At 37.1% G+C, this 72,089-nt stretch overlaps 1 protein-coding gene and 1 pseudogene across 1 annotated transcript; one reads left to right on the top strand and one right to left on the bottom strand.

The window, feature by feature from the left end:
• Positions 1-21,757: 21,757 nt before the first annotated feature.
• LOC126719492 (uncharacterized) lies at positions 21,758-25,394 on the top strand (annotated as a pseudogene).
• Positions 25,395-43,893: 18,499 nt separating this feature from the next.
• LOC126719491 (uncharacterized) lies at positions 43,894-44,244 on the bottom strand. Its single transcript, XM_050422039.1, has one exon. It carries the CDS (start codon positions 44,242-44,244, stop codon positions 43,894-43,896), a length of 351 nt encoding a protein of 116 aa, XP_050277996.1.
• Positions 44,245-72,089: the final 27,845 nt, after the last annotated feature.

The raw sequence follows: 72,089 nt of genomic DNA, 5'->3' as shown, positions 1-72,089 counted from the left end.
TTAATTTGATTGGTTGTAGAGGCTAGATCCGTATATTGTGGAGTTAGTAAAAAGTTAGTTACTCTCAAACTTTGTATAAATACTTGATGTACTTTTATTTTCTTTCAATGCAATATAGAATTCTCTCATCAAATTCGCATAATAGTTACTTTGTTGTCTCAAATGACATAGTGCCTCAATGAAAGAGCTAGCAAGATGCTCTAAAATATTGGCACCTAAAAAGCTCAAAATTCCATTTTTGACAATTTTGAGTCCAACCTTAGGAACAAACTCTGGCAGCCATGGTATGATTCCACCGTGCAGGTTAATCCTATCCTCTAAGAATTTTCCCGTGCATCGCACGGGTTAGCGACTAGTAAGTATTAATTACAGTTATGTTAAGTCCTGTATTTAGTATAAATCTATCTACATTTTCTAATTTATAAAAAAATAAAAAAAGAAGTTGATACATTTGATAATTGCATGGTACAAACAAAAGACTTTACAAGAAGTTTTTATAAAATAAAAATCTTAATCTTTATATGATAATTAGTGAAAATTATATGTATAATATCATATTAGAATGTTGAGAATTTTTTTTTTAAAAACAAACTGATAATTTATTTAAGAAGTAATATGCACTAAATCAAAGTACAAAGATTTCAAATCTGGAGGAGGAGAGTCCTCAATCTAAATAACATCATCAGAGATATGCCTAGCAAACCTAGCTAAAGAGTGAGCTGCAGAATTACACTCCCTATGAATAAAAGAGATAGAAAAACATAAAAGACCAGCCAAGGAGGAATGAATGTCCAAGGAAATATGGCTCAAATGAGAAGAGAAAGTTCCAAAATCAGTGATGTTATGCATAACAGTGGCGCTATCTCCTACAATAACTATCTCTCTAAAACCCAAGCCAAGGGCAAACTCAACCGCATGACAACACGCCAAAACCTCAGCTTCTTCAGAACCAGAAGCCGGGGCACCTCTAGCAGAAGAAGTAGCCATCACTTCGCCCTTATCATTCCTGATAATAACACCAAAACCTGTTGCAGAAGGGTTTGTGAACATCGCAACGTTAAAATTCAACTTTTTACTAGGATCAGGAGGAGGCCGCCACTAAGATGAAGCACGTGGACATGGAGAAACTCCCAACCGAAGCTAAGAGTTTTTGAAATCTACTAGAACCTCTTGGGCTCGCTTGTTCAAAAAGGTTGGGTCTTGGATCCTCCCACCATGCACAACAACATTCCATTGATGCCAAATAAACCAAGCCTACACAAAGAAAAATTCCAGCTCCTCCAAACTTAGCTGAGTCATCAAATACTCCAACAATCCCAGCATATCAACTTGGCCAGTCCCACATTTTTGGATAGCGAAGAGACTACTAGCCCGTACATCTTGAGCTACCCCACAATTCCACAAAGCATGCAGAACGGAATCATGGTTCTGCTCGCAAAGCTCACACAAGGAAACATCAAGAATTTTCTGACGCTGCAAATTATCTTTAGGGGGCAAAATATTATGGCAAGCTCTCCAACCAAAGATCTTGATTTTATTCGGACTTGAGAATTTTCTTTTGAAATAATTTCTTATATATATTGCCGTGTATATTAAACAATTGTTTTAAAAGACAAACTATTAATGAAAAGTTGATATGAACTATATATTTAACCATTTATTAAGAAACTACTAATAAAAAAAATTAATAATATAAAGATTTTTTTTTTGAGAGAACGTTTTAACTTATAGTGTTCGTTTCTGGTGGTGTTCACTTCTGATGATAACTGTTTTATTATCAGACCAAGACACTAATTGGTTTTTTGTGTAGGCGAAAATTGAACTCTAAATCTCTTATTCAACAATCATAAACTTTACCAATTAAATTAACTAGAACCCACATATAATAAAGAATTATATTAGATGAATAATTCAAAAAGGTAATCAAGTTATGCTTTTTAATGATTCTCAACCAAAAAAAAAAAAAAAGTTAGGCTATTTAATCAATTTAGAAGATATAGGAGAATGAGTTAAGAAAAAAAATATCATATGTAACCATGTACACAAAAATGTATAGATAACATAGTTAATATATAAATGTGTGTATAAAATTTTGCTACACGTATAATCGCCACCATGACAACCAAAATAAAAATAAAAAATCATTCTCATGGATTACATACACAAAAAGAAACCCATGTGAATTAAACAATGTGTTTTTATATTAGTGATTTCTTTTAATTCTTGATTAAAACCAGCATCAATAGTACCAGATAAAATAAAATGACAATGTACTTAGACATGCAAATCTAAATAATTAGACACCAAAACAAAGTGGTTTCTGTATGAAGATGTTTAGAGATAGAGTTCAAGGTTAATTCGCCTGAATGGTACGTACATCCAATACCAAAACGAAGAAGCAAATTATCAATAGTAATTAAACATCCGGTTTTGTTTTGAGCAAAGCCATTGATAAGTGCATCAAGAATTCTACCACAAAGCATCCTAATATGCCACTTTTATAGAAAAAATAGAAAAGGGTTGCAGTACTTCTAGGATGTTACCTAAAGTTCAAGAACATAGCCAAAAGAGTTTATTGAATGTGAATCATGCCCACGAGGGACGTAAAACAGGCCTCACTAGTTGCTAGCTGCTTAGCCTTTCTCAAATTATATACTGCATATTAAAAGAAACAGCAAGCCCTAAATATGATTCTATTTTAACTTCTGTAGATAAAGCAGTTCGGCTGGCATAAAAGAGGCAAGAGATTCAAATGGATAATGCTAGGTTTTTTTTTTTTTTTTTGGGTGTGGATTATAACCGATAATGCTAGTTTATCAATTATCAACAACAAATACATCTTTATTCAATACCAAAGTATCACATAAACATATTAATAGATTACTATCCACTAATATTAAAAATGAGAGATAAATCATGGAGAAAAAAAAAATCCCATAATAAAGCAGGAGAGAGCAAGTTTTTTTTTTTTTTATTGGGTAGAAAAGAGAGAAAGAGTTGATAAGAACAAATAAGTTGTTTCTATCTCATATATTTTTGCAATTTAGTGCAACCCACTTGATGCACCCACAACTTTTAAGCCCAACTTTTATTATATAGTATATGATATTATATGAGGGGATATGGCCAATTGATGCCCCTTTATGTGTTAGAAGCTCTATTAATTATGTGAACTTTATCCATGCCAAATCAGCATGGGTAAGTTTTTAATAAATTACAACTTATTCATGTTTCTAGAAGCAATTATTTGCTTCATTTAAAAAAAAAAAGTTGTTATAGAAATAAAAGAGGTTATTGATGTTCATTTTTTTTTAGCTGTATCTCATCACGCTCTTGGCAATTTTGGTGGTTGGCAAACTCACAAATTGCTCAGAAAAATATACAAACCATAATAGGGATAAATGAACAATTTTGACAATAAAAAGAAAAAAAAGAAAAAAAAAAGCCTCCGAGTAGATCCAGACTTTGAAGGAACAATATTATTTGTACAAAATTGACAAATGAAACAGAAAAGATAAGAAAACTAGTTGAGCTCAAATTGGAGTATGTCGTAAGAAGGGCGCGTATGCACTCTTCTATTGGTGTATGCATTTGAGACTCAAGGTAGATTTCCCGAAAACAAGAACCCTAGCCGCATGAAAAGTGCTTATGCTAGGATGTCGACGCGTACGTGTCTTATCCTGTGTGATGTGCATGAAATATATACAATAAAGTACTCTCATATTTGCATTTTTAGCCTCAATTTTACTATTTCGTGACTGATTATAAGTTGTGTTTGTTTTATAGGTTATAAATTATTTACATGCTAATGTCAATTGGTGGAAGAAAAAATGTGAAGCAAAGAGAATCAAAGAAAATTAAAGAAAGAAGAATAAAAGGAAGGGAAAGAGATTCAGGCCTACTGATTCAAAAGCCAACATGAAAAGAAGAAGGCCCTGGAGACACGTGAAGGAGCAAAGAAAAGAAAAAGAGAAATAATTGATAGGAAGCTTATTCACGTGGAAGAGATACATGGGCTTAGGTTTTAAATGAACATTTGTTAATTGTTGGTGGGCCTCTCTATTACTTATTGAAACACAAACACTCTTGGGCTAGTCTTTGGTTTTGGCTGGGCAGAACTTGAAGCATAGTGTGTGGCTTACAATCCTAGTTTCACTTGTGTTAGGGAATTTCATAGAGCCAAGCGGCTTCCCTCTTTGAAGTGTGTGTGCCTTTGTGTGATATAAATATGAGCAAACAGAAAAGTAAGGTGGACAGCTAGGGCTAGAGCACATAACATAGAATAGGAGCAAGATGTGGCTTCCTCTGTGGCTTTTCTCTAGCATTGTGACTTCTCTCTTTCACTCTAGTTTTATTTTATTTGTCTAGTTTACTGTTTAGTATTTTACTTTTGTGTTTTATTTCAATTACTATGAGTAACTAAATTTTTAATTAAGGTTGAGGATTAAATTTTGTTAAGGATTATCAGTAATATTTATGTGATTTGATTTTTTTTTTCCATAGCAATTGTTCTTTAATGATTTAAATTGTTCTTACTTCATTACAATTAACTAAGATAGGAATCTTAATATGATTCCAATCATGTTTTTTTTCATGATTTTGGATTTATCTTAATTAATTGAATGCTTGATCTATTATTACTTAATTTTAAAATTTGATATCTCTTGTGATTTGTTTGACTATGGATACAATTGATAATTTGATTTTATACCTAGGAAGCGAAGAAAAGCATGCTTTAGATATTTAAATGAAGATTTTAATGATAATATTTTCCATGATAGCAAAATTGATTTCTAGATTATCATGTACTGGTTTGGAAAAATTAATGATCATAAATATATGCTAATATGAATTAGCAAGAAGATTTCCAAAACCGTAATACCTTTCTCTTGATTGTTTACATCTTTTTATTGCTTGATATCACATATTTTCTTTGTTTAATTATTTGGTTAGCTTTATTTAATTTCAAAACAACCAAGTTTTACTAAACTAGATTAGGATTAATTTGGTTAAGATTTAATTAATTTTCCTACGTTCATTCAAATCCTTGTGGGTCCAACCTCGTTCTTGTTAAACTATATTTCGGTACGGTTCGTATACTTGTGAATACTTTAAAATTTCACAACACTGTGCGTACACATCTTGAGGCAAATTAGGGTTCTTACATGTTCTTAACAAAAACAGTAGAAATGAACAAAATTAAAGAAAAAGTATAAATATATACATGAAAAACAACATATTAAGGCTTAAAAACAACAAAAACATAATATAAACAAGGATTGAGGAGGAAAATGTGGGTCATAGAAAAGATACACATCCCCTCCTCATAGCATTTATAATGATGTAGTTTTAATCGGCTTCTCAGGTGAAATCTGATAGGCCAAGAATATATTGACCTCTTGTGATGAATTAATTGATTAATTAGCCAAGTTTATTAATTAATCAAATTAACATGCAAGATGCGTGGTAGCACAAACAAATCACCAATTAAACTAAGTATGCAGCGGAAAATAAATTGACATGGTGATTTGTTTACGAATAGGGAAAACCTACACAGCAAAAACCCTATGGGTGATTTTAAGGTCACCATTCCCGAGAATCTACTATTATCAAAACAAGCGGTTACAAATAAAGGAATCCCAGTACCTTATACCAACTTACAGTTGAACCCTTACCCAAATACCCAATTGGACTTGTTCTATAGTGACAATCTCTCCTTTCAATGCACGGCTCCCAGTACGTGACTAACCACTTGCGCGGATCCCAGTACGCAACTTAATCACCAACCTGAGAAGAATGTTGGCTGCAAAGTTCTTTAGTTCATCACACGATGAAGATCAAGAAACTCCTTGGTCATAAAACCCTACGGTGTACAAACACAGCAGTTCCTTCAAGAGAAAGATGAACTAGGACATATGTCTCCGGTTCACAATATGCTTGTGAAAAACTTTTGCATTGAGTTGCATCAGTTATGAAGGCCCTTAAAATAATCCTTATATATGTTTAGGGTTGTGAGAAAAAAAAGCCTAAACACATACTCACGGATTGGATGAAAAAACAGCTCTGAAAAACTGAGTTTCATAAACCTCGAAAGATAAGGTATCTATCGAGCCAGCTGTCGAGCTTTAGGCTTCACGGCTTTTTAAACCTCGATAGATGCCAGTTGTTGAGTTTTAAAACCCTGTACTTTCTCACTTAATTCTTGGATAGACTTGCATGACTTTAACACTTGAACTTGAAACCTTGTTTTTTGAAGTATTAAACACATCCTAGATCTACCCAATTACAAGTAAAGTGCGTTTTGTCAAAGGATTAGCCAATTACATAAAATGTTGACATATGTTTCTAACATTGAATCACATATGTCCTAACAAAATTGACTAACACAATTATGTGTGTGGGAGGATGAGTTGAGTAACTTGATTAGGGTTTGCTAAGAGGCCCTAAGTTGTATGATTGCAAGCTTGAACCAAACTAGAATTCGAATTTGGCTGAGAAAGAGATTACCTTCAAATCAACAAGAATCTAAAGATCAATCTAATGCTCATTGCTCAACCCCTTTGCCCTTATTGCCTTAAAACTCTAGGTTTAGGTATTATTTGGGAATTTTGGCAAAGTTTTGGTAGGTCTTAATTTTTTGACCCCTTGGATGTTGGAAATGGTGGTATTTATAGGGGAAATGAGTAGTTAGGGTTTGATGACAAGTTTAGGTAGCCAATTGATCAGGCAGGTTACCCTAGAATCTCATTAAAATGGAAATGAAGTGATTTTAGGCTTTCTATCCAAAGAGTGCATATGTCATAGATTGGGTGCATACGCATTAAATACCCAAGATATGCACTCTTTGTAAGCGTGGGCCAAATTAGGTCAAAATTGCCTTTTGGGCTTTGGGCTTCCTACATATTTTTGTAATTGGTCTTGAACTTGGACTGTATTGGGCCATGTTTAGGCCTATCATCCTCATTGGATTCCACACACGGAGCTGATCAATTTGGTAGCAATTTGATTTCTCATCATTAGGACTAGGGGGCTTGGATATATGTTGGAACGAAATGGAGTGTCTACTCTTGGTGACTAAGAAAGTTTAAGAAAATTTGAGAAAATTTTATAATTTTTTTTTTCTAAATCTTTAAAATGGAAAAAGTTTTTTGTTTTTTTTGTTTTTTTTTTTGTTTTTAAAATTTTTCCAATTTAAATTAAAATTGAGATTTTTTTTTTGTTTTTATTAATTTATTTGCTGATGTGGTAATTTTTAAATTCCAAATAATTTTTAAAAATATTATTTTATAATCACGTTAGCATTTACTGTGCAAATAATGTACTCCGTCTGCCACGTAGACAATTTTTGTTACTGAGATTACTGTAAGGACTAAAATGCTAACGATTTTCGATTTTCATGGACTAAGTTAGGTGTGTCTAAGGCTGCCTTTGGTAACATGTAAAATATTTTCAGGTGAAAATATTTTTGGGAAAAGAAAGTATTTTCAAGTTTTTGGCTGCTTTATGAAATTTTTTTTAGAAAATGTTTTCAGGTGTTTGGTTGCATTCTAAAAATGCTATTTTCTACTAGTTTTTCACATTTTCTTAGCTTCCAAACAAATTTTATAATAGAAAATTTCAGTATATACAGTTAACAAAACAAAAATCCATTTGCTCCATTCATTCACAAGCTGAACTTGGTCAAATTGAGAGAGAGGGAGGAAGAAAGAGTGAGAGATTGAGGGAAAGAGAGATAGATCAAGAAAGAATTGGAGTTTAGGTCAACAAGATTGGTCTTCAACGGCGACGATGATCTTCAGCGGCAACAATGAGATCAGTCTTGCGTGGATCGGGTATTGTAGAGAGTGGGTTTGAGAGAAGTGTTTCGCCAATGACGTGGGAGCGACGGATCGGAGATGTTGGAGGTGAGATGGGTTTCATCGGCATAAGGGAGAGTTTTGCCTTGGTGGATCAGGTACATGCAAAGCTCGAAATGGGCGGAGGTGAGGTTGAGTGAGAGAAGAGAAGAAAAGGGAGAAAACCCACCGGCGCGGAGGGGAAAATGGCAGCACTGCTCGTTGGAGTGTGGGTGGACCTAGGACCAGCGTTGACGTGTGGGGTGGAGCCCTGTCTCCCTCTCGTTGGTGCATGGGGTGGAGCTGAAGAGCTTGGCAAGTTGGACCGTGTGGAGTGAAGAATTCCGGAAATGCTTTGAAGGTAAAATAACTCCTGCAATTGTTTTACGAGCCTGAGGGTTTTATTTTACTGTCAACGCAAATGTTTTCCGTTTGACCAAATTTTCCATGCGCAACCAAACACATAGGAGGGTGTAAAATATTTTCCCAAATCCATTTTCAGCTGAAACAAACACAGCCTAAAAAGTGGGGACCAAACTAGAAATTCACCCAAAATGTAAGGACCCAAAGTGCATATATTTTGGCCAAAACATTAAAAAAAAAAAAAAAAAAAAAAAAAAAAAAAAAAAAAAAAAAAAAAACTAAGGAAAAAATTGACAGAGTGTTTAAAGGAACTTATAGTGAATATTTATTATAATGATGGAATTTATTGTTGACACATGGCAAAGAAATGGACATGTACAAATAATTGTCTACCTCATAACATTATCTTTACATTTTTGTTGAGAGAGTTTCAGCCTATAACTTCTGCTCCTGATAATAGCTCTTTATCATCAGACCAAGACACCAATTTGTTTTTGATGTAGGCGGGAATTGAACCTCAGATCTCTTATACAACCATTAGAGATTTTACCAGTTGAGTTAACTAGAACCCACTAATCTTTCCATATTATACCAAGTAAATGAAGGAAGTTATAAAATATTATATATGACATTGTTTTATGTATTGTTATAAGGACACGTGTTACTATTGTGTGCATCTTTCAGTTTGAGGATCCAAAAACTTAATTCAAGAAATGGAAAGATTAGAAGTTGTAAAGAGGCTCAATTAATCTCTAATAATCTGGTTCTTTTTATTATAAAAAAATGATAATTTAACATTATTGATATTTGTTTTTAAAGAAAGAACATAATTGATGTAAAGACTATTACCTATAAAATATAATACAAAAAAAATATAAAGATATATAGTTAGATAAAATTTGACATAATGATGACAACAAATGTGAATTAAAGTGACTTGAAGCCATTAACAAAATTTTTTTTTTTTAAACTACAAAATTTTAATATAGAAGACAGATGATGGCCATTATGACACTATATATATATATATATATATTTTTTTTTGTGTAATTAGTGGTTTAATAACCATTCTCTCATTTTAAAAGTTTTTTTTTTTTTAATTTTTCATTTAATTACTAATAACCATTCTCTCATTTTATGGTTCATAGTTATGGTTATTAGTATCTCAATCTATATCCTAACATCTTACATACCTAAAACATTATGGATCTCACTAAGATCTCTATTAAAGTGAAATCCGTGTGGAATCCTTATCCTGATCTTAGGATCTTATAGGATCCCAAATCCCATAATGATACTAAAGATCTGATGTTATAAAGGAAAATTCAAAAAAGTATTTTCTTATTTTGGGCCTCTAAATGGGGCTCAAAGACCCTAAACTGATATAAAAAATTAAAAAAAAAATGTAATAAATGAATCAGCCTAGTGGCTTTAGCCCAAATTGATTAAAAATAATAATAATAATAAAACCCTAAGGCTAACGTCAATCATCACTTTAACCTAATAAATAAAATCACAGAAGACAGAAGAGAAGAGAAGAGAAGAGAGTGGCCTACTAGAGAGTAGAAGGTGAGGGTGAGAAGCTAAAAATCTGACAGTGACGCCACTATAAGAGAGAACATTAACAACGAACGAATTTCTTTATATTTTTAAATTCCGCTAACAATGAAAAAAATGTTATTTATAATGATCAACCGTACTTTGAGAAATTCATCCAAGATAACCAAAACTTTGGTCTTAAAGAATAAGTGTGTTTGTGTGTTATTTGAAACATTGTTATTTGGTTTGTGTTGTTTATGTGATATATTAGGCATTCAGATTGTTATTTGCTTTAAGTTGTTTATGTGAAACATTATGTATACTTTGAGTTGTTTAACTTAGAACTTGGTATTTGTGAGTTGTAACTTTTGAACTTTGAACTTTGCTTATGTATTTGTAATTTAATACTTTGCCTTTTATTAGTAGTTTCACTAATTAAGTAATTTGTGTCAAAAATGACTTTTTTCAATTATATATATATATATATATATATTTTTTTTTTGAATTACATTATGGATATATTCTGTATATTTTTTTAATTGAAAAGTAGGATCTTACAATCCTCGTGTTGATCCTACAATTCGATCCTCGAACCCTCTTATCAATTTATGTAAGATCTCGATCTTGATAACCTTGGTCTCGAGTGTGTGTATATGTATTTAGAGAATCATTTAAGCATCCTATTTAATTTTCCTAATTTAAAATATGTTAATAATATTATAATTAAGGTCTCTAACCAAAAATAGTGGTTTAATTATGGCATTTTTTTCCCCAGTTCCTTCACCTCGGACATTTCAATTATTTATTTATTTATTAAGTCTTATAATTGTTAGATGTTTTCACACACTCATTGTTATAGATTTTCACAAAATGCAAAACATGGCTTTTAGGTTACTAAAAAAAAAAAAAAAAACTAAGGGAAAATCCTAAACGACAGGTTGTTACAGGTTTTTAATTTGAATCCATCACTAAAATTACTTTCTTGCCCACTAGTAACAGCCCTTAACAATCTGTCATTTAAGATTTGTTGTGAAAATATTGTGAAAATTATGTGAATGTAGCATTTCCCAAAAATTAATTCAAGAAAATGGAAAGATTGAAAGTTGTAAAGAGGCTCAATTGATAATCTGGTTCTTTTTTCTTCTAAAAAATGATAATTTAACATGATTGATGTAATTCTCTCAAAAAAAAAAAAAACACGTGATTGATGTAATGACCATTACTTAAAAAAATATAATTAAAAAAAAAAAGATAAATATTTAGAGAAAATTTGACGTAATCATGAATTGAAGTCACTTAAAAGCCATTAACTTAAATTTTTTTTTTGGAGAAAGTACAAATATATTTTTTTAACAACAAAATATTTTGTAAGGTTGAATTTATTCAACCATCTAATTGGCTTTATTCCGTGCCAAATTTGCTTATAATTCAGCATTTAGTAACCCTGTATTTAGGTGGGTTTGTTGTAAGGGTAGTGAGTGAGATAGAGTGAAGTTTGCTCAAGAGTGTGCAAGAAAACAGAGACTCGCGGCTGGGACTCGCGGGTGACTCGCGGCTGCAAGCCGTCAGAAGCAGCACACGTGCCAAGCATGCTGGAAGATGAACAGTCATGCTAGCTAGAGCACTACAGGACAAAACAGGACAACTGGCCATATGGTTAACTCGCGACTGGATCTCGCGACTTGGTCAAGCCGCGAGCCACCCCTGTTTTGTAAAACCTGACGTTTCACATTCCTCTCCCACTCCAGTATAAATACCCCTTTTACCCACGATTGAAAGAGAGCTTCCGGAGAGAATTTTGTGAGAGAAACCCTAAAGAAAAACAAGATTGTTTCACCCACAGTCTATACCTTAGAGTCTCTTCAAATTCCCCTACTCTCTTCCTCTCCATTGTCAAATCCTTGAGAGGCATTATACCAAACCTGGTTCTCACCATCATCATCACTGTGAGACAGTCGTTTGGATTTCTGGGAAGTAGTTAGGAAGGAACCAATCTTCATTGGTTGATGCTACGGTCTAGTAGCGGAATCCAGAAAGCTAGAAAAGAAAAAGGTTCGGCGCAACCTCATTGGAGCAAGAAGCTTGGAGGGCTTAGGTGCACTGGGTAGATTAGGCTTGGAGGGTCTATTGCTGTTCTTGTATCCCAACTGTATTTTCTAGTGGATTGATTATCGCTTGGAGGGCGGCGGAGAGGTTTTTCGCCGAGGACTTCGGTTTCCTCTTCGATAACACATCGCGTGTTGTCTTTGTGTTTGCATCTTCCTTCCTCTCTATCTTTGCCTTTTAATTATCTGCTGTGGATTTTATTTTGTTATGGCTTAGATAGTTTATAACCAATTTCATATTATAGCATGTGTTAAGTTTCCGCACACTAGTTGTTTGACATATTGCTTGAATTGGTTAAGTTTTATTTTGGGGGTCTAAACGTTCAAAGGTGTTTTGTACACGTTTTTTAACTTTCAATTGGTATCAGAGCGGGTACACTTGTTGTGGTTTTATTACCTAAGTGTGATCCCAGACCCCTGAGTTGTGGTTGTTGTTTTAGATTATACCATGCTGAATTGTAGCTTAAGTGTTTGTGAAAATGACTCTATGCATATGTCTGAAAGGTGTCTTATTGATGATCTTGTAGAGTTGTTAAAAACTAAGAAACATGCTAGAGTTATTGCTCACATGCTGGAATATCTTGAAAATCAGAATCTTGTCTTACTCAGTAGCATATCTGAATCTAAATCATTGATTAAGAAATATAAAAGAAAGAATAGAATGTTGTGTGAGATGATTGAGAATCTAAAAATGAAAAATCAATCTGAAAGAAGCATGAAAACTGATGATGAGTTTGTGTTTGACGGTCAAGAATGTCTGTCACATGTGAACCTATTTGTGCATACCTCATTGAAGGTGTTTAATGCGTGTTTGTGGTATCTTGACAGTGGGTGTTCTCGCCATATGAGAGGGGATAAGTCACTGTTTAAGACACTCAAAGAAAAGGTTGGTGACTATGTGACCTTTGGTGATGGAAGTCATGCTCAAGTCCTAGGCAAAGGAACCATTGAGATACCTGGTTTGCCTCTGTTGAAAGATGTGCTGTTCATAAAAGGGTTAAAGGCGAATTTGCTGAGCATCACTCAAATTTGTGATGATGATTTCCTGGTACAATTCTCTAAGAAAGGATGTTTGATCATCAATGAAGAGGGGATTCAGGTTTTGGAAGGAAATCGGACTACAGATAACTGTTATGGAATAGTTCCCACGGCACTAATATCGTGTAGAAGTGCTCGGGTGGATATGTTGGAGCTGTGGCATCACAGATTTGGGCATGCCAACTTCAAACAAGTAGCAAAAGTCTCCAAACTTGAAGCAGTCGAGGGACTTCCTAAGTTTGGAAAAGTGAAGAAGACCGTTTGTGGTGCATGTCAAATGGGGAAGCAAACTAAGGCAAGTCATCACAAGGTAAATGTGATAGCCACCTCTCGGTGCTTGGAGTTACTTCATGTTGATCTAATGGGGCCCACCAGAACTGAAAGCCTAGGGGGGAAGAGATACATTATGGTCTTTGTGGACGACTACTCAAGATACACTTGGGTTGAATTCCTTAGAGAAAAATCAGAAGCTTGTGAGAGGTTGGAGATTCTGTGCAAGAAACTACAAAATGAAAAGGGGATTCCGATAGCCAAAGTTAGAAGTGATCATGGGAGGGAATTTGAGAATGCAAGATTCGAGTCCTTCTATGAGAAGAATGGAATTAAAAGAGAGTTTTCAGCTCCCAAAACTCCACAACAAAATGGAGTGGTAGAGAGAAAAAATCGTGTGATTCAGGAGATGGCAAGAGTTATGTTGCTTAACAAGCAAATACCTCAAAAATTTTGGGGAGAAGCTGTCAACACCTCGTGTCACATTGGCAATAGGATTTTCTTTTGAGTTGGTACAAAGAAGACTGCATATGAGATATGGAATGGGAAGAAGCCTAAAGTGAAGTATTTCCGGGTATTTGGAAGTAAATTCTATATCTTAAATGATCGAGAGAATCTTCGGAAGTTTGATGCAAGAAGTGATGAGGGTATTTTTCTTGGCTACTCTACTACAAGTCGAGCGTATAGAGTGTTTAACAAGAGAACAAAGGCTATGATGGAATCCATAAATGTCAAGATTGATGATGCCTTACCTAAGGTGGAAATGATTGATGATGTAGAAGGGCCGAGCACCGAAGAGTCTGATGTTGAGGTAGAAGCTTTGGATATAGAAGGTGAAGAACCTATACCAGAAGTAGAATCGACTCCCATCAACCCAAGAATGGAAACGAGATCGATGTCTAGAACTTCAAGTCCTCTTACTCCTCCAGAAGTTCATCCTCCTATCTCTCGTAGTGATGAAGTTTCCACTTCAAAAAGGCCATCTTCAAGAGTTATCAAGAATCATCCGGAAAGTAATATCATAGGATCACTTGATGACGGTCTTCGCCTCAGGAAAGGAAATATTCTGCTAGCCAATCATGTAACATATCACTGTTATCTTGCACAGTTTGAACCAAAAAGGGTTGAAGAGGCTCTTCAAGATGAGAATTGGGTTGAGTCAATGCATGAAGAGCTGAATCAGTTTGTGAGGAATGATGTGTGGGAACTTGCTCCACGGCCTGAGAACGTTCATGTTATAGGCACAAAGTGGATTTTTAAAAACAAAACTGATGAAGATGGAGAGATAATTCAAAACAAGTCTCGGTTAGTAGCTCAAGGATACACTCAAGTAGAAAGAGTGGATTTTGATGAATCATTCGCTCCGGTGTCAAGACTCGAATCCATTCGAATCCTCATGTCCATTGCGTGCACTTTGAATTTCAAACTTTATCAAATGGATGTTAAGTGCGCATTTCTGAATGGATATTTAAATGAAGAAGTATTTGTTGAGCAACCAAAAGGATTTGAGGATCCTCATTTTCCAGATCATGTATTAAGATTGAAGAAAGCCCTTTATGGCTTAAAACAAGCGCCTAGAGCCTAGTACGATCGTCTTACACATTATCTTCTAGATAGAGGTTTCAAGAGAGGGTACGCCGATCGAACTCTGTTTGTCAAAAATGATGAAGATTATCTCCTTGTGGCACAAGTCTATGTTGATGACATAGTGTTTGGGGCAACTATCGAAGATCGTGCTACTGAATTTTTTGAGGAGATGAAGAAGGAGTTTGAGATGAGTATGGTGGGGGAGCTCACATTCTTCTTGGGTCTTCAAGTCAAACAACAAAAGGAGGGTATATTTGTATCTCAAGAGAAGTATGCCAGAAACATTGTCAAGAAGTTTGGACTAGACTCCAAAAAACATGCCTCCACTCCCATAAGCTCTTCCACTAAACTGAATGTGGATTCGTCGGGAGTTGAAGTAAGTCCTACACTGTATAGGAGCATCATAGGGAGTTTGCTCTACCTTACAGCCAGTAGACCGGACATTGCTTTCAGTGTAGGCGTTTGTGCCAGGTATCAAGCTAATCCGAAGGAATCTCATCTGACTGCTGCTAAGCGAATCATTCGATATGTGAATGGTACTACAAACTATGGTCTGTGGTATTCAAAAGACTCAAATGCTTGTTTTGCTGGGTATTCAGATGCTGACTGGGCTGGCAGTGTAGACGATCGGAAAAGCACTTCAGGCGGCTGTTTTTTTCTTGGTAACAATCTTGTCTCGTGGATGAGCAAGAAGCAGAATTCAGTGTCTCTATCTACTGCAGAAGCAGAATACATCGCTGCTGGAAGTTGCTGCACTCAGTTTCTTTGGATGAAGAAATTACTTCATGACTATGGAATTCCTCAAGAAACGATGTGTGTCTTCTGTGACAACACCAGTGCCATCAATCTTTCTAAGAATCCTGTCCAGCATTCAAAATCCAAACACATAGAGATACGTTACCATTTCATTCGGGATTTGGTAGAGGAAAGAGTTGTGTGTCTTGAGTTCATACACACCGACAATCAAAAGGCGGATATCTTCACCAAGCCTCTCGATGGTCCACGGTTTGAATCACTCCGTAAGACCATTGGTGTTGGTACAATTCCTTGACTCTCTTGTGTGTTGTATGCTTCACATATTTATAATATGATAAGTCTGTCTGTGTTGGGGCACACACCTCTTTGATTAGCTTTTTGTGCAACATGTTTCTTGTTTGTTTGTCCATTTGTGAATATTGTTGCTTTTTTTATGTTTGTTCAATCATTTTTGTTTCTTGTGTCAAAAATCCAAAAATCACATAAAAATTAGAAAATCAAAAAGCTTGATTGACTTTGTTGAGTTTTGTCTCAAAACTTGTTTTGCCTTGTACCTTTGTGCTAATGGCTTTGTGCATTTTCGAGCATTGCTTGTTTTCATGCACTTATATCACTGTGGGAAAAATCTTGAAATCTATGTGATTGTTGTAAATAGATCTTCAAACTTGTCATGAATGATTAGTGAATGGTTATGTTGATCTTGAGACATGCATAGACTTGTGTCTATATATCTTCCCACTTTTTATTTTTGTTTTGCTAAAAAGAGATCACAAAATGTAAATCTCCAAATGAAAAGAGATATTGAGCTGCAAAAGCCTGTCGCACATTCTAGTATTTGACTAAGAAAAAGGGTAAGCGACCTTATATTAAAGTGAATGTTCATTCAAAAAGGCCAAAGGCCTGTTCTTCAAAGAGAAATGTTATATATCACTCTCACAATGAGAGATGATTGCCTCAAAAGATCAAAAAGATCAAATGTTATGATTGAGAGTGGAGTCAAATGATAAGCTCCAAGTTATGTTATCAAGTTGTGTGGGAGGTCATATATACATATTTCTATAATTGAGATGGGTCACATGATCTAGTGCTAATTGTGTATGCCTTGGTTGAATTGATCATTGAAGCTTCACATTAGACGAAGGACTATCTCATTGTTGATATCCACACACAACACACAAGTTTATGTTCAATAAATGTCATATTCATTTGTGTGATTGTACTTGATGAAATATGTTTTCACATGCTCAATCTTTGTTAATTCAAGCACAAAAAGATTTTTGAGTGTTTTAGGTGTTTTTGGAAAGTATTTTGTTAAAAAAATCTGAAAATTTCAAAAATCCAGTTTTGCCTTGTTTTGGCGGCTCAGTCGCGGGTATGTCAAGTCGCGAGACTCAGTCGCATTTTCGCTGGTCATTTTTGGCGACTTGTTCGCGAGTGGAAGGTCCAGTCGCGAGGTTCACTCAGAGATTTTCGCAGCTCAGCTCGCGACTCACTCGCGGGTAGACCTTCCAGTCGCGAAAAACACTTAGAAAAATTTTTCAACTTTTTGTCCTTGAGTGTTTTGGCGGCTTGATCTGGCGACTCGTTTCAGTCACGAAAATCGCGTGTTTTGGATATACAGGGGCAGTTTTTAAATTTTTTATTTTTCCCTCGATCTTTTTGTGACTGTTCATTGTCTTTCTCATCTGCTCTTACACATTGTCACCGTGCCTCCATTTTCGATCTCCAATACTTATCTCTTTTCAGCTCAAAATCGTCGACTAACAGGTATGGTTTTCTGTCCTGCACTCTATTTTACTTGTTGTTATGGTTTTCCCTCTGGTTTATTCATATTTGATTGTGATTTTGTGATGGGTTTTTAGCTCAACTATTATTCTTTGTCCATGCTTCGCTTGGATGCTTGTGTTTCTGTTTTTGAGCTAGTTTATGTTGGTGGTTGTGTTCTTCATCATGTGCTTAGCTAGGGTTAGCTATTTTTGTCTGATCTGCTGTTGATGTCGTGTTTCACTATAATCCTGTGTGGTATCATGTTGATGTGTTATTGAATGTGGGTCCTTTTTCAGCTGATTATGTGGTTCTATTTGGTCTCCCTATACTGTGTAGTTCAATTTGGGTCATTTGTGTCCCTCATTGCTATTTTCTGACCATTCTCATCCAGCTATTAGGGTTTCTTCATTGTCCCTAAAATTCCACTAACCCACTGCTAATTTTGTCTGTTGGATTGTGTTCTGTCATTTCCCCTGTTCATAATGCAGACTGGTCATGTCACCATTCAAGAAAGCTGCTGTGAAAGGAGGAAGTTCCAAAGGGAAGGAACCCGTAATTGATGTTGATGATTACCCACCTCAGCCAAAAGGGACTCGCTCTTCATCAAGGAGATTCGATCCCAACAAGTTCAGATCATATGCAGCCTATCAGTCTTATGAGAATTTCTTTCTACATGCCACACCATTACTAGAAAGAGCTTTGGATCAGTCCTCACTTCATGACACTGACATTCCGAAATGGTTTGCTCACAAGGATTGGAATTACCTTCTATCTGATCCGGATGACGTGTATGAAGAGTTGGTAAAAGAATTTTATGTTAACGCAATTGTGGAAGGAGATGAACTTAAGTGCTGGGTTCGGAATAGGAGCTTTTCTGTCTCTCCTACATATCTGGCAGAAATTCTTCACATCAACAGACCCATTTTCCGACATTCACCGGTTTATGATGATCTCTGTCCTGATAAGGAGCTTCTCAAAGAAAGTCTTGGTCAAGACTTGGAGTTCTTACCCAATGGCAAATCCATCAGTGTTTCCTCCCTTTCTCCAAAACTGAGAGTGCTTACAATTGTAATGTTTCACAATTTGTACCCTTTATCAAGCACTGGGTATATGAACCTCAGACGTGCTTTGTTTCTTCATGATCTAATCTCTGATGTGGAAATAGACATCTGTGCTCATATCTTTCATGTTCTGCGCAAAACGGTTCTTCGAAATGAGTCTCGGATATGCGTTCCTTTTTGCAGTCTCATTTCACGGATCTTGAAGCTCAAGGGAATTTATCCAACGGCTGATGAATCTCCTCTCTCCAAACCAAGTCCAATCAACATGCGTACATTCAATGCAAGCATCGGACATAGTCGGAAGAGAGCCAAACCAGAAACTTCTGCATCTCACAGTGACTCTCAGTTTAGCACTCTCTCCCTAGATGAGAAACTTGATCGCATTGTATCCTCTGTCCACGAGTTGAATACAAAGATGTCTGGACTCACAGCTTCTCTACACCATCACAGCACTCGATGGGATATGAAGTTTACTTCTCTTCAAACTCAATTGGATCAAATTCAGAGAAAGCTGGAAGAGGATGACTAGCCTATTCCATGACAAAAAGGGGGAGAGCATTCAGTAAGGGGGAGAAAAGTTCAAAGAGAAGTATGCATAGTGATAGGGGGAGTACACACATACTTTTGTCATACTTTTGTTTTTAGTCTTATCCTCTAAACTTATGGTTTTAGGTTTATGTTTGTTGGGTACTTTTAGTGTTTTTATGGTTTTGATACACTATGTTTTGGTGTATAGCTGTTCCTAACTCATAACTTATACTCTTGGTTTAAACTTTAATATATTTTGATGATGTTATTCAGAATTTTTTTGTGTTTGTACCCATGTACTTTTGTAAGCTTTTAGGGTTAATGTTTTATGCATAGTTTGTAGGCTTTATGGTATGTACCTTGCTTAATGCAGCCTTTATGCTTTGTTGAAATCAGTACTTTAATCTAAATGTTATGCATTATGGTTTATGTACTGTCACTCTTGTGCCTTTGTAGGATTGTTCCTAGATGCATATGCCTTGTGTGTTATGCATTGGTTAAGTGTTGAGCATACAAGTGTCTTGCCTTGTGCTTGTTAACTTGTATGTCCTTGTGTTCATTCCAAGTGTGAATGAGGACTGTGATCACTACCTTGTGGTGTTCACTTGGTTGATCAAGCCATGGTTTGTTTATTAACTCCATCTTTGCTTGATCACATATTGCCTGTTTCATATGCATTTATAATTTTCTGCTTACAATGATCATAGTGTATTGTTGTGTTTCAGGAGTCTTATGTTCATATGATTCAAGTGCTTCACAGCTTCTAGAGTTAGGTGTGAGTGAGTTTTGTTCAACTGTTCCCAACTCACATGTTAAGTCTAGAGTCTGTTTTAGGGTTTTGTCACGGAATAGCCAAAGGGGGAGATTGTAAGGTTGAATTTATTCAACCATCTAATTGGCTTTATTCCGTGCCAAATTTGCTTGTAATTCAGCATTTAGTAACCCTGTATTTAGGTGGGTTTGTTGTAAGGGTAGTGAGTGAGATAGAGTGAAGTTTGCTCAAGAGTGTGCAAGAAAACAGAGACTCGCGGCTGGGACTCGCGGGTGACTCGCGGCTGCAAGCCGCCAGAAGCAGCACACGTGCCAAGCATGCTGGAAGATGAACAGTCATGCTAGCTGGAGTACTACAGGACAAAACAGGACAACTGGCCATACGGTTAACTCGCGACTGGATCTCGCGACTTGGTCAAGCCGCGAGCCACCCCTGTTTTGTAAAACCTGACGTTTCACATTCCTCTCCCACTCCAGTATAAATACCCCTTTTACCCACGATTGAAAGAGAGCTTCCGGAGAGAATTTTGTGAGAGAAACCCTAAAGAAAAACAAGATTGTTTCACCCATAATCTATACCTTAGAGTCTCTTCAAATTCCCCTACTCTCTTCCTCTCCATTGTCAAATCCTTGAGAGGCATTATACCAAACCTGGTTCTCACCATCATCATCACTGTGAGACAGTCGTTTGGATTTCTGGGAAGCAGTTAGGAAGGAACCAATCTTCATTGGTTGATGCTACGGTCTAGTAGCGGAATCCGGAAAGCTAGAAAAGAAAAAGGTTCGGCGCAACCTCGTTGGAGCAAGAAGCTTGGAGGGCTTAGGTGCACTGGGTAGATTAGGCTTGGAGGGTCTATTGCTGTCCTTGTATCCCAACTGTATTTTCTAGTGGATTGATTACCGCTTGGAGGGCGGCGAAGAGGTTTTTCGCCGAGGACTTCGGTTTCCTCTTCGATAACACATCGCGTGTTGTCTTTGTGTTTGCATCTTCCTTTCTCTCTATCTTTGCCTTTTAATTATCTGCTGTGGATTTTATTTTGTTATGGCTTAGATAGTTTATAACCAATTTCATATTATAGCATGTGTTAAGTTTCCGCACACTAGTTGTTTGACATATTGCTTGAATTGGTTAAGTTGTATTTTGGGGGTCTAAACGTTCAAAGGTGTTTTGTACACGTTTTTGAACTTTCATATTTAATATAGAAGACACATGGCCGTATATTATAAAGATACTATATATTTTTATAAGTTTTTTTTGTTTAATTAGTGGTTTAGTAACCATTCTCTCCTTTTGGATGTTTTTTATTTTTCCTTTAATTATTGGGTAGCCAAGGGACATATTTGACATTTATGGGTCATATGCATGGTAATCAATATCTAAATTTGGATCTTAAGATCCCACATACCTAAAACGTCTTGGATCTCACAAGGATCTCTACTAAAGTGAAATCCATGTGGGATCCCATTTAATACAATCTAATTAACTTATATAACAAATAAATATTCATTTTATTTTAGATTTGTCAAATACCTTTTATATCTAACCTAGATTTGTATGTGTGAGAGAGGAAAATGCTCAAAACATTGAATCAAATAAAACAAAAAAAATCAATATTTAATTTGTTCTTATCAACTGATAGAAAGGTGGACCTGATAATAAAGATTACTTATGTAATCCCAAATATCTTTAGCAATTGCAAAAGAGGTGACGGTGTATATGGGGCTCAAAGGAAGTACACAAGGCATCCCATTTAAAGCTAAGCACTTTTCATCTTTTGTAGGAAAATCCCCTTCCCTAGTTTTGGAAAATGGAAGCGATCCAATGTGACACTTGAGAATATTTCAATTCTCTTTGTAAATAGATAGATAGATTATAAATAGATAGACTATAAATAGATGATTATAAATAGATAGATAGATAGATAGATAGATAGAGAGAATGTATAACAGTTCAAAGACAAACAATTGAACATTTTTAAGTATTGCAAAGGGGACGACCAAAGCTAGCAATATCATTGCACATCGTAAACCAGTAACCTGCTTCAAGTATTAGTTAGTTATGGCGTCGCCTTGTGTCAGGGGGAGGAGGTGGTCAAGGGCAGTAAAGATGACCTTGTGCTTGTGCTTTCTCATACCAATGGTAGCAACTGGAATTGGAAACACTAACACCATCTTTGGTCAGAAACAAAAATTGGATATTCAACGGCAGTTGAAGCGCCTTAACAAGCCTGCTCTTAAATCCATCAAGGTTATTAATTACTTCATATAACATTCCTTTTTATGCTCCATTTGTTTCGAAGTAAAATATTTTCTGGGAATTATTTTACACATTTTACCATGTTTTTTGGGTGTAAAATTCGGTCAGCTGTAAATTATTTTATAGTCAAACTGTAAAAAAAAACCCCTCCCAAGCATAAAATGTTTTACTCCTAAATGAAGTATAAAACATTTTACGCTTCTCTTTCACACAACTCTCCCCCCCCCCCCCCCTCTCTCTCTACTCTCTATCTCTCTCTCATGAGTAAAACAACCCCTTTTCCCTCTCACTCTCAAGTTCTCTCTTCCCACAAACCAAAGCCACCAATCCACTCATCACTCTCAGGTTCATCGGCACCACTCATCTCCAACACCACTCATTGTTGACTCAACCTCAACCATCGTCAGCTCCAACCTCTGATTACCAATTCAACCTTCTTCTATTTTTTTTCCCAATCCAATCATTCAATTCACTATCCTCAATCACCACCTCCACCTTCACCATCCTCGACTCACCCATTGATTCTCAAATCAGTATTTTTCTACCACTATGTGGGTTTATCGATTTGGGTTTTTGGCTGGTTTGTGGGTTATGGTGGGTGGCAAGTAGCTAGGTTTTATGGTTGCAATGGTTGGTTGAGATTTGGGGTGGGTTCTGCATGGTTTTGCACCATGAGTTCTCTTAGATCTTAGTTGCTCTTCCTCTTTTTCTTTTTTCTTTTTTAATTTATTTTTAAATTGCTAGTAATTTGTTGTGTGTGATTTATGGTTGATAAATTTGATTTGTATATTATTGAATTTGAGAATTGTGTTTAACTTGTTGAGAAGTTTGAGTTAGGGTATGAGAATTTATGGTTTGATTCATGTTGGGTTTTGATTAAAATTTGAGAATTGAGTTTGAGTTGTTGAGAATTTTGAGTTTGGGTATAAGAATTTCTAGTTTGATTCAGGGTTGATTTTTTATTGAAATTTGAGAATTTGAGTTTGTTTGTTGAGAATTTTTGAATTTGACATATGTGTTATGAGTTAAAAAAAAACATGCATCTAACAATTAGAATTTTAAAATATGTAGCAATATTAATTTTTTTAAAGGAAGTTGTTGCCTTAAGCTACAACCAATTTTGTAGCCAAACTTTGTCCTTTTATATATTCCCACCTTCTTTTTCTCTTCTTTTGAGCTCTCTCTCTCTCTCTCTCCCTCCTTTTTTGTTTTTTTTTTTTTTTTTCCCTTCTCTTTGGGGTAAGTAAAGTTTGTGTTCTATATAGTATTTTCAGCTTTAGTCCTAAAATAATTATTCTCTTTTGTGTGTTGTGGTGTCTCCATGACTCCCACATTTACTACGTTTTTATGATCTTAAACTGAAATCTATTTGTGTGTGATGAGAAAATGTATCTGATACAGAGCCCAGATGGAGATATAATCGACTGCGTACATATCAAAAATCAACCAGCTTTTGATCATCCTTTCTTCAAGAATCATACAATTCAGGTGACTAGTTTAATTAAGCAATTGATCATTTGGGACCGCTAATAATTTGATCCCTGTTTTATGTATGTATGGGTTGGGTTTGCCCATATATACCTTAGATGAGACCAAGTTTTCACCCAGAAGGGCTCTCATTTGATGATGTCTCTTCAAAGTCCGAGTCCCAAATTACTCAGCTATGGCACTTGAATGGAAGGTGTCCTGAAGAAACTGTTCCCATCAGAAGAACTAAAGAAGAAGATTTATTAAGGGCAAGCTCTGTAGCAAATTATGGAAGGAACAAATACCCTCAGTTTGATACCACGGACACCAATAAAACTGCTTTCCATGAGGTACAACTTAATAGGTTTGAACTCAATGATATCTAATACTACTACTACTACTAAGTAAGGACACTCAAGAAGTCGACACTCACAACCTTAATGTTTTTTTGGTTGAGTTTCTAGAATGCAATAGTTTTTGTGACAGGAGATAAGTATTGTGGAACTAAGGCAACCATAAACGCTTGGAAACCCCAAATCCAGGAACAAGATGAGTTCAGCTCGTCTCAACTCTGGATCCTAGGTGGTAATGCAACTACAGAGACGAACACTGTTGCTGGCAGGATGGTATATTTATTATTTAAATTCATCATCACTTTTTTTCTTTTAGGCCCTTGCAAAACATTGAATTACTAATAATTTTCATTTTTACAAAAATTACTTGTGTGTAATAACAGGTCAACTATAATTTATATGGAGATTACAACTCTAGACTCTTCGCTCTTTTCAGTACTAATGTACGTGTTTTAATTTTTTACTTCCCCACCATTATTGTTTCTTTTTACTGGTTTTCAAAAAATAGTCTTTTATTCATTCCTGCAGAAACATACAAATCAAACTAGGGGCTGCTACAATCTATTGTGCTCACCTGGCTTTGTTCAAATCAACAAGGAAATTGCGCTGGGTGGAACCCTCAACCCTATTTCCGTCAATGCTGGTTCCCAATATGAACTCCACTTCCTTGTCTGGAAGGTAGTAAAAAATTTCAATTTAATTACTTTATCAAATACTTCTAATTTTTGGATACATATATATATATATATGATCATATCATATGTAGTTTTTCTATATAAAAAAAAAAATTCATAGTAACAAATGTTACAGATATGGCTCGTGGCCCAAGCCCTATTATATTCTTCTGGTTTTATTTGTAACAGTTTATGTTTGAAATTCTTATTTCTCGGTTTATTTAGTATTACATACAACTTTTTTAAATTTAAAGTTTCAAGTTTTTCTATACTCAATTAATTTTAACCTGACTTATTTTTTAAGACCGCAAATTTGAGTCTAGTTGTTCTGCACAAAAAAGATTTTTTTTTTTTTTTCAATTTCAATAGAAATATATATCACACCAAAAATATAATGCTTTACTGATAGGTTTTTATTTTCTCGCATATACTTGGTTTTTATTCTCTCACTTATACTTTTTTCATTCATTTTTTTCACATTTATTTTTATGTTTTAAATATAGATATCTTTTTTCTTTTTTCTTTTTTAAATATGTATATTGTCGCATCAATTACAGGCATTTGTATGCACATAAATAAGTGAAAGAATATTTAACCTTCATACCTTCATTTATCATTCAAAATATTGCAAACTGATTTGCGTTGCCTGTACAATGAGGTAGGACATCAAAGGAGGGGGAGACTGGTGGTTGCAAATTGGGAATAAGTATCTAATGGGATATTGGCCTGCCTCCCTATTCGTATCCCTATCTGAAAGCGCTTCACAGATCCTATGGGGAGGATTGGTACCAACTAAAAAATGGGCAGCACACCTCCACACAAATGGGTAGCGGTCATTTCCCTGAAGAAGGGTTCAGCAGGGCTAGTTACTTCAAAAATCTACAAATTATTGATGGTTCAAACATTCTCAGGTTTCCCAAAAAAAGTTACATTGTCGCTGAGAAACCAAATTGCTATAATGTCACAAATTTTATAAACAACTTTTATTACGGTGGTCCTGGTAGAAACCCTAATTGTCCATGATCATTTAGATTATTGCTTCAAATTTAAGGAGAAAAAATGAAAAAATAAGAAGAGGATACTTATTTTTCTTATTCTCTTCATGTCACACCAAATGTACCAACATGTCATATGTAATATGAAACTCTTTGATTCAATAAATGAAAATAAAAATTTATTGTGTGGAGTAGTAAAATTTTGAAATTATGAAATTTAATATAGTGGAAGTTAATTGGTCTTAATTCTTATTAGAAGGGATTTTATTGTTGCAATTTTTTAATTCACCATACGATCATGTTGCAATTATTTTTTGCCCCTTTTTGGCTTTAAAAATCATGATTTTTTTTTTTTTGGATTTTTATCATTATTTTCACACATTAATCAGGGCTAGACAAAATCATAATCAATAGCCATAGAAAATAGTATAGCATAAATAAGCATGAAAAAAAATGTATAATAATCATTCAAGTAAAAATCATTTTGATTGAATAAAAATCACTTTAAAAAAAAAAAACTCATAAATAGTAAATTCCTAAGCAAAGATATTATTCTTAAATCACAAGTGAATTTAGTAATGAAAACAAGTTTATTAATATTTAATATATTGAGAGAGAGGTGATATAGAAGTTTAGAAACTATAAATCATGTAAATTTGATATAAATTTTAAAATACTTCATATTTGCTCACAAGAAGCTTGCTTGGCTCTTTGGTCATGGTATCAACCTTGGTAACCCGATTAGACCAAAAGAATGCTAAAAAGTGAAAGTTCAAAAACGTGTACAAAAACACTTTTGAACGTTTAGACCCGCAAAAACCAACTTAATCAACACAAGCAATATGTTAAACAACTAGTGTGCGGAAACTTAACATATGCTATAATATGGAATTGGTTAAACAACTATCTAAGCCATAACAAAATAAACCACAACAGATAAAGTAAAGGCAGAGATAGAGAGGAAGGAAGATGCAAACACAGAGATAACACCAGATGTGTTATCGAAGAGGAAACCGAAGACCTCGGCGAAAAACCTCTCCGCCGCCCTCCAAGCGGTAATCAATCCACTAGAAAATACAGTTGGGATACAAGGACAGCAATAGACCCTCCAAGCCTAATCTACCCAATGCACCTAAGCCCTCCAAGCTTTTTGCTCCAACGAGGTTGCGCCGAACCTTTTTCTTTTCTAGCTTTCCGGATTCCGCTACTACACCGTAGCATCAACCAATGAAGATTGGCTCCTTCCTAACTGCTTCCCAGAACTCCAAACGTCTGTCTCACAGAGATGATAATGGTGAGAACCAGGTTTGGTATAATGCCTCTCAAGGATTTGACAATGGAGAGGAAGAGAGTGAGGGAATTTGATGAGACTCTAAGGTAGAGATTGTGGGTGAAACAATCTGGTTTTTCTTTAGGGTTTCTCTCTCAAAATTCTCTCTGGAAGCTCTCTTTCAATCGTGGGTTAAAAGGGTATTTATACTAGAGTGAAGAGGAATGCGAAACGTCAGGTTTTTCCAAAACAAGGGTGGCTCGCGGCTTGACCTCGCGACTTGACCAAGTCGCGAGATCCAGTCGCGAGTTAACCGTATGGCCAGTTGTCCTGTTTTGTCCTGTAGTGCTCCAGCTAGCATGACTGTTCATCTTCCAGCATGCTTGGCACGTGTGCATCTTCTGGAGGGTTGAAGCCGCGAGTCCACCCGCGAGTCCCAGCCGCGACACTCTGTTTTCTTACACACTCTTGAGCAAACTTCACTCTATCTCACTCACTACCCTTACAACAATCCCACCTAAATACAGGGTTACTAAATGCTGAATTACAAGCAAATTTGGCACGGAATAAAGCCAATTAGATGGTTGAATAAATTCAACCTTACAATCTCCCCCTTTGGCTATTCCGTGACAAAACCCTAAAACAGACTCTAGACTTAACATATGAGTTGGGAGCAGTTGATCAAAACTCACTCACACCTAACTCTAGAAGCTGTGAAGTACTTGAATCATATGAACATAAACTCCTGAAACACAACAATACACCATGATCATTGTAAGCAGAAAATTATAAATGCATATGAAACAGGCAATATGAGATCAAGCAAAAATGGAGTTAATAAACAAACCATGGCTTGATCAACCAAGTGAACACCACAAGGTAGTGATCACAGTGCTCATTCACACTTGGAATGAACACAAGGACATACAAGTTAGCAAGCACAAGGCAAGACACTTGTATGTTCAACACTCAACCAATGCATAGCTCACATGGCATATGCATCTAGGAACAATCCTACAAGGGCACAAGAGTGACAGTACATAGACCAAAATGCAGAACATTTAGATTAAGTACTGATTTCAACATAGCATAAAGGCTGCACTTAAGCATGGTACATACCATAAAGCCTACAAACTATGCATAAAACAATAACCCTGAAAGCTTACAAAAGCATATGGGTACAAATCAACAAATACCTGAATAACATCATCAAACATATATTAAAGTTTAAACCAAGAGTATATGAAAAGAGTTAGAAACAGTTATACACCAAAACACAGTGTATCAAAACCATAAGAACCATAAGTTTAGAAGATAAGACGAAAAAAAAACAAAAGTATGTGTGTACTCCCCCTATCACTATGCACACTTCCCTTGTGTACTCCCTCTATCACTATGCACACTTCCCTTTGAACTTTTCTCCCCCTTACTGAATGCTCTCCCCCTTTTTGTCACGAATAGCTAAAGACTCTCGTCCAACTTTCGTTGGATCTCATCTAGCTGATTCTCCATAGTCTCGAGGCGCATTTAGACATGGTTGTTTGTGAAGTAGAGAAGTGCCACAAGCTCATCAACGCGTTTCTGAATGTGCTCAAGTACATTGCCGACTCTGTCAGTATGAGAAGCAGTTTGTGCTTGCGGAATACCAGCCGGTGAAGCTTCAGGAACAGCATGAGATGCAGATGTGGTATGTGCAGGTGTCTCTGAGTCAAGGGCAAATGAAGTAACCGGAGAGATGTGAGCACTTCTTGGTGATTTGGAGGAGTGACTTCTGCTCGCTTGAAGAGTGAACAAAGAAATGGGACGTTGACGAGTCAACATTTTACCATCTGCAGGAGGAGTAATGCCTGCACTAAGAATAAGTTTCATGACGAGACTGCAAAATGGAATGATTCCTCGAGCTGTAGATCGACACGCAGTCTTCCTCAAGTTTTAGTAGATGTGAGCACATATATCAATGGGGGCTCCGGTAATGAGGTCACACAGAAATATAGCTCTCCCAAGATTGATGAATGTAGTGTTGGACAGTGGATAGAGATTGGTGAACATGATCAACTTCAGTGTGGTCAGCTCAGGTGCAAACTTTGCGGTGCTGATGGAAGTTCCTGCACTTGATACCTCATGATCGTGTCCTAGGATTTGTAAAATTTCTCCAACCTCTGGATTTCGTTCATCATAGGGAGTTAAATTCACATTCTGAGGTCTGGTGATGCCGAGAAGATTTGCGATGGAGTCTGGGGTAACACTAAACTCTGTTCCTCTGACCTAGAAAACGAGGATAGGTCCAAGATCAGATGCATTGGAGAAGCATTCTTTGACCAGCTCATCCATTGGATCATCAAAGTTTCCGAACAAGTTTGCCCAGTCTCGTTTCTCAAAGATTCGAGGGATGAAAGTAGTCTCTAAGGTGTTGAACTCTACTACCCGCTCCACTATAGTTGTTGACTTGTCAAACACATTTGAGTAGGCGTGTGAGTTAAGGGGAACTCTGAATCTATCCTCATTGGGATCTTGAGATGCTTGAGATGATAGACGAGTCCTTTTAGCAACTGGTGTTGCTGGTTCGTCAGCAACAATGTCTTTACCCTTGGAAGATCGACGAGACATCTTTTCTTGATGATTTGGAGAAGAAACGAAGCACCAAAAGGGTTTGACAAAAGGATTCACGAAGTGTTTGGAAAGGAAAAGCAGTTTAAAGAGAAGATGAACAGTTTACAAAAGTTCGAGGGAAAAACTGAAAGAGGTTTAAAAACTGCTCCTGTTTCTGCAAAACACGCGATTTTCGCGACTGGATTAAGTCGCCACACAGTCGCCAGCTTAAGCCGCCAAAGCACTCAAGAGCAAAATTTTGAAAAATTTTTCTAAGTGTTTTTCGCGACTGGAAGGTCTACCCGCGAGTGAGTCGCGAGCTGAGCCGCGAAAATCTCTGAGTGAATCTCACGACTGGACCTTCCACTCGCGAACAAGTCGCCAAAACTGACCAGCGAAGATGCGACTGAGGCTCGCGACTTGACATACTCGCGACTGAGCCGCCAAAACAGAGCAAAACTGTATTTTTGAAATTTTCAGATTTTTCCAACAAAATACTTTCCAAAAACACCTAAAACACTCAAAAATCTTTTTGTGCTTGAATTAACAAAGATTGAGCATGTGAAAACACATTTTATCAAGTACAATCACACAAATGAATATGGCATTTATCGAACATAAACTTGTGTGTTGTGTGTGGATATCAACAATGAGATAGTCCTTTGTCTAATGTGAAGCTTCAATGATCAATTCAACCAAGGCATACACAATTAGCACTAGATCATGTGACCAATCTCAATTATAGAAATATGAATATATGACCTCCCACATAACTTGATAATCATAACTTGGAGTTTTTCATTTGACTCCACTTTCAGCCAAAACATTTGATCTTTTGAGGCAATCATCTCTCATTGTGAGAGGGATATATAACATTTCTCTTTGAAGAACAGGCCTTTGGCCCTTTTGAATGAAATTTCACTTTTAATATAAGGTCGCTTATCCTTTTTCCTAGTCAAATACTAGAATGTGCGACAGGCTTTTGCAGCTCAATATCTCTTTTCATTTGGAGATTTACATTTGGTGAGCTCTTTTTAGCAAAAAAATAAAAAGTGGGAAGATATATAGACACAAGTCTATGCATGTCTCAAGATCAACATAACCATTCACTAATCATTCATGACAAGTTTAAAGATCTATTTACAACAATCACATAGATTTCAAGATTTTTCCCATAGTGATATGAGTGCATGAAAACAAGCAATGCTCGAAAATGCACAAAGCCATTAGCACAAAGGTACAAGGCAAAACGAGTTTTAAGACACAACTCAACACAGTCAATCAAGCTTTTTGATTTTCAAATTTTTTATGTAATTTTTGGATTTTTGACTCAAGAAACAAAAAGATTGATAAAACACAATTAAGAAATATTCACAAGAAGACAAGCAAACAACCAAAATCAAAAACAACAAGCATACCAAACAAACATAGTCACAAAGCATAGGAAGTATTAATGCATGGACATGTTGTAATGCTTATGCATGAGTACCCCTTTTCACCCACACGTCACTTGCGTTTGGGGTGATTTCCTTAAAGGATTGGGTACGGGAGTTAGGGCTTTCAAACCTTCGTGAGAAGCTTTCCAAGCAATTGGTGAATGCACCAATCATCTTCATCACGTGCATCATTCCGGGATCTCCATTTTGCTCTCTAGGTTGATCCCCTGCCCAAGTTCTCCTATCAATTCTTGGTCCTCCTGACCTTTAAGGAATAGCACTGTTCTTTGCTCTCAGCTTTTGGCAATTTGGTCGAGTGTGCCCTTGAAGTCCGCAATAATGGCACACATACATTCCTCTAGGACCTCTTTGTGGTCGAGGACGTGACTTGGCACGAGATTCAGACCTGCCCACAGACTGATTACGATGATTCAGCATCCGTTGGTCCACCACATTCTTTTTTTCCTCCACCTCGAGCTTCACACCAGTAGGGTCAGCTACAACTGGATCTTTGGCCTTCACAAACTTCACTTCTTTAGTGACATTTCCAGTTGAGCTACTTCCTTCGGTATATCCCAGTCCGGATTTTTCTGAAAAGCTCTTTTGAGATGATATAACATCATCTAGCTTCTTGGTGGTGACCCTCTCTATTTTTGCATTTGCTTGCATCACCTCGTTCTCAAGAAATCTTACTTTAGTGTAAGCTTCGGACAGCTCACCATTCAGAGTTTCAATCTCGCATTTGGCCTCCCTATACCGGATTAGGAGACTTTTGTAGTCCTCCTCAGCCTTCTTCATTTTTCTCACAGCAGCCTTGGCAACTCTTGTGTATTCACCTGACTTCTCCAAGAGTGAGTTGTAATTTTCTTGAAGAGTTGCTGTGCTTTCTTCTTCCTCAGCTTCTGACTCTTCAACAATTCCCAGTGAGTCATCATCACTATGTTCTCCAAGGTCTTGAACAAGCAAATTCAATTCATCCGAAGACTCAACATGAGCAATAGTCATGAAAGCTGAGTAGTTCCCTTCTCCATCACAGCTCTCTTCAGATTCTGAGTCGGACGAGTCTGAATCACTCAAGGTCGTGGCATACACCTTGCCTTTCGATTTCAAATAATTAGGACATTCCTTCTTGAAGTGTCCATGCCCGTTGCATTCAAAACAAGTGACACCTTGTGTGGATTGGGATTCTTTTCCATCTTTCTTATTGAAATCCCTCTTCTCCCTTCCAGAATTTTGGAATTTTCTCTTATCATCAAATTTTCCATTGTTTTTAAATTTCAAAAACTTTCTGAAATTCTTAACAAGATAGGCTACATCTTTGTCAACCATATCTTCTCCTGACGAGCCTTGATCTTCCACCTTCTCATTAATGGTCTTTAGAGCAAGGGATTTGCTCTTCCGTTGATTGGGCAGCGACATCTCATAAGTCTGCAGAGAACCAACCAGCTCCTGTACCTTGATGTCGTCAAGATCCTTGCTCTCTTCAATAGTTGTCACCTTAGCTCGAAAACTTTCCGGCAATGATCGAAGGATCTTCCTCACAATCTTTGAGTCCTCCAATTTCTCCCCCAAGTTAAACTTACTGACAACCACTTCGTTTAGCTTTCCATAGAAAGAGTCGAAAGACTCATCCTCACTCATCTTGAGCTCCTCAAACCGAGTGGTCAGCATTTGTAACTTGGTATCTTTCACTTTCTTCGTGCCTTCATAAGTTGTTTCCAGAATCTCCCATGCATCTTTGGCAATGATAATGTGAGAAATCCTGTGAAATTCATCTGGAGACACACCACAGAAAATAGCAATTAGTGCTTTACTGTTAGCATTAGATGCAGCAAGTGCTGCCTTATCCCATGTGGATTTGGCTGCCTCAGGTTTGGTCCAACCAATCTCGACAGCATCCCACACGGATTCATCAATAGAGCATAAAAAGGCTCTCATACGAACCTTCCAAAATGCATAATTACTTCCATCAAAATATGGAGGTGCATTAAGGGATTGAGACCTATCCATCTCAAAAAGGGAGTCAAGGATCACACAATGGTAATGAAACCAAACAGCTGTGTACCCGCTCTGATACCAATTGAAAGTTCAAAAACGTGTACAAAAACACTTTTGAACGTTTAGACCCCCAAAAACCAACTTAATCAACACAAGCAATATGTTAAACAACTAGTGTGCGGAAACTTAACATATGCTATAATATGGAATTGGTTAAACAACTATCTAAGCCATAACAAAATAAACCACAGCAGATAAAGTAAAGGCAGAGATAGAGAGGAAGGAAGATGCAAACACAGAGATAACACCAGATGTGTTATCGAAGAGGAAACCGAAGACCTCGGCGAAAAACCTCTCCGCCGCCCTCCAAGCGGTAATCAATCCACTAGAAAATACAGTTGGGATACAAGGACAGCAATAGACCCTCCAAGCCTAATCTACCCAATGCACCTAAGCCCTCCAAGCTTCTTGCTCCAACGAGGTTGCGCCGAACCTTTTTCTTTTCTAGCTTTCCGGATTCCGCTACTACACCGTAGCATCAACCAATGAAGATTGGCTCCTTCCTAACTGCTTCCCAGAACTCCAAACGTCTGTCTCACAGAGATGATAATGGTGAGAACCAGGTTTGGTATAATGCCTCTCAAGGATTTGACAATGGAGAGGAAGAGAGTGAGGGAATTTGATGAGACTCTAAGGTAGAGATTGTGGGTGAAACAATCTGGTTTTTCTTTAGGGTTTTTCTCTCTGGAAGCTCTCTTTCAATCGTGGGTTAAAAGGGTATTTATACTGGAGTGAAGAGGAATGCGAAACGTCAGGTTTTTCCAAAACAGGGGTGGCTCGCGGCTTGATCTCGCGGCTTGACCAAGTCGCGAGATCCAGTCGCAAGTTAACCGTATGGCCAGTTGTCCTGTTTTGTCCTGTAGTGCTCCAGCTAGCATGACTGTTCATCTTCCAGCATGCTTGGCACGTGTGCATCTTCTGGCGGGTTGAAGCCGCGAGTCCACCCGCGAGTCCCAGCCGCGACACTCTGTTTTCTTGCACACTCTTGAGCAAACTTCACTCTATCTCACTCACTACCCTTACAACAATCCCACCTAAATACAGGGTTACTAAATGCTGAATTACAAGCAAATTTGGCACGGAATAAAGCCAATTAGATGGTTGAATAAATTCAACCTTACAAAAAGCATGAGAAATCAAGCCATTTTTAATTTAAAGAACATTTGTCTATTAGTTTTAGCCACTTCCCAATATAGGTAGGACTCGTTTGAAACCTTCTTAACGAAGGCACAAGAGCACCATCACTACAAAAACTAAACCTATAGCGACAATATCTAAAACACCCAAAATCATTGCTATAGACCTGTTTGGACTATAACGTATAATGGCCATTAACAAAGCCAAAAATAAATTCTTATTCCAATTTGCCCACGAATATATATTATGTTTTCATTATATATATATATATATATATATATATAAAGAGAGAGAGAGAGAGAGAGATAGAGAGTTAATATTATTATGTTATACCACCAAATAACGTTTTACCATTTAATAACACATTTTATTCATTTTTAACATATAAGCCATTGCAAACCTTACAATCTCTCCTTTGGCTATTCCATGACCAAACTCTAAAACAGACTCTAGACTTAACATGTGAGTTGGGAACAGTTGAACATAACTCACTCACACCTAACTCTAGAAACTGTGAAGCTCTTGAATTATATGAACATGAATCTCTTGAAACACAACAATACACCATGATCATTGTATGCAGAAAAACATGAAATGCATATGAAGTAGGCATGATGTGATCAAGCAAAGATGGAGTTAAGAAACAAACCATGGCTTGATCAAACAAGCAATCACTACAAGGTAGTGACAACAATGCTCATTCACACTTGGAATGAACACTTGGACATACAAGCTAATAAGATCAATGCAAATCACTTGCATGCCCAACACTCAACCAATGCATAATACACTAAGTATATGCATCTAGGAACAATCCTACAAGGGCACAAGAGTGACAATACTTAAAAGGAAAATGCATGACATTTAGTTAAGTGTACTGATTTAACAAAGCATAAAGGTTGCATAAAGCATGGTACAAACCATAAAGCCTACAAATTATGAAAACAAACCCTAAAAGCTTACAAAAGCAACATGGGTACAAAACACATTATATACTGAAAAATATCATCAATATATAAAAAGTACCAAAGTTTCAAAACCATCCATGAGTTTTGAGTTTAAACCAAACATTAACCATAACCACAGTGTATCAAACCCATAATAACAACAATTATCCAAAACATAATACTATAACCATAAACATAAACAAAGTAAACAAGATAAACACTGTTTTTGACTGCTCCCCCTCAAATTAGTACTCCCCCAAACTTCTTCCCCTTTTTGACCGGAATGGCCAAAGGGTCACTGCTCATGATGTGTGGTGATGCTGTCAAATTTTGCTGAAAGAACATTAAGCTGGTCCTGCATGGCTGCCATCCTCTCAGACTGCTCGTTCTGGACCTCTCTGAGTCCATCAAGTCTTTCCAGGATGACCTGAAATGCATCTGGAGGTATATCTGAAGAAGTTGATGCTCTAGTCCTCTTGCCTCTCCTTCTGGGTGTTGAATTTGATGTCTGACCTGCTGCCTCTGCCTCAGTCTCCATTGGGTCACCCTCTCCTTCATCACCTTCATCTTCCACATCTGGAAGATGAACACTTATCCTCTTGAAGGCTTGCTTGTTAATAGCTGAAGGTGTAGACATGGGACTGATGTCATGAGGGATTGCAACACCCTTCTTTCTGAAAATCCTCATGAGTAGGCTAGGGAAGATCAACTTAGGCCTAGAAGTGGTTCTAGTCTCATCCACAATAGTATCAAATATGTTGGAGCTTATATCAATGAATATCTTTTCTTTGAGTTCCATCTGAAAAATTGCTCTGGCATTGTTAATTGTAGTCAACTTCTTTATAGGATACAGGTTAAACATCATGATAATAGTGAGACACCTCATGTCCTCTGGAAAGGCTGTGGTATTTAGGCATCTCCCCTCTCTCTGTCCACCAATCCTCTGTTGTACAGTTTCTATAAAAAGCATCCTATCCTTATAGTTGATGAAATCATGATCTTATAACCCCTCAAGACCTAGCACATCATCAATGTCATGTGCATCTAAGGTGAATTCTGTTCCTCTAACCCAACAGCTCAACTCATCTTCCCTTATCACAGCATTGGCGTAAAACTCCCTAATCAAGGGTTCACACACAGCTGGTAAATCACTTAGCAGCTTTTCCTATCCTCTCCCCTCAAAATAATTTGGAATAAAGGTGTCTCTCAAAACCTCCAAATCCACATACCTTTCTTGTATGATGCCTGCCCTTAAGAAAAAATTCTTGTATCTCTTAAAATGGAGAACAGACCTAAACAGATTATGGTCCATTTTCATTCTCTTATCTGCTTTCTTGGCAGGTGTTTCCTTCTTTAGGGATGAAGGAGCCATCTGTAGACAAGCAGAAAAGGCCATAACAACAAAGCACAATACATGTATACTAAAAAAATCAGTACTTTGATAGTGACATAAAGAAATAAGTGTAGAACAACAAGACCAAAGATGGCTTAAAGTCAGGTATAGAGGAAATGGCTCAAATCATGAACCAACAACTTAAATGAGTGTACCCATTGGTAGAAACTCAAGAACAGACAACATTTTGCAGAAAAGTTCTAATGTTGCATAGTATAGCATCACCCAAAGGGCAAACATATGTCAATGAGACATATCTTGATGAGTATGAAATGACTCAAAATACTCAAGACAGAAGTACATACAAGATATACTAACACAGAATCAAATCAATATATCCCAACAAACAAAACTTAATCATTTTGAATCAACTAAACAAAGTGAGTTCAAACAAAATGGGTATAAGTCAGTCAACAAACCCTAAGCATAGAGAAAGACAAATGATAATGAACAAATCTAGCAACCTAAACAAGTTCACATAAACCAAGAGCCTCAACAAGCCATACATGGACAAAACTCAGCATCGAATCACCAACCCATCACAAATCAAAATATCAACTCATAGAATCAAGAGGGAAATGCTCAAAACAAGAAATACAGAGTGAGAAAGTGAGAACCCATACCTTTTTCTTGAGGATTTTAAGTTGAGATGATGCAAAAATGGAGTTTGTAGAAAGTGACACAGAGTGTTTAGGTTAGTTTCAGTTGAGAGAGAAAGTGAATAGTCATAAAAAGTTTGAGGGAAAACTGAAAAAGGTTTAGAAAACTGCCCTTACTGTGCAAAACACGCGTTTTTCGCGACTGAGTCAAACCGCGTGCAAGTCGCCAGGGCTAGCCGCCAAAACACTTCAAGCCAAAATTTTTGAAAAATTTGCTAAGTGTTTTTTTTTTCACGACTGGAAGTCTTACTCGTGAGGGAGTCGCGAGTTGAGCTGTGAAAATCTCTGTGTACCCCTCGCGACTGGACCTTCCACTCGCGAACAAGTTGCCAAAACCGATCCGTGAGCTCGTGATTGTGGCGTACGACTTGTCTGACCCGCGACTAAGTTGCCAAAACAGAGCAACACTATTTTTGAAATTTTCAGTTTTTGTAAAAACAAAATACTTTCCAAAAACAACTAAAACACTCAAAAATCTTTTTATGTTTGAATCAACAAAGATTGAGCATATGAAAACACATTTTATCAAGTACAATCACACAAATGAATGTGGCATTCATTGAACATAAACTTGTGTGTTGTGTGTGGATATCAACAATGAGATAGTCCTTAGTCTAATGTGAAGCTTTAATGATCAATTCAACCAAGGCATACACAATTAGCACTAGATCATGTGATCTATCTCAATTACATAAGTATGCATATATGACCTCCCACAAGACTTGATTACATAACTTGGAACTTTACATTTGGCTTCATTTTCAATCATAACATTCGATCTTTTTTATCCTTTTGAAACAATCACATTTCATTGTGAGAATGATGTCTGATATTTCACCTTGATGAGATAGCCTTTGGCTTTTTGAAAAAATCATACACTTTATTTTTTGTTACTTTCCCTTTTTCCTAGTCGAATACTAGTATGTGTGACAGCCTTTTGCAACTCAATATCTCTTTACATTTAGAGATTTACATTTGGTGAGCTCTTTTTAGCAAAACAAAATAAAGAGTGGGAAGATATATAGGCACAAGTCTATGCATGTCTCAAGATCAACATAACCATTGACTAATCATTCATGACAAGTTTGAAGATCTATTTACAACAGTTACGTAGATTTCAAGATTTCTTCCACAGTGATAAGAGTGCAAAGGAACAAGTTACGCTCGTAAATGCACAAAGCCATTAGCACAAAGGTACAAGGCAAAACAAGTTTTGAGACAAAACTCAACAATGTCGATCAAACTTTTTGATTTTCTACTTTTTATGTGGTTTTTGGATTTTTGACACATAAGAAGGAAAAGATTGATCAAAAGCAACATTAAACGAAAATTTTGAATGAAAGAATGCAAAAACAAATAAACAAATTTCAACCCACACAATCAATAAGCAAACAACCAAACAAAGTCACAAAGTATGGGAAGTATTGATGCATGGACATGTTGTAATGCTTATGCATGAGTACCCTTTTTCACCCACACATCACTTTCGTTTGGGTTGATTTCCTTATAGGATTGGATACGGGAGTTAGGGCTTTCAAACCTTTGTGTGAACCTTTCCAAGCAGTTGGTGAATGCACCAATCATCTTCATCATGTCCATCATTCCGAGATCACCATTTTGATCTCTTGATGGTTCGCCAGCCTAATTTCTCCTATCATTTCTAGGTCATCGTGACCTTGGAGTAGTTGCACTATTCATTGCTCTCAGCTTTTGACAATTTGGTCGAGTATGTCCTTGAAGTCCGCAGTGATGACACACATAGTTCGATCTAGGACCTCTTTGTGGTCGTGGACGAGACATGGCTCGGGATTCAGACCTGCCTACAGATTGATTACGGGGGTTGTTCAACATTCGTTGGTCCTCCACATTCCTCTTCTCCTCCATCTTGGGCTTTTCAGCAGTAGGGCCAACTTATATTGGCTCTTTGGCCTTTATAAACTTCACTTCTTTGGTGATATTGCCCGATGAGCTACTCTCTCCATTTTATCCCAACCTAGATTTGTCTGAAAAATGCTTTTGAGATGAAATAACATCATTTATCTTCTTGGTGGAGACCCTTTTTATCTTGATCTTTGCTTGCACAACCTATTGATCAAGAAATCTCACTTTTGTGTAGGCTTCTGACAAGTCACCATTCAGTGTCTTTATCTCACATTTGGCCTCCTTATAGCGAATTAGGAGACTTTTATAGTCCTCTTCTGCCTTCTTCATCTTTCTCACAACTGCCTTGGCCACCCTTGTGTACTCATCCGACTTCCCCAGGAGTGAGTTATAATTCTCTTAAAGATTGGCTGTGCTTTCATCTTCTTCTGCATCTGATTCTTCAACAACTCCTAATGATTCTTCATCACTATGCTCTCCAAGCTCTTGTACAAGCAAATTCAACTCATCTGAAGACTCAACATGGGCAATTGTCATAAAGGCAGAGTAATTCCCTTCTTTGTCACAGCTTTCCTCAGAATTAGAGTTGGATGAATCCGAGTCACTCAGTGTCGTGGCATACACCTTGCCTTTTGATTTCAAATAATTCGGACATTCTTTTTTAAAGTGTCCATGCCTGTTGCATTCAAAACAAGTGACACCTTGTGTAGATTGAGATTCTTTTCCATCTTTCCTTTTGAATTCTCTTTTCTCCCTTCCTGAACTTAGGAATTTCCCTTTATCACCAAATTTACCATTATTCTTGAATTGCAAGAATTTCCGGAAATTTTTCACAAGGTATGCAACATCTTTGTCAACCACATCCTCATCTGATAAGTCATGGACTTCCAACCTTTCATTAATGGTCTTAAGAGCAAGAGATTTGCTTTTCCGTTGAGTGGGCAACGACATTTCATAAGTCTGAAGAGAACCAATCAACTCTTGGACTTTGATGTCATCAAGGTCCTTGCTCTCTTCAATCGGTGTCACTTTGGCACGAAAGCTTTTCGGCAATGACCGAAGGATCTTCCTTACTATTTTAGAATCCTCCGTTTTCTCCCCCAAATTGAACTTGCTGATAACCACCTCATTCAGCTTGCTATAGAAAGAGTCAAAGGACTCATCCTTACTCATTTTGAGCTCCTCAAACCGAGTGGTCAGCATCTGCAGCTTGGTGTCTTTCACTTTTTTCGTGCCTTCGTAGGTGGTCTCCAATTTCTCTCATGCTTCTTTGGCAACAGTAATGTGAGAAATCCTGTGAAACTCATCTGGAGACACACCACAGAAAATCGCGTTAAGTGCTTTACTGTTAGCATTAGATGCGGCGAGTGCTGCCTTATCCCATGTGGATTTGGCTGCCTCAGGCCTGGTCCAACCTATATCAATAGCATCCCAAACTGATTCATCAATGGAACATAAAAATGCTCTCATGCGAACCTTCCAAAATGCATAATTACTACCATTAAAATATGGAGGTGCATTTAGGGATTGAGACCGGTCCATCTCAATATGGGGTCAAGGATCACACTATGGTAATGAAACCAATAAAAGTGTACCTGCTCTGATACCAATTGAAAGTTCAATTAGTGTATAAAACACTATGAACGTTTAGACCCCCAATAACAAAATTACCAATTCAAGTTTTATGACAAACAATAAGTGTGCGGAAAATGAAAACAAGCTCTAAACAGAATTGGTAAACAATCTAAGCCAATCAAAATCACATCCACAGTAGAAAATAAAAGGCAAATATTAAGGGAAGAGAGATGCAAACACAAGGACAACACACGATGTGTTATCGAAGAGGAAACCGAAGCCCACGGCGTAAAACCTCTCCACCGCCCTCCAAGCGGTAAGTAATCCACTAGAAAATGTAGTTGGGATATATGAACAGTAATAGACCCTCCAAGCCTAATTTACCCAATGTACCTAAGCCCTCCAAGCTTCTTGCTCCAACGAGGTTGCGTCAAACCTATTTCTTTTCTAGCTTCCCGGATTCCGCTACTTGACCATAGCATCAACCAATGTGAAATTGGTTCCTTTCTAACTGCTTCCCAAAGCACCAAACAACCCTCTCACAGAAATGGATATGGTGAGAAAATGTTTTGGTAATAAGCCTCTCAAGGATTTAACAATAGAGAGGAAGAGAGTAGAGGAATTTGAAGAGTCACTTATGTAAAGATTGTGGATGAATCAATCTTGTTTTTCTTTAGGGTTTCTCTCCCAAAATTCTCTCTAGAATCTCTCAGTCTTTCGTGGGTATAAGGGGTATTTATACTGGGGTGAGAATGGAATGTGAAGAGTCAGGTTTTTCAAAACAGGGCTGGCTCGCGGTTTGACTGAGTCGCGAGTTCCAGCCGCGAGATAACTGAACGGCCAGTTGTCCAATTTTGTCCTGTAGTGCTCCAGCTGGCATGACGCTTCAACTTCTGGCATGTTTGGCACGTGTGCAGCTTCTGGCGGCTTGCAGTCGCGGGTCACCCGAGAGATCCAGTCGCAAGTCCCTGTTTTTCTTGCACATTCTTGAGCATTTCTTCACACTATCTCACTCACTACCCTTACAAGAACCCCACTAAATACAAGGTTACTAATTGCTGGAATACAAGCAAATTTGACATGAAATAAAGCCAACAAGATGGTGGATTAAATTCAACCTTACAATAAGCTTGGGAGTTATGGGGTTTTAGAGAACAATGAGATTTGGGTTGAAGGGGTTCGAGAGACTTTGCGAGGGAAGGGAAGTGATTTTGAAAATATGTCACATCTGCTACATAAAAACTGAAGACACGCATTCTTCGCGGGTTAGAAAGTAGCAAACCAGGGGCGAGAAAGTTGCAAAATGGGCCACTGAAGCTCAAAAGCTTTCGTGAGAAGCTTTTAGTTGCAAACCAGTCGCGAGACAATCGCGATAGCTTCTGTGTGAAATTGAAAATTTCCATTTTTTGCCTAAAACTGTTTCGCGAGAAGTGTTTAGTCGCGAGGCAATAACGAGAGTTTCTGTATGAAAATGTGACTTTTTAATTTCCCTCAAGCACATATCGCGGGAAGCTCTAAGTCACAAGTTTCTCATGAAACAGCCTCTGAACAAGTTTTTGAAGAAAAACACAAAAAACATTTTGATCAAAAATTAAAGACATGAAAGAATAAAATCACTTTCAAAAACATATAAGACACCCAAAAAATCTTTTTGGGTTTTGATCAACAAGTATTTGAGAATACACATCACATTTAAACATGTACAATCACACAAATGAGATAAGCATTATCTGAACAAAGTCTTGTGTGTTGTGTGTGAGCATTAAATGTGGAATAGTTCGTAGACCAGAGTGAAGCTTCAATGATCAATTTAATCAAGTCATACACAACTGGTACGAAATCAAATGGACTATCTCAATTATAGAAATGAACATCTATGACCTCCCACAAGAAAATGATTACAAAACTTAGAAGCTTTTCATTTGGCTTCTGCATAAATCATAACAATTGATCCTTTTTGGATAATACATCTCTTTTGAGATCGGTGCTTGAAATTTTTGATATTTCAACATGTAGAGTTAGCCTTTGGCTTTTTGAGCATCATACATTATAATATAAAAGTCACTTTCCCTTTTTCCTAGTCAAATACTAGCATGTGCGAGAGGCTTTTGCAGCTCATTATCTTTATTCATTTGGAGATTTACATTTAGTGAGCTCTATAGAAAAAACATAAAAATAAAGTGGGAAGAGATATAGGCACAAGTCTATGCAAGTATCAAGATCATCAAGACTATTGACCAATCATTCATGACAAGCTTGAAGATCTATTTATAACAATCACACCTAGATTTCAAGATTTCTCCCACAAAGATATATGTGCATACATAACAAGCTTGGCTTGTAAATGCACTACGCCATTAATACGAAGGTATTAGGCCAAACTCACATATGATATACACAACACAAGCGATCAAACTTTTTGAAGATTTTTCAATTTTATGATTTTTGAATTTTTTGAACACACTCAAAAATAGAACAAGAAAAGTAAGATCAATAACAAGAAGTAAGAGCAAAACTTGTAAAAGAAACATGATATAAACAGAAAGCAATGCATGATATGATGCATGAACCTATGATCCTAAGCATTGGAAGTATTGATGCATGGACATAGGAGATAATCATGCATGAGTACCCCTCTTCACCCACACGTCACATGTGTTTGGGGTGATATCCCTATAGGATTGGGTATGTGAATTGTGACCTTCAAACCTACTGTTGAAGTTTGCCAAACATGTAGTAAATGCCTCAATCATCTTCATTACGTCCATCACACCGGAATCTCCATTTTGACTTCTTGGTTGCCCAACAGCCCAATTCCTCTTGTCATCTCTTGGTCCTCTTGACCTTTGACCCCTAGCATTATTCAATGCTCTCAGCTTATGACAATTAGATCTGGTGTGTCCTTAAAGTCCATAATGGAGGCATACATGGTTCGTTCTTAGACCTCTTTGTGATTTTGGAGGTGATCTCCCTTTGGCTTTAAACCTGACTGTTGATTGGTTGCGAGGTTTATTCAACACTCATTGGTTAGCCATATTCGTCTTCTTCTCCACATTTGCTTTCTCAACAGTAGGGACAGCTCCTTTTGGTTCTTTGGCCTTCACAAACTTTACTTCCTTGGTTACCTTTACACTTGAACTACTTTCTCCAATATATCCAACCCGGTTTTGTCGAAGAAAGATTTTTTAGAAGAGATGACATCATCAAGCTTCTTGATAGAGACTTGGTCTACTTTGGCATTTACTTGAACCACCTCAAGCACAAGAAATTTCAGCTTTGTGTAAGCCTCGGATAACTCACCATTCAACGTCTCAATCTCACACTTGGCCTCCTTATATCTTACTAGGAGACTTCTATAGTCCTCCTCTGCTATCTTCATCTTCTTCACAGCCGCCTTGGCCACCCTTACATACTCTCCCAACTTCTCAAGGAAAGAGTTGTAATTCTCTTGAAGACCGGTTGTATCTTCATCTACTTCAGCATCCAATTCTTCTACAATTCCCATGGATTCCTCATCACTATGCTCCCCAAGTTCTTGCACAAGCAAATTCAAGTCCTCTGAAGATTCAACATGAGCAATAGTCATAAATGCTGAGAAGTTCCTTCTTCATCACAACTACCCTCTGAATTTGAATTGGAAGAGTCCAAATCACTGAGAGTTGTGGCATATGCCTTGCCCTTCATTCTCAAATAATTAAAACATTCTCTCTTGACATGTCCATGTCCATTGCACTCAAAGCAAGTGATTCCTTGAGTAGATTGAGACTCCTTCCCATCTTTCTTCCTAAATTCCTTCCTATCACCCTTGGGAGATGAAAACTTTCCTTTGTTGAAAGGCTTCCCACTGTTGTTCATCTTCAGAAATTTTCGAAAGTTCTTTGCAAGGAATGCTACTTCCTTCTCCACATCATCCTCTTCGAAGGAGTTGTCCATTCTCTCGGTGATGGTTTTAAGAGCAAGAGATTTGCTCGATTTATGAGAAGGTAGTCCTAGCTCATATGTTTGGAGAGATCCAATTAGCTCTTGGATTTTGATCTCATCCAAGTCTTTACTCTAGCTGTGACTTTTGCTCGAAAACTCTCCGGTAAAGACCTTAAAATCTTTCTTACTACCTTAGAATCTTCAATCTTCTCTCCGAGATTGAGTTTGGCAATTACAATTTCATTGAGCTTTCCATAGAAAGAATTGAAAGCCTCATCATCTCCCGTCTTAAGTTCTTCAAATATGGTGGTAAGCATTTGAAACTTCGTGTCCTTGCCTTTCTTGGTACCCTCATATGTCATTTCAAGGATCGTCCAAGCTTCCTTAGCCATCTCCACGTGCGATATCCTGTGAAACTCATCAGGGGACACACCACAGAATATAGCGTTAATGGCCTTACTATTCGCATTAGCTAATGCAAGAGCTGCCTTGTCCCATTCGGACTTGGCAGTTGTGGGTTTAACATACCCATTCTCAACGGAATCCCATACGGACTCATCTATAGCACACAAGAAAGCCCTCATTCGGTCCTTCCAAAAAGCATAGTTGCCTCCATCAAAGAATGGTGGGGCATTAAGAGATTGTGACCGGTCCATCACAAAGGGTCAAGGAACACACTCAGGTATTTAAAGCACAGTAAGTGTAACCGCTTTGATACCAATTGAAAGCTGTTAAAAACACAAGAGCTGTTTAGACCCCCAAAACAACACAGCAATAAAATGGAATGTAAAATAGTAGGGAAGAGAGATGCAAACACAAGATAACAAGCTGATGTGTTATCGAAGAGGAAACTGAAGAACTCGGCGAAAAACCTCTCCACCGCCCTCCAAGCGGTAATCGATCCACTAGACAATCAGTTGGAATAAATGGGTTAGCAAGAGACCCGCCAAGCCTAATCTACCCGATGTATCTAAGCCCTCCAAGCTCCTACTTTAACAAGGCTTCTCGGAACCGTGTCTTGTCTAGCTCTCTAGATCCCACAACAAGCTCCATGTTGCATTTGCCATCCTTGGCTTCTTCCAATGCTTCCCAGCAGCACCAAAAGCTCACTTAACACTCTAAAAGGGTGTGGTAAGTGTTTGGGCTATCAACCTCTCAATGGTATGGAAATGGAGAGGTAGGAGTTGAGGAAAATTCATAAGCAATTATGTAGAGGATTGTTTGGCTAGGGTTTTCTCTTAGAACCACTCTTTAACATTTATGGGTAATGTGGATATATATAGTGTGAGTACAGAAAGTGTGTATCAGATAGCACAGTCTGGCAAAATAGAATGTTTCGTAGGTGTCTCGCGAGAAGGCCTTACCCGCAAGCTACTCATGAAACACAGCTGTCTCCATCTGTACTGACTCTTCACATTCCAGTAATGTGCAGGACACATGCATCACTTCACGGGATGCTAAGTCGCGAGGTACTCGCGAAAACCTCTTCAATCTTCAATAACTTAAGTCTTCACACTCTTTCTCTCTAACACACAACCCTTACAATCAAATCCCACAATAAATATAGGGTACAAAAGATTGAATAAAATTACAATCAAATTTGGCACGGAATAAAAGCCAACAAAATACAAATTTGTAAATCACAACTTTACAATATCAACCATCACGACCTGTTTATTAAGCATGTCAAGTGGGTCATGTTGTGTCATGTTAACCTTCTTCAATAGCAAATCGTGTTAGGGATGAAGAGTCATGACACAATTATTATATGAGTCTAGTTCAAGGTTGAAATATTTAACTGAATACCCTTATCTCGACACGACACTACCACGACATGGTAATTAGGGGCGGAGTGACTTGGCTCCCCCAAAATTTTTAAAATTTCCTCTATAGTATATAAAAAAAAAAAAAAAAAAAAAAAAAAAAAAAAAAAATAGACATGGGCCCCCCAAAAATTAAATCCGCCCCCCCCCCCCCCAAATTATTTTGAACAATTTTTCTAGTCCAATACAAACAAAAAAATTGGCCCACATCCAGCCAAGCCGGCCAACCCAAGATCCTTAATCAAACAAAATGAATTCTCCTCTAAACTAAAGCCACTTCCAACCCAACCCCAAATCCGAAATCCCTAACACTAATCAAACAAAACAAACTCATCTTCACGCCCCTACATCACTGCTCAAATTCCCAGTCTTCACATCACGCCTCTGCCCTCTGCTTGACTACCTCAATCCACACTGCCTGCTAACCCTAATTGACACTTTTACATGAAGGATTAACCATAGGAATATATATAAAGGAGTAGAAGTGCAAGAGGTGAAAATGGTGAAATGAAATGCAAAGAGTTTTGTTTGTATGTGTGAGAGAGGAAAAGACTCAAAACATTAAACCAAATGAAACAAAAAGTCAATATTTAATTTGTTCTTATCTCCAATGTGGCACTTGAGAATATTTCAATTCTCTTTGTAAAGAATGTGTCACTTGGTTGAATCCACGAAAATAAAGAATTCCTATCTTTTAAATTGTAATTAGGCCTTGTATTTATTGTGCCACTTTAGGAATGTCCAGAAATAGTGAACCCAAGAAAATAAAGAGTTCTTACCTTTTGAATTTTATTTAATCCTTATCTCTAATGTAGCACTTGGGTAAAGAATTGAAGTGGAAATTTTTTTTCTTCTCAAAGAGAGTGCCACATGGCAAAACCTCATGCACTCTCATAGGAGGTCTCTGCTTTTATATATACTAGATCATTTGAAATCTCGTAAGTATAAGAGACAATTGGCTAATAAAATCAATTTTTAAAGAATTTTTTTTTTTTGCAAAGTATGTAAGATATGTTAGTTATCAATTTGTTTGTTTAATTAATCCGAAAAATTCCATAATTCCATTTACCAAGTAATTATTATTACTATACATTCTAAAGACTCTTAGTCATTACAACCCAAACTTTGGTGGTATTTACGAAGGATCCTAAAAAATTACATTGAAATAAAACAGACATGCCTTTTCACTATGCATGAGTATAATTAAAAACAATCACAATTATACATTTTTTTTTTTTGAAGAGATTCAAATGATACGTAGTATTATCTTATTTTTTTTTTTTAAAGCATATAATTCTAAAATATGTAATGGTTTCTCATATTATATATATATATATATATATATAATTTAATAGGATTTAGACTTTTCAATTTTTTCATCCAATAATTCAGTTGCCACAAAAATTTAAAAAAAAAAAATGGATACGTGGTGAAAACTTGAAATCCAATTTAGAATCTAATTGGATTTGGATTCTTCAATTTTTACACTTTGTAATTCACTTGGCTCAAAATTAAAAATTAAATATTTGTATCTCTCTTATATGTATTATCTTTGCATTTTTTTTTTTTTTTTGAAAAAAAGGCAGTAATATATTTGTATCTAAAAAATCTTGGGATTTTATGAGAATATGCGTAAGAAAATAAATTAAAAAGCTTAAAGTTGAAAGTTAAAAACTATTCCAAATGGTTATCATGGTAGATAAAAAATTGGCTTGCCAAGTAATATATTCTTGATTAAAACTTTAATTTTTTAATATTATGACAGCATTATACCCTCCTTATCAAGGGTTAATAAATTAATAAGCCTTGAACTATCGAAATCTTGCAAATGTCCACAAAGCAATTGGTTTTACGGCAGACATGCTCAATCTGTTTGTTTGGAAAGGTCCTTAAAGATATTCCTTCAATAATTTTTTTTTAAAGAAAAAAAAAAAAGGAAAATACTTGTATGACATATATTCCCATTTGAGAAAAATTATACTTCGGTGCTTCACAGAAATCTGGTTGCCATCTATTCAACTGTGCCCCTCTCTGTCCTCCAATACGCATACATAAAGACATGCACATGTTTATACTTGCTTCATAAACCCACTCAATAACATTAGTGGAAGTAGCATATCCCTTACAATGTATTGTTTACATTGCATAAATTGGACCATTCATGCATTACGCAGGTACGAGATCCCATACTGGGATAATGGATGATTCAAATCGGAAGTGTAGGGGCAAACATTTCTTGGGACATGAATCTGATCTCTAAAGCTAACTTTTCTTCATGTTATGTAGCGATTCTATGTTCTTTTAACATGGCTAATTACCTGAACATTCTAATTTAGTTAAAAGGCATCTCTCCTTTGTTCTTTTATAATGAGTCGTACTGTACTTTTTTTTTGGGATAAGTAATGAGTTGTAGTGTACTTAGCCAGCCTTGATTAATAAGAAAACAACCTTAACAGTTCCAGACAATAATTGGAAACGAAATGTCACAGAATACCATTTGCTTAGTTTTAGATAAATATGATTGTCAACTATTGTATTTCCATACATGCTGTTAGTGTATACTTGACAAACAGATTTTAAAATGGTCTAAAATGGTCGTTAACCATGATTAGATGTCCATATTTTATTGGTGCAGTAGAATTTTTAGCAAATTTTTAAGCATTATTGAAAAGTATCTGTAAATCAATCAAATCTTTGATACCCCTTTGCAGCTTCAGCTTTGTGGTCATGCCACATTAGCTGTTGCACACTATCTTTGAATATATTCTAGAGTGTGAAACTCAAAGTATAAGAGGTGTCCTCCAACGAAACATGATCTACTAAATGAATTACATGCAATTTCTGTCAATTTAATAGCAATCACATTCATGGTTTTATAAATGAAAATTCACCCACCAGCAACCATAAAGTTACAACAACAAAATACATTACACTTTCAGATTTCAAAGTTTTACAATTTCAATCACTCTTCAAAAACAGCATATCAGGTAGGATGGAAAACAGTTTCAAATAGTGATAATGCTTTCTCTTTGTTAGCGCTCCGCCTCCCCTTGAATAGTAAGCGGTAAGTCACTAGTTCAAATCCAATAATAGTTAAAACCGGCTGAAACCCCTATTTTTGCTAGCATGGCAGCAAGTACAGACTGGCAGTAAGGAGTCAACTGAATGACCAAAGCATTGGTAAGTCCTTTGTTGTACTGGGGATCACTAAGCAAAGAATACCCACTGCACCACAACCATACACAGCCCACAAAATTTAGTTCAGAATTCAGAAAGTTACATGTTAGAAATTACAGTATAGTTCTGAAAAGCGATAAAAACAGAGTCCCCTATTACAGAAGAGGATTCTTTTGCACACAAAAATAATCATTGATTAAAATGTACCGGAGAAATGAACAAACAAAATCTGAAATTACTAAAGGACCAAACCTCATCCAATCAACCAAAACTAAATCAAGAAACAAAAAAGAGTCAAGTAGGTATCTAACTGGAAAATAATATTAAAAATTTTATTCTTCACGTAATTTATTTTTTGCCATCAACCAAGTGGTGCCTCGGTTTCTGAACTGAACCCAGATCAGAATGCACCATAATCTTTAAGAAAATGACAAGAAACTCACAAATAAATTTTTTATTTTTTCTTTGAAGGTTAATATCGATTCCTGTAGCATAAGATCAATAGGATGCAAAAGAAAAAAAAAGTGTAATAATCGTGTGACCACAAAAATGAACCCTTCATTTTAAGTATTCAGTAACTTTCAGATTCTAAAAGGCCAAAAAACTACACTACAAATTATATCAAAAACAAAACAAAAGCTCTCCCCTTAGCATGTAGCCATCGACAAAACATAATCCGTTCAAGAGAACTAAAAAAACAGAACTCAAGAAATTGGGGAAAAAAAAAGGAAATAAGGGAAAAGGTAGCCAAACCTCAACCCTTAATGGACACAGATAATAAATATAACCTCTATTAGCAGAGAAAGTAAAACCTAATATGTGACCCCTTCTTTTGATTCAAAATGTTGTATTGCTAAAGCACATCCCTAAAATTCCATTACTCATGAATAGAAAATCAACCCACTACCTTCTTTTTATCTCTTCATTGGGCTGCGAAGCAAAATTTTCAATAAAAACTCAAGAACTAACACCAAAGGGTGGATGCATGCACATATGAAAAATTATGTGAACATGAAACACTTTATGAATCATATACTTATTCAAAGCAGCCCAAAACACCAAAACCTGCAAATATTGAAAAAAATAAAATGCTAAAAAATCAACGATTATTGAACGACGACCATGTTTTTTTCTACACATATTGAAGGGCTAAACCTCATGATGCCACCCAAAAAGAAGAAGAAAAAAAAAAAAAGGATTACAAGAAATCAAAAAGAAAGCATTAAAATAAAGAGTATAACACATCAAGTAACAAAATGCAAACCTTGGGTATAGGTGCTGCAGAAAAGAAGCGAAACAAAATGGGTGTCAAATTAACAATTGGAAGGAGGGAGAGGTTTTATTTGGCCATTTTTCTTTTACCAACTGCCTATTCCTATGAATGCAGACCATCTAATGACTTAGATTGTCCCTGATGACATTGTGCACCTTTGTTTAGTATTATCTCTAATTTTCTATTTCAAAGAAGGCAGTAACTAATCAAAGAATATAATAAATCCAAATTGGAAAAGATTATAATGTTAGTAATGTAGGAAAAACAAAGATTATAATCTGAGGCCAAAACATTGAAAGAGAGAGAATAAACATCCGGATTTTAATTCAAATTCGAATAACAAAAAGTAGTGGTAAGGATGTGAAATAAGTAAAAGGGAGAATTGGCTGAAGAAATAAATTTATAAAGACAGAAGCTGGCTAAAACATGCAAATCAAAGCCAATTGAAACAAAAATAGAGTAAATGAACAAAATGTAAGACAAAAGTATGAGATAAGTAAAAAGAAAATCAGCATTCAAGCAAACTGTAATAATAAAGATCCATGGACAAATCAAAAACATTAATCAAAGACAATTAGTGAATTAGTGGATCAATAGAAGTATGTAGATTTTTTTTTTTTTTTTTTCATCTTTATATCCTTCAGGTTTTGCTAGATTCCATTTAATTTGTCTAATTATTGTAGCACTTGACTTAATTTAGGTTAGTTTGGAATCTTGGACAAATGCAAAAACAAATGCTATATTGCCTTAAAAAATTAGGCCTGCTACATTTTTAATCCAAATGTATAACTACCCCACTGCATTTTATATATATTTACTATAACATATCATTAAACAGATAAATACAAAATAAATAAATTAAAAACTCTCATTCAGATGATGGCAGGTTCATGCATTTTTAAGGGTTCTTGAGGCTTTCACAATAATTTTGTATGTTATAGTAGCTTCTAATTACCACAAAATCTGAAGCATTTAGATGGTACCTGCAGCTTTTACTGGACAGCTATGGTATATAAACTACAAACTAATTTGGAAGGGAAAATATGCTAATTTGGATTACTGAGAAAACAGTGACATATTCTTGTGCAGGTGCATGAAACTGTATTAGGAAGAAATTCTCCAAGTTTAAATCGTGAAGATCATCATCTGGTTTCCCAAAGTAATTCCAAAGCATGTGTTTATAGGCTGGTTAAGGCTAACGGTTCACAACAGAATGTCCACAACAAATTTAATGTGTAGTGATGGTGTGCTAATCTTGATACTCAGTGTGTTCTTTGTAAAAAGATAATTGAAAGTAGGCATCCCTTGTTTTGTGATTGTTCATTCTCGATGAATATATGGTGAACCATAATGAGCTGGTGCCTTTAAAAAATCCCAAAGTTCTGTTGGCATGAGATTATGCTCAAGGATGAGAATTGTGTCCAGATTCGCATTTTGCTCTACTATGTATCATATTTGGTTTAAGATTAATGCTAGTATTAATCAAGGAAGACTACCTTCTGAAGAGGCTATGGTCAAAATGATCAGGTGGGAAGTAAAGAACAGAGTTAAATGTAACAGTTACTGAAATTCTATTCAAAACAGAATGGGAAAAAAACATAATTTACTATCAAAAAAAATTCATTGATTCTTTAAAACAAATATACATTCCTTTAAACAAATATACAATCAAATGGGGAACATGATTTTTAGCACAAACATTAAAAAGGTTTTACACTTTTTAGTTTCAGGTAATAGATGCGTAGAGCAGCAACATTGAGCAATCAACCATTATTAATCAGCAAACATGTTTTTTCCTACACATTTTCAAGGGCTAAACCTCTTGATGCCACCGTAAAAGAAAGTGGATTCAAAGTAAAGAGTATAACACATCAAGTAACGAAATGCTGGCCTAGAGTATAGGTGTAGCAGGAAAATAAGCAAAACAAAGTGGTGTCGTTTGTTTGAGAATGTAGCAATTTAGGGCTTTTATTAAGTGGTGTGAAACGGTTTAAGTTGTTAAAAAAAATATATTAATACTTTCAAAAATTATTTGTAATTGTATTTGAAATTTTAAATATCAAAGAACAAATGGGTTTTTCATTTTTTGTTAGTTGAGAGAAGACAGTAAAGAGAGAGGAGAGGCAGCAATTCAAAAGGCTTGAAAAGTCATCTAATGGCTTAGGTTGTCCCTGATGACATTGTGCACTTCTAGGGTTCTGCCATTCTTGTCCATGCCGTAAGAATTCATATTCACAACAAAGCATCTAAAGAAAGAGAATGAACATTCGAATTTCAACTCAAATTCGAACTCAGAGAATTGATACGTACCTTTCGTCGGTCTGTGTTTAGTTCCGATTATGTTGGCCACAGAGTTGCGCCAATCTCTATTTTCATATCTCAAACCCCTAAATTGACAGCAACCCTAAAGAAGACAATAGGGTAAGAGATTAAACCAAAGCTAACCCGTCTATTTACATATATTAAACAAAACTACTCATAACCAAAAAACCTAAATCATAACAAATCAAACCAAAATACCTGAATCATAAATAATACCCAAATGAATCTCCCTACAAAAAAACCCACTTTCTAAATAATACCCTAACGGTTGATCCCTATCTCCGTATCTCAATACCTTTGGGACGAACATTTGATCGCATGATTCTCCATTGGATTGCAAGCCTCTCTTTTCTTTTCTTTTTTTATCCTTCCCTTTCTCTGTATCGTTTTTTTTTTTTTTTTTTTTTTTTTTTTTTTTTTTTTTTTGGTTTAGAGAGAGAAAATGTTAAGCAGTTCGATGAAAAGAAATCGGTAGGGATTTTTTAATTGCAACGTTATTTTTTTTTTAAACCGGTTATTTAAATTATCCTTTTTTAATTGCAAGCGTGGTAGAGTTGAAAGTTCAAAAACGTGTATAAACACCCTTGAACGTTTAGACCCCCAAATTACAACTTAACCAATTCAAGCAATATGTCAAACAACAAGTGTGCGGAAACTTAACATAAGCTATAATATGGAATTGGTTAAAAACTATCTAAGCCAAAACAAAACACAATCCACAGCAGATAATAAAAAGGCAAAGATAGAGAGGAAGGAAGATGCAAACACAAAGACAACACGCGATGTGTTATCGAAGAGGAAACCGAAGCCCTCGGCGTAAAACCTCTCCACCGCACTCCAAGCGGTAAACAATCTGTAAGGTTGAATTTATTCAACCATCTAATTGGCTTTATTCCGTGCCAAATTTGCTTGTAATTCAGCATTTTGTAACCCTGTATTTAGGTGGGTTTGTTGTAAGGGTAGTGAGTGAGATAGAGTGAAGTTTGCTCAAGAGTGTGCAAGAAAACAGAGACTTGCGGCTGGGACTCGCGGGTGGACTTGCGGCTGCAAGCCGCCGAAGCAGCACACGTGCCAAGCATGCTGGAAGATGAACAGTCATGCTAGCTGGAGCACTACAGGACAAAACAGGACAACTGGCCATACGGTTAACTCGCGACTGGATCTCGCGACTTGGTCAAGCCGCGAGTTCAAGCCGCGAGCCACCCCTGTTTTGTAAAACCTGACGTTTCACATTCCTCTCCCACTCCAGTATAAATACCCCTTTTACCCACGATTGAAAGAGAGCTTCCAGAGAGAATTTTGAGAGAGAAACCCTAAAGAAAAACCAGATTGCTTCACCCACAATCTCTACTGTAAGGTTGAATTTAATCAACCATGTGTTGGCTTTATTCCATGACAAATTTGCTTGTAATATAGCACTTAGAAACCTTGTATTTAGGTGGGAATCATGTAAGGGTAGTGTGTGAGAGAGTGTGAAGAAATGCTCAAGACAGTGCAGTGAAGCAGAGACTCGCGGCTAGGACTCACGGGTGGCTCGCGGCTTGCAAGCCGCCAAAAGTTGCTCACGTGCAGAGCATGCAGGGGAGCTGAACAGTCATGCCACCTGGAGCACTACACGACAAAAATCCAGACTGGCCATTAAATTAGCTTGCGACTTAAACTCGCGACTCAGTCAAGTCGCGAGGTCAAGTCGCCAGCCAGCCCTGTTTTTGGAAAAACTGACTCTTGGTATTCCATTTTCACACCAGTATAAATACCCCTCATTCCCACAAGATATGGGCGGCTATTCAGAAAGAAAACCCCTAAGAGAGGTTTCTTCAAAACACCCACCCAATTAGAGAGAGCTACTCATTCTTAGAGAGAAATCTTTGTAGTCTCTTCTCATTCCCTCTCTCATTGTCATACCTATTGAGAGGAGATTTCTATCCAAACACTACCCACACCCATTTAGAGTGTTGAGTGTTCTTGGAGTTTTGGGAAGCATTGGAAGATGCCAAAGATGGCGGATGCTATGGTTTAGTAGCGGAATCCGGTAAGCTAGAAAAGAAAAAGGTTCGGCGCAACCTCGTTGGATCAAGAAGCTTGGAGGGCTTAGGTACATCGGGTAGATTAGGCTTGGAGGGTCTATTGCTGTTCATGTATCCCAACTACATTTTCTAGTGGATTATTGACCGCTTGGAGGGCGGCGGAGAGGTTTTACGCCGAGGGCTTCGGTTTCCTCTTCGATAACACATCGTGTGTTGTCCTTGTGTTTGCATCTCTCTTCCCTTTATCTTTGCCTTTTATTTTCTGTTGTGGATGTGATTTATAATTGGCTTAGATTGTTTTCCAATTCTGTTTATAGCTTATGTTCATTTTCCGCACACTAGTTGTTTGACATAAAGCTTGAATTGGTTAATTTGTAAATTGAGGGTCTAAACGTTCAAGGGTGTTTATACACGTTTTTGAACTTTCATCTACCTTAGAGTCTCTTCAAATTCCTAAACTCTCTTCCTCTCCATTGTCAAATCCTTGAGAGGCATTATACCAAACCTGGTTCTCACCATCATCATCACTGTGAGACAGTCGTTTGGATTTCTGGGAAGCAGTCAGGAAGGAGCCAATCTTCATTGGTTGATGCTATGGTCTAGTAGCGGAATCCGGGAAGCTAGAAAAGAAAAAGGTTCGGCACAACCTCGTTGGAGCAAGAAGCTTGGAGGGCTTAGGTGCACTGGGTAGATTAGGCTTGGAGGGTCTATTGCTGTCCTTGTATCCCAACTGTATTTTCTAGTGGATTGATTACCGCTTGGAGGGCGACGGAGAGGTTTTTCGCCGAGGACTTCGGTTTCCTCTTCGATAACACATCGCGTGTTGTCTTTGTGTTTGCATCTTCCTTCCTCTCTATCTTTGCCTTTATATTATCTGCTGTGGTTTTATTATGTTATGGCTTAGATAGATTTTAACCAATTTCATATTATAGCATGTGTTAAGTTTCCGCACATTAGTTGTTTGACATATTGCTTGTATTGGTTAAGTTGTATTTTGGGGGTCTAAACGTTCAAAGGTGTTTTGTACACGTTTTTGAACTTTCAATTGGTATCAGAGCGGGTACACTGTTGTTGGTTTCATTACCATTGTGTGATCCTTGACTCCCTTTTGAGATGGATAGGTCTTAATCCCTAAATGCACCTCCATATTTTGATGGTAGTAATTATGCTTTTTGGAAGGTTCGTATGAGAGCTTTTCTGTGTTCTATTGATGAATCCGTTTGGGATGCTGTTGAGATTGGTTGGACCAAACCTGAGGCAGCCAAATCCACATGGGATAAGGCAGCACTTGCTGCATTTAATGCTAACAGTAAAGCACTCAATGCTATTTTCTGTGGTATGTCTCCAGATGAATTTCACAGGATTTCTCACATTACCATTGCCAAAGATGCATGGGAGATTCTGGAAACAACTTATGAAGGCACGAAGAAAGTGAAAGACACCAAGTTACAAATGCTGACCACTCGGTTTGAGGAGCTCAAAATGAGTGAGGATGAGTCTTTTGACTCTTTCTATGGGAAGCTAAATGAGGTGGTTGTCAGTAAGTTCAACTTGGGGGAGAAAACGGAGGACTCAAAGATTGTAAGGAAGATCCTTCGATCATTGCCGGAAAGTTTTCGTGCTAAAGTGACAGCCATTGAAGAGAGTAGAGATCTTGATGACATCAAAGTACAGGAGCTGGTTGGTTCTCTGCAGACTTATGAGATGTCGCTGCCCAATCAACAGAAGAGTAAATCCCTTGCTCTAAAGACCATTAATGAGAAGGTGGAAGATCAAGACTCATCGGGAGAAGATGTGGTTGACAAAGATGTAGCCTACCTTGTCAAAAATTTCATAAAGTTTTTGAAATTCAAAAATAATGGCAAATTTGATGATAAAAGAAAATTCTAAAGTTCTGGAAGGGAGAAGAGGGATTTCAAAAAGAAAGATGGAAAAGAATCCCAACCCACACAAGGTGTCACTTGTTTTGAATGTAACGGGCATGGACACTTTAAGAAGGAATGTCCGAATTATTTGAAATCGAAAGGCAAGGTGTATGCCACGACCTTGAGTGACTCAGATTCGTCTGACTCAGAATCTGAAGAGAGCTGTGATGGAGAAGGGTACTATTCAGCTTTTATGACTATTGCTCATGTTGAGTCTTCGGATGAGTTGAATCTGCTTGTACGAGACCTTGGAGAACATAGTGATGATGAATCACTAGGAATTGTTGAAGAATCAGAAGCTGAAAAAGAAGAAAGCACAGTAAATCTTCAAGAGAATTATAACTCACTCTTGGAGAAGTCGGGTGAGTACACAAGGGTGGCCAAGGCTGCTGTGAGAAAAATCAAGAAGGCTGAGGAGGACTACAAAAGTCTCCTAATTCGATATAAGGAGGCCAAATGTGAGATAGAAACACTGAATGGTGAGTTATCCGAAGCTTACACAAAAGTGAGATTTCTTGAGAATGAGGTTGTGCAAGCGAATGCTAAAATAGAGAGGGTCACCACCAAGAAGCTAAATGATGTTATATCATCTCAAAAGAGCTTCTCAGACAAATCCGGACTGGGATATACCGGAGGAAGTAGTTCATCTGGAAATGTCACTAAAGAAGTGAAGTTTGTAAAGGCCAAAGATCCAGTTGTAGCTGACCTTACTGGTGAGAAGCTCGAGGTGGAGGAGAAGAAGAATGTGGTGAACCAACGGATGCTGAATTCCCGTAATCAGTCTGCGAGCAGGTCTGAATCACGTGCCAAGTCACGTCCACGACCACAAAGAGGTCCTAGAGGAACTTATGTGTGCCATTATTGCGGACTTCAAGGGCATACTCGACCAAATTGCCAAAAGCTGAGAGCAAAGAACAGTGCAACTCCTCAAAGGTCAGGAGGACCCAGAAATGATAGGAGAATTTGGGCAGGTGATCAATCTAGAGATCAAAATGGAGATCCAGGAATGATGAACGTGATGAAGATGATTGGTGCATTCACCAACTGCTTGGAAAGCTTCTCACGAAGGTTTGAAAGCCCTAACTCCCGTACCCAATCCTATAAGGAAATCACCCCAAACGCAAGAGACGTACGGGTGAAAAAGGGTACTCATGCATAAGCATTACAACATGTCCATGCATTAATACTTCCTATGCTTTGCGACTATGTTTGTATGATTTGTTTGCTGTTTTTGATGTTGGTTGTTTGCTTGTCTACTTGTGAATATTTTTAATTTTGTTTTATCAATCTTTTTGTTTCTTATGTCAAAAATCCAAAAACCACACAAAAATTAGAAAATCAAAAAGCTTGATTGACTTTGTTGAGTTTTGTTTCAAAACTTGTTTTGGCTTGTACCTTTGTGCTAATGGCTTTGTGCATTTTCGAGCATTGCTTGTTTACATGCACTTATATCACTGTGGGAAAAATCTTGAAATCTATGTGATTGTTGTAAATAGATCTTCAAACTTGTCATGAATGATTAGTGAATGGTTATGTTGATCTTGAGACATGCATAGACTTGTGTCTATATATCTTCTCACTTTTTATTTTTGTTTTGCTAAAAAGAGCTCACCAAATGTAAATCTCCAAATGAAAAGAGATATTGAGCTGCAAAAGCCTGTCGCACATTCTAGTATTTGACTAGGAAAAAGGGTAAGCGACCTTATATTAAAGTGAATGTTCATTCAAAAAGGTCAAAGGCCTGTTCTTTAAAGTGAAATGTCATATATCACTCTCACATTGAGAGATGTTTGCCTCAAAAGATCAAAAAGATCAAATGTTATGATTAAAAGTGGAGTAAAATGTAAAGCTCCAAGTTATGTTATCAAGTTGTGTGGGAGGTCATATATACATATTTCTATAATTGAGATAGGTCACATGATCTAGTGCTAATTGTGTATGCCTTGGTTGAATTGATCATTGAAGCTTCACATTAGACGAAGGACTATCTCATTGTTGGTATCCACACACAACACACAAGTTTATGTTCATTAAATGCCATATTCATTTGTGTGATTGTACTTGATGAAATGTGTTTTCACATACTCAATCTTTGTTAATTCAAGCACAAAAAGATTTTTGAGTGTTTTAGATGTTTTTGGAAAATATTTAGTTTGAAAAATCTGAAAATTTCAAAAATACAGTTGTGCCCTATTTTGGCGGCTCAGTCGCGGGTATGTCAAGTCGCGAGCCTCAGTCGCATCTTCGCTGGTCATTTTTGGCGACTTGTTCGTGAAAGTTCAAATATGTGTATAAACACCCTTTTGAACGTTTAGACCCCCAAAAAACAACTTAACCAATTCAAGCAATATGTCAAACAACTAGTGTGCGGAAACTTAACACATGCTATAATATGAAATTGGTTATAAACTATCTAAGCCATAACAAAATAAAATCCACAGCAGATAAATATAAAGGCAAAGATAGAGAGGAAGGAAGATGCAAACACAAAGACAACACGTGATGTGTTATCGAAGAGGAAACTGAAGACCTCGGCGAAAAACCTCCCCGCCGCCCTCCAAGCGGTAATCAATCCACTAGAAAATACAGTTGGGATACAAGGACAGCAATAGACCCTCCAAGCCTAATCTACCCAGTGCACCTAAGCCCTCCAAGCTTCTTGCTCCAACGAGGTTGCGCCGAACCTTTTTCTTTTCTAGCTTCCCGAATTCCGCTACTAGACCGTAGCATCAACCAATGAAGATTGGCTCCTTCCTAACTGCTTCCCAGAAATCCAAACGACTGTCTCACAGTGATGATGATAGTGAGAACCAGGTTTGGTATAATGCCTCTCAAGGATTTGACAATGGAGAGGAAGAGAGTAGGGGAATTTGAAGAGACTCTAAGGTAGAGATTGTGGGTGAAGCAATCTGGTAGGGTTTCTCTCTCAAAATTCTCTCTGGAAGCTCTCTTTCAATCGTGGGTTAAAGGGGTATTTATACTGAAGTGGGAGAGGAATGTGAAACGTCAGGTTTTGGCAAAACAGGGGTGGCTCGCGGCTTGACCAAGTCGCGAGATCCAGTCGCGAGTTAACCGTATGGCCAGTTGTCCTGTTTTGTCCTGTAGTGCTCCAGCTAGCATGACTGTTCATCTTCCAGCATGCTTGGCACGTGTGCAGCTTCGGCGGCTTGCAGCCGCGAGTCCACCCGCGAGTCCCAGCCGCGAGTCTCTGTTTTCTTGCACACTCTTGAGCAAACTTCACTCTATCTCACTCACTACCCTTACAACAAACCCACCTAAATACAGGGTTACTAAATGCTGAATTACAAGAAAATTTGGCACGAAATAAAGCCAATTAGATGGTTGAATAAATTCAACCTTACAGTTCGCGAGTGGAAGGTCCAGTCGCGAGGTTCACTCAGAGATTTTCGCGGCTCAGCTCGCGACTCACTCGCGGGTAGACCTTCCAGTCGCGAGAAACACTTAGAAATTTTTTTCAAAACTTTGTTCTTGAGTGCTTTGGCGGCTTGAGCTGGCGACTGTGTGGCGACTTAATCAAGTCGCGAAAATCGCGTGTTTTGCAGAAACAGGAGCAGTTTTTAAACTTTTTTCAGTTTTCCCTCGAACTTTTGTGACTGTTCATCTTCTCTCTAAACTATCTCCCTCTCAAACACTCCGTGCTCCCATTTCCAATCTCCATTGTTGCATTCTTGTAGCTCAAAATCGTCAAGTTACAGGTATGGATTTTCAGTTTTACACTCTTTTCTACTTGATTCTGTGCTTTTCCCCTTTGATTTTTCGCATATGATTGTGATTTTGAAATGGGTTTATGTTTCGGTTTCTGCTCCTTGTTCATGCTTAGCTTGTGGATGCTGTTGCTATAGTTTGTGTTGATGATAGTCATATCCTTATTGCTCTTCATCTTGTGCTTAGCTAAGTGTTTCTTTTATTTCAATCTGAACTTTGAGCTGTTGAGTTGTTTCTATTTGTTCATTTTGAGGTTGTGAGTTTTACTGTGCTAAATTTGCATGTTTTATTGTGTTAATCTGTTGGGAGCTTCTGTTAGGCTCAAAATACTGTTTGTGTGTCATATCATTTTTCCATTATCTGTCTCAATGTCATTTATCTGCCTTTAGGATAGTTTCTCCATGTTGTTCATGTGTTTCCTATCCTAGGATTGGTTTATCCATGTGATTGAACTAAGTAGCTTATTGTTTAAGTTTTCAAAGTTCATTTGTATGGTTGATATCTCTTTGTTAATTACATGGTACTGACTGGTTATGCACATATATTGTTCTATGTTGTTGTGGCCTTTTCTGATTGTTCACAGATGGCTCCCTCACCTCAGAAGAAGAAATCCACTGCAAAGAAGGCTGACAAAAGATTAAAGATGGATTCTAAACTGTTTAGGTCAGTCCATCACTTTAAGAGATACAAGGATAACTTCTTGAATGCAGGAATCATTCAAGAAAGATTTGTAGATTTGGAGGACTTAAGACAAACCTTTATTCCCAGCTGTTTTGAAGGAAGAGGATGGGAAAAGCTTCTGAGTGGTTTCCCTGTTGTGTGTGAACCCCTAATTAGGGAATTTTACTCAAATGCTGTGATAAAGGAGAATGAATTAAGTTGCTGGGTGAGAGGTAAAGAATTTGTCTTGGATGCTCATGTCATAGATGATGCATTAGGGCTTGAAGGATTAGATGATGAAGAATTTATCAATTACAAGGATAGGAGTGTTTCTATTGAAACAGTTTAACAAAGGATAGGTGGGCAGAGAGAAGGGAAATATTTGAATACCACTGCCTTTCTAGTGGACATGAGGTGCCTTACAATAATCATGATGTTTAACCTCTATCCCATTAAGAAATTGACTACAATCAATTGTGCTAGCACAGTTTTTCTGATGGATCTCAAAGAAAAGAATTTCATAGACATAAGTTCCCACATTTATGACACCATTGTGGATGAGACTAGAACAACCTCTAGGCCTAAATTGATCTTTCCCAGTTTGCTAATGAGGATTTTTAGAAGGAAGGGTGTTCCAATCCCTCAAGACATCAGTCCCATGTCCACACCCTCTGCAATCAACAAGCTTACCTGCAAAAGGATAAGTGTTAGGCTTCCAGGAGAAGAAGATGAAGGTGATGAAGGAGAGGTTGTCCCAATGGAGACTGAAGCAGAAGCAGCAGGGCTTGCATCACCCTCAACACCTAGGAGGAGTGGCAAAAGACACAGAGCTTCAACTTATGCAGATACACCTCCAGATGCTTTCCAGATCATTTTGGAAAGGCTTGATGGGATCAGGGCAGTCCAAACTGAGCACTCTGACAGGATGAGAGCCATGCAAGACCAGATTGATGTCTTGGCTGCTAAATTTGACAGCTTCACAACTCAGCATGACCAGTGACCCTTTGGCCATTCCGGTCAAAAAGGGGGAGAAATTATGTCATTGATGATGAAAAGCAGAAAAGCAAATCTTAAGGGGGAGTAATGTGTTGAGGGGGAGCTGTCATAGTTATCAAATTCAGAAACTTTGTTTATATTTGCTTATGTTTTTTTTGGTATTTTGTGTATAGCTGTTTCTAACTCATTTCATATACTCTTGGTTTAAACTTTAATATATTTTGATGATGTTATTCAGGATGTTATTGGTTTGTACCCATGTGCTTTTGTAAGCTTTTAGGGTTAATGTTTTATGCATAGTTTGTAGGCTTTATGATATGTACCTTGCTTAATGCAGCCTTTATGCTATGTTGAAATCAATACTTTAATCTAAATGTTCTGCATTTTGGTTTATGTACTGTCACTCTTGTGCCCTTGTAGGATTGTTCCTAGATGCATATGCCTTGTGTGCTATGCATTGGTTGAGTGTTGAGCATACAAGTGTCTTGCCTTGTGCTTGTTAACTTGTATGTCCTTGTGTTCATTCCAAGTGTGAATGAGCACTGTGATCACTACCTTGTGGTGTTCACTTGGTTGATCAAGCCATGGTTTGTTTATTAACTCCATCTTTGCTTGATCACATATTGCCTGTTTCATATGCATTTATAATTTTCTGCTTACAATGATCATGGTGTATTGTTGTGTTTCAGGAGTATTATGTTCATATGACTCAAGTGCTTCATAGTTTCTAGAGTTAGGTGTGAGTGAATTTTGTTCAACTGTTCCCAACTCACATGTTAGGTCTACAGTCTGTTTTAGGGTTTTGTCACGGAATAGCCAAATGGAGAGATTGTAAGGTTGAATTTATTCAACCATCTAATTGGCTTTATTCCGTGCCAAATTTGCTTGTAATTCAGCATTTTGTAACCCTGTATTTAGGTGGGTTTGTTGTAAGGGTAGTGAGTGAGATAGAGTGAAGTTTGCTCAAGAGTGTGCAAGAAAACAGAGACTCGCGGTTGCAAGCCGCCAGAAGCAGCACACATGCCAAGCATGCTGGAAGATGAACAGTCATGCTAGCTGGAGCACTACAGGACAAAACAGGACAACTGGCCATACGGTTAACTCGCGACTAGATCTCGCGACTTGGTCAAGCCGCGAGTTCAAGCCGCGAGCCACCCCTGTTTTGTAAAACCTGACGTTTCACATTCCTCTCCCACTCCAGTATAAATACCCCTTTTACCCACGATTGAAAGAGAGCTTCCAGAGAGAATTTTGAGAGAGAAACCCTAAAGAAAAACCAGATTGCTTCACCCACAATCTCTACCTTAGAGTCTCTTCAAATTCCTAAACTCTCTTCCTCTCCATTGTCAAATCCTTGAGAGGCATTATACCAAACCTGGTTCTCACCATCATCATCATTGTGAGACAGTCGTTTGGATTTCTGGGAAGCAGTTAGGAAGGAGCCAATCTTCATTGGTTGATGCTATGGTCTAGTAGCGGAATCCGGGAAGCTAGAAAAGAAAAAGGTTCGGCGCAACCTCGTTGGAGCAAGAAGCTTGGAGGGCTTAGGTGCACTAGGTAGATTAGGCTTGGAGGGTCTATTGCTGTCCTTGTATCCCAACTGTATTTTCTAGTGGATTGATTACCGCTTAGAGGGCGGCGGAGAGGTTTTTCGCCGAGGACTTCGGTTTCCTCTTCAATAACACATCGCGTGTTGTCTTTGTGTTTGCATCTTCCTTCCTCTCTATCTTTGCCTTTATATTATCTGCTGTGGTTTTATTATGTTATGGCTTAGATAGATTTTAACCAATTTCATATTATAGCATGTGTTAAGTTTCCGCACATTAGTTGTTTGACATATTGCTTGTATTGGTTAAGTTGTATTTTGGGGGTCTAAACGTTCAAAGGTGTTTTGTACACGTTTTTGAACTTTCACAATCCACTAGAAAATACAGTTGGGATACATGGACAGCAATAGACCCTCCAAGGCTAATCTACCCAGTGCACCTAAGCCCTCCAAGCTTCTTTCTCCAACGAGGTTGCGCCGAACCTTTTTCTTTTCTAGCTTCCCAGATTCCGCTACTAGATGTAGCATCAACCAATGAAGATTGGTTCCTTCCTAACTGCTTCCCAGAAATCCAAACAGCTCTCTCACAGTAATGATAATGGTGAGAATTAGGTTTGGTATAATGCCTCTCAAGGATTTGACAATGGAGAGGAAAAGAGTTGAGGAATTTGAAGAGACTCTAATGTATAGATTGTGGGTGAATCAATCTTGTTTTTCTTTAGGGTTTCTCTCTCAAAATTCTCTCTGGAAGCTCTCTTACAATCGTGGGTAAAAGGTGTATTTATACTGGAGTGGAAGAGGAATGTGAAACGTCAGGTTTTACAAAACAGGGGTGGCTCGCGGCTTGACCTCACGGCTTGACTAAGTCGCGAGATCCAGTTGCGAGATAACCGTATGGCCAGTTGTCCTGTTTTGTCCTGTGGTGCTCCAGCTTGCATGACTGTTCACCTTCCAGCATGCTTGGCACGTGTGCTGCGTCTGGCGGCTTGAAGCCGCGAGTCTCTGTTTTCTTGCACACTATTGAGCAATCTTCACTCTATCTCACTCACTACCCTTACATCAAACCCACCTAAATACAGGGTTACTAAATGCTGAATTACAAGCAAATTTGGCACGGAATAAAGCCAATTAGATGGTTGAATAAATTCAACCTTACAAGAGTTTTGAAAGGCCAAACGTTATGTGAGCATCAACCTCCTGAAATTCCAATTCTACTTTATTTTACCACTCTAAAAAGTCACTTTATCATTATACCATGCCATTTTGCAATACTTCCAGCATTCTAAACTTTTATTTTCTTATTCAACTCATTAATATCTACACAATAAAATATATTATTTCTTTTTTATTTTTTTCCAATTTTCTCCTCCACCTTCCCTCAACCTTTATCACCGCGCCTCCACTGCCCAGTCACCACCACCGCACCTCCACCATGAAATTATAAATAGATGATTATAAATAGATTTGATGATTATAAATAGAATGGATAATTATAAATAGATAGATAGATAGACAAAAAGTGTAACAGTTCAAAAGTAAACAATTGAACATTTTTAAGTATTGCAAAGATTACGACCAAAGTTAGCAATTACATCATTGTACACTGCAAACCAACGACCTACTTCAAGTATTAGTTCGTTATGGCGTCGCCTTGTGTTAGGGGGAGGAGGTGGTTGAAGGCTGTAAAGATGACCTTTTGCTTCTACTTTCTCATACCAATGGCAGCAACTAGAATTGGAAACACTAACACCATCTTTGGTCAGAAACAAAAACTGGATATTCGACGGCAGTTGAAGTGCCTCAACAAGCTTGCTCTTAAATCCATCAAGGTTATTAATTACTTCATATAGCATTCATTTTACGCTCCATTTGTTTTGAAGTAAACTATTTTCCAGAAATTATTTTACACATTTTACCATGTTTGTTTAGGTGTAAAATTTGGTCAATTGTAAAATATTTTATAGTCAAACTGTAAAACTAACCCCTCCCAAGCGTAAAATGTTTTACTTCTAAATTAATGAAGTATAAAACATTTTGGAACCTTCCTAAAGATGGGAAAAAAATGTAAAACCCACACATGTTTTTTTTCTTTTAAAAAAAATGTTGTTATCATTCTACAATTTTTTTAAAAATTTTAACACCTTTTGTTTCTTTAATGGAGTCCTTAAAACCTTTTTAAAAAATTAGGACAAGGGGAGGCCTAAGTTTCCTAGGCCTTGAACTAGCTGAGTTAAGTCCAAACTTAAGTTTTGACTCAACTTTTAACTAAGGTTGTGTTTGATTTGGCTATAAAGTAATTTGGGAAAGTGTTTTACATTCTTGATGGTGTTTGGGTAAACATGAAAATTTGGTCAAACTGAAAATAAATTCAGTTGACCGAAAAATATGGTGACGTGGAGTGTAATATGTTTTACACTTCCAAATTATCTTCAAATCATTTTCCACTCTCTTCACATCACACATCTACTAGCCAAAGGAGAGAGAGAGAGAAAGAGAGAGAGAGAGAGAGAGAGAGAGAGCTTACCCATGGCTCCATTGAAACTTCATACCTCCTCTCACCGAACCGTCGTCGCTCACCATTGCTCCACCTTGACCCACCCACGAACTAATCAAACCACCCTAACCCACCCACAAGCGAACTGATCAAACCGCTATGCCCATCCACCCACTAACAACAACCATCGTGACTAGATCGAACCACCTCTGCTTCGACGAGGCCTTTAGATCTCACCGCTAGTCTCATTGTCATTGCTTCTCTCTCTCAATCTCGCCCCCGCCACCTCAACACTATATTTTTTCTCTCAAATCTCTCTCTCTCTATCACTATCTAGTGTTGGGTTTGTGGAATTGAGATTTTCATTTTGTTTTTTTGTTTCTTTAGGTTTATATATTGGGATTTTTATTATAATATTTGTTTGGAAGTTGAGAAAAATGTGAGAAATGGTTAGAAAATGCATTCTCTAGAGCACTTTCAAGAACACAAACAAACACATGAAAATAATTTCCAAAAAATTTTTTGGAACGCAACCAAACACCTAAAAATATTTTCCTTTCCCAAAAAAATTTTCAGCTGAAATTATTTTACACTCTGAAAACATTTTACATTGAGCCAAACACAGCCTAGGTCAAACTTAAATATATTAATGTGAAAATTTTGATTTTTTAATGGAATATCATATAATACATTGTCTTTTAAATAAATATGTTTAATTTTCCAAAATCACTCTCTTTAATTTAAGATTTATTGAAAGATGGATATTAACTTTTTGAATAAAGTAAATGGTATGTTTAGAAATTCATTTATTGACTTTCAAAGAGGGAAATTTATTGAATACTCTGAAAGTACAATAAATGCGTACTATTCCCTCTCACATGAATTGTGAGTCTCATCATGAATTTAATTAGTGGGATCCACAATTATGTGAGAATGGAGAGTATATATTTATGGTACCCCTTCAAAAAGGACTTCATTTTGGGATATCTCAAAATAAAATAGAGGCCTAGTAATTTTGATCAAAGAGAATATGTATATATGTATAAAAGTATACTTATATGGACTTTATATGGGTTTTATAAGTTTGTAAATAAATTAATAAAATGTCAAATTAGTGTTTATAATTTATTGAGAATATTTTGTCAAAAAATATTTATTGAGAATATAAATAGTCAATTTTGTAGTAAGAATTAAGATAAATTCCATTAACATATGGCTGAGGTTTGGACTAATGCCAACCAAGTCCAAAATTTTTCAAAACTAACAAATTTGGTCTCCAATGCCAACATAGTCTCTAAATATTGTTAGGCCGGTTAGACCACTGATGATGTCCACTTTTGACAAAGGACCCAACAGCAAAAGAAGCTCAATAATATAAAGAAAGTGAGAAGGGGAAAATAGTAAGGGAATAGGGAAACAAGCCCAGCATGATGAAATGGCAAGATTGATGGCCAGCAGGCTCACAAGAATAAAAAGAGGAAAAGAAAGAGTGAATGGGCCGAGGAAGCTCAAGGAATGAAGTAGTAAGCCTATAGGAATAATAAGAGATAAAGAGAAAGTAAATGGGCCGGGTAAGCCTGGGAAATGAACTAGTAAACTCATTGAGTTAGCTTAAAGGCTAATAAGCCTGAAAAGTAATAAGAGGTAAGGATGTGGCCGAGAAAGCCCAAAGGATCTAGTAAAAAGCTCATGGGAGTAAAAAAGGTAAAGAGGAAGTAAACGGGCCGAGGAAGTCCGAGGGATGAAAAAATGAAATGGGCTGGCACAGTAGGACTGTTGGCCAACAAAGTCCAAAAGAGGTAAAGATATGAAAAGTGGGCCTAAGAAGCCCTAAGCAAACGATTAACAAAGAAATGGGTTGGCACAGCAAGAACATCAGCCCACAAGTTCACGGTGTAACACGAAGTAAAAGAGAGGGTAAAGCTATAGTAGGCACAATGAAGTGATATGGCAGGACCAATAACCAAAAGGCCCACTGACACAGATGGGCTTGGCTAAAAGATGAGAGCCTTTGCCCAAGCAATGCCCAGTCCAAAGAAGGGATAAAAGGCAGGGAACATAAGCCCAAAAGCCCACACATCATGCCACAAGAGATAAACACCAACTAGAACATACAATAGAATGGACAAACACGAAGACAACAAAAATGGAGTGAAGGCCAGAAAGAAACAAAATTCAGACAAAATGGAGGATGCACAAATGGCCAAGGCACCACCTACTTGTACCCAGTCAATACATAGAAGTAGGATTGTCCAGAAGACCCGGCGACCCGCTCAACCCGGCCAACCTGCCCGCATCCGACCCGCCGCCACCCAATCCGATGACTTAGGCTGTCAAACGCGGGTTCCGGCGAAGTTAACCCGACCCCACACGGGTCGGTTGTCGGTTTTTGGTTTCCAAACCTATGACACCTAACCCGAACCGAATCCTTATCCTTTTCGGCGAATTATTACGATTTTCCGACCAGATCTGGTAATATCTCGCCGTTATCCTACAAAATCTAGGCCAGATCTTGACGGATCTGGCCAGATTTCAGCCAGATCTTGTCGAATCTGGCCAGATTTCGGACAAATCTCGTTGGATCTGGCCAGATTTCATCCCTTGTGATAAACTCGATACCAACCCGAATCAACTCGAAACCGACAAAACTCGAATCGAAAAATCCGACCAGGTTTCTGGGTCAGTTTCGGGTCAATTTTTTATTCACTTGCCCCAGTCGGGTCAAGTCTGGGCTGGGCACAAACCCAACCCGTGGACACCTCTACATGGGAGGTGGGCCATGAGTCAATGTATTTAGAGGGTGTGGTCTGGTAGTGGGGAGAAAGAAGGGGTCTATTTTGGGGTTCCCACTCAAACTTCTTTGGGGAGAAAATATCTTGCTGGGATGGCATCTCACCCAAAAGAAGTAATTATGGGCTGGGACCACTTGATACATGCCATAAAGGTAGGTGCTGGAGAGACTTAATCCTTATTCAGATGAGAGTAATGAAACATAGAGAGATGTAAGAAACAAGACAAGCAATTTTGTCTGGGAATTGGGAGTGGTGCAATCAACACAATCAGAGCTATAGTAGTGGCTGAGCAGCCGAAAGGCCAGTGGGCAGTCTTAGAAGGACACCCATAAGGAGCCAAAAGTAGTTGAAAGGTAAAAAGTGGTAGTTGTGAACAGTAAAGGAGGACAGAAGGAACAAAAAAGGAGAAGAGGTGGAAAAAACAAAAAAAAAAAAGAGAGAAAAGAAAAGGATATACAAAAATTAAAGAGACATGAGCAGTAGGAATAGATACATACATCAATAGACTACATTTTTTCTCTCCGTCTTGACAGACCCACTCTTTAGGAGATTGAGGATTGAAACTTAAACCATTTAGGTCATTTTTCCAAAGTGCATAACTTATATGGCAGAAGCCTTCTTTGAGGTTACTCATACTGGGGATCGGTTCCATTCTTGGACTTGCATCTACTAAGAAGCTACGCCTACTTTTCTGACAGACAAGTTTTTCTTTTATGCTTGTTGGGTGATTAGTTTACTGTTTAGTTATTAAACAGTCTGCTATAGCATTATTTTCACTGTTGTATTATTCTGCCATGACTTTATTAGGCCACTTTCCTTTAGTTCGGTGTTAACTTTATTTGCTTAGTATTTTAGTCATTTTGCCATATTGTATTCTTGCTATAACATTTGTAATAGTTGTTCCTACTATGGGCATGCCATACACTCAACGATTCTATTAGAATGCATCTATATTGGAATGACTTGACTTGTGCACAAACTGGCCTAAAGTGTATTTCATTTAGGCGAGCCCCAACTCTCTTACCTCAGACCCACAAGCCGTAATATGGTAGGAGAAATCAAAGCCCAATAACCCAAAAAGGCCCACCACAACCACTTAATAACTTTTTCTTGGATTGATTTTTCAAAAATCTCACTACTAAATTACATGTTTTTTATATGTTCTTAATATACATACAGTGCCAAATGAAGGCTATTTACTATTCAATATAGAAATCCATCTTTTATGAAAAGAAAAACAGCAAACCCCTATAACCCCTCAAGCTACCTAAAAATCAACAAGCACCATAAAGATATCAACTCCCCTGTTACTAAATATTTGACCATACAAATAGAGAGAGAGAGAGTAGCGATGTGGAATCAACACTAATCATTAGAACAAAAAGTAGTAATTGCATGATAACAGATTAACATTGTTCTACATGATCCAATGCATGAGACCTACTTCTAATTGCTATCTATATATATATATATATATATAATTCAGACCTTATATTAAAGAGCAAAAACATTACAAACAAAGCAAAAGCTCATAGCCAATCCTTCAAAGGTCACCTAACTAAGATTGCTAGTTGTGGTTTTTAGTTACCTCAACTAGTATAAAGTCTTTGATAGTTGTATAAGAGATTTGGGGTTCAATCCTCGCATACACAAAAAACTGATTGGTATCTTGGTCTGATGATAAAAAGCTATCATCAGGAACGAACACTATAAGTTTTTTTTTTTTTTTTTTTTTTTAAAAACACTAAGATTGCTAGCTTAATTAATATCAATAAGACTAACAACACAACTCCAAAATATTAAAGCCAAACTATAAACAAGGATGATAGCGTAGTTGCTAGGAGATACTTCCAATTCTATTATTCCAAAATTAATACTCTTTAATCTCAGCATCTCTCCCTATTTACCTCATCAAGCTTGCCATATCTAAAGCAAAACAACATTTGAGTACATCTTTCAAAAGCTCCTTATAGTTGCATATCATTCTTTCTTCAGACTCTATTCCACCAAAATCAAGGAATAAATCATTGGTATAAAGGCTAAAATTCATCTATAGAATAAGCTAATTGAAGGGATATTGATGACAAGGAGTGATATAATTTAACAAAATCCAATAAAGGCCCCTCCTTAATTCACAGTGGTTGAAATTCATATAATACCCACAATACATAATGAGTCTTCAATTGACTAAATCAAATAGAGAGACAGACAGAGATACATCAGATGTGCAATAAATAAAAATTGCATAATTTGAAAAACTAACAAAAATTTTGGGGAAACAAAACAAACATTGCTAATTTAGAGATTTCACAATTTGCATGATTTAGAGTTTTGTTATTTTGTTCCTTACCTTCCACCATATCAAAGAGATGCTGATCTTTTTGAGAAGCCCTCTACCACTAAGTAAAGCCTTGCCATGGGATGCCAAAAGAGATTAACCCATCACAAAACTCGCAAGATATAAGTAGATAGAGAGGCAAACAGAGAGAACATGAGATAAAAGAGTGTTTTTTCCTTTTTTCTTAAACTTTTATATGAGCTTCACCAGTAACTAATACTTATTCCATTAAAATTAGATAAACGGTTAAGATTAATAAAATTAAAATAAACTATGTGAGATTTAGGTGGGTATCGTACTCACTAAACAAAAAGTGGGTACTGTAGAATGACCCATGTTGTTAATATGCATACCATGTTTAGTGACAAGGGAAGGCTATTCACTATTCTATCTAAAAACCCATCTTTTATACATAATTTAAGTATAAAAACTTGAAATTTAAATATTTGACCGATGACATAGATATTTGTCTCATATAATCTTGAATTTGGAAAGCATTTAGAATATAAGAAGAACATCTAATCTAACTGTAAATTTGTTAAAAATTCACATTCAATTAATAAATATTGAATGCAGATTTGAGTGAACCCATGAGAGAGATGTAAATGGGTTTGGATGCAGGAAATCTATGTAGCGTTCGGAAGCTGAGGTTATTCTCTTCTTTTTTGTTTTGTTAAGTGTGGGTTTGGATACCACTTATTCTGCTGAAAACTGAAAACAATAAAAAAAAATTTCGGATTACTGTTTACACCAAAAAC

This window comes from Quercus robur, chromosome 3 (assembly GCF_932294415.1).
Source record: "Quercus robur chromosome 3, dhQueRobu3.1, whole genome shotgun sequence".
In the NCBI taxonomy this organism is placed as follows: domain Eukaryota; kingdom Viridiplantae; phylum Streptophyta; class Magnoliopsida; order Fagales; family Fagaceae; genus Quercus; species Quercus robur.
The sequence above is the reverse complement of the archived record's forward strand: the minus strand, read 5'-3'. Positions and strand labels throughout refer to the sequence as shown.

Bases quoted from the DNA above. Each gene is read 5' to 3' on its own strand.
- LOC126719491 (XM_050422039.1), bottom strand. From the start codon at position 44,244: ATGGACAACTCCTTCGAAGAGGATGATGTGGAGAAGGAAGTAGCATTC.